The following is a 72,089-nucleotide window of genomic DNA, read 5'->3' as shown; positions in this document are numbered from 1 at the left end:
CCCCAACAGAGGTTATAAATAACCCTTTGTGTTAGTCTTCTAATTTATCTCTGGAATCAGCTTGTTCTGAGATTTAATAATGCTGATTATTTTGTTTGAAGATTATGCTGGATTGGTTTTTTTTTTTGCATTAATCCTTAGTTACTTGCCTTTACTTTTTTCTACATTTTCTCCTAAAATCTGAGCTGATTGATGAGCATCTGTGACTGCACATCAACCTCTTTAGATAATCCCCCTTCTTGTTCTTTATCAGAATCTTTTGTTTGTTCAATCATAATTTTATTTTTAAATATCCCACACTTATTGAACAACAGAATCAGAGAAATATGGACCCCAAAGTTGAAAGAGGTTCTATAGGTCATCTCAAGAGACTTTCTCATCGTTAGCTATCATGAACTCTAAAATATAGTGGTCACTTCTTTCCAATGATTTAATCACTTGTGCTTTAGTGACCACTTCCTGATTATTAAATGTAATGAAATCCCTGCTCCCTATATTGCTTTCTCTACCCTTTGAATTATAAAACCATCTATAAAGGAAGTGAAAAATTTACCAATTATTCTAGTTAGAGCTCCAACTCTATGCAGCCAACATGTCCTGTCACTACTCTATTGTATCTCAGACCCATGTTTGTATTCTGTTTTTCAAATCCATTATCCATGTAACAACAGGGGTTGGTTGCCTAGCTATTCCATCACCCTTTTCCTACTCATATCAATTAAGCTGCCTACTATTCTTCCTTTCACTTTCAAGGTGCACCAGATACTAATTTTAAGCAGATTGTATCTGTTGTGGAGAAGTGATAGGGAAGGTTCACAACGTGTGGTTTGCCAGAGACACATAGTCTAAGAATGACCCTACATAGAACAACAGTCAGAAAAAGCCCTTAAGAAATAAATCAGGAAATCAGTACATATTTGTTGATATATATATATATATATATACACACACACATATATATATGTGTATATATATTTATACATATTTAGAGAGAGAACTCCCAACAAATATATATTGATTTCCTGATACAAACTTATATATGATCTATATATGATATATAAATCTATATAATATAATAATATATCAACATATAATATATAATAAACATGAATAGCATATTTATATATCTCATATATACATTCATACACATGTGTGCGTATATGCATGCTGTGGCCATAATTCTTACCACCTGGTAGCCAATGTTTTGCTGATCAACCTCTCCAGACTGAATTAGTTCTGTCCTCAGGTCATCTGACCTAAAATTAAAGTCTTTCTAGCTTGTCAGGTCCTTTCAAGAGCCTATGCTCTGCTGACACAGCCTTCCAGAACCAAATCATCAATGTCCTATCATGAAGTACTGGAGTGGAATTTCAGTGACTTGGCATTATGCCAAAACCTGGCAAAGCATTGGTGGTAAGGATAAGGAGTGGACCTGTGATTTCACAGGTACAGGGAACTCCTGAATGAGGAAACTCCTTCTCTCAATGCAAATCATTGCCTTCTCTGCAACTTATCTTGATAAAGAATTGCCTAAAGCATGAAAAGGTAAATTGACTTGCCCAAAGTCACATAACCAGTATATTTTAGAGGCAAGACATGAACCCAAGTCTTCCTGGCTCTAAGGCTTTCTCTTTATCCAACACATAATAATACTTCTCATTGGTGGTAGCCATTCCTTAAAAAATGGAAATTCTTCCTTATTCACAACTGTTTTAGACAGAAATTTGAGATTCAGAAAGCCTGTAAAGATGTAGCTTCAAAATTTACTACCCAACAAAAACAATTTTCAAACAATTTCATCTTACCATGAGATAATAAATGTGGTCTTCATTTCACTGGGAAGGCCTGAAAAAAGAGGGGGAAAAAAGGGAGATGGTATTTCCTTACTAAGAAAGCCTCAGTAACAATAATGATAATAAATAAAACTAGTTTATTAAGGTCCTTGTTTTTTATGAGCATCTCTGCTACATAACATTCCCAGAACTTTCATAAACTGTGAATTATGTTGGTAAATTTCTAATTTTTGCTTTCCTTCATGAATGTTTAACTAGGAGCAGCAGACCAGCAACTAAATTGCTGGGAAGGATTCTATGAGAAGGTAAATGTAAATATATTGGTATCCCACTGAATATATTGTATGGTGTGAGTCATAGAATACTAAAATCTTTGCTTAAAGTTGAAGGTCTACTAACATGAAAATGTCAGTAGAATGACAGAAGTAATGGGTCTTAAAAATGCTGAAACTCTTAACATGCGAATGGAATGACAAAATTTTACTTTGGGTGTAAAACAATGTCATTAGGAAATAAAAATCAAATTATGTCAGGAACAGGAGAGGCAAAATGACCAACTGGGATTCACCTCAATTCGGATGAGTCTTTGGTAAGGCTCTTAGCTGACTTTCACTCAATTATGTTCCAGTGTGTTTGAAAAGAATGTATGCCCTATACAAATGAGGCGTGTTTGTTTTTTAAATTTCAGTAATAACTAAATTACATTCTTTTTCTCTACTAATTTTTTTTTTTGCTGCTATTCTTGAGCAACTGTTTCTTGGTCATGGGATAGCTTGCACCCATATGCACCTTCCCATTGCCGTTTGGATGACCCTCAACTTTAAGCAAAGATTTTAGTATTCTACGACTCACACCATACAATATCACCAAAGGGATACTGATATTAAAAAATGAACCTTTCTTTCAGGGAGAAGCTTAGAGTTATTAAAATCACTACACAGTTTTCCAAAGGCAATCTATCCCATTCTCTTCCTCATGTTAAATTCTGGGTTCAGCTAACTTTTCATGTACAGTGTCTATCTGACACTTACCAGCTGTACTGTAAAATGAGGATCATAATAACACCTAACTCCTAGAGTGGTTGTAAAGCTCAAATAAGATAATATTTGTATAATGCTTAACACAGTGCCTGGAACATAATAGTTGCTTAAAAAATGCTTACTCCCTTCCCCTATCCAAGATATTTGTACTGCATATAATATTTGTATTGCATATAGTAATCAGGAAATAGGTGTTCTTTAACTAGTGAATCACTAGTCCCAAGTTTCATGAGTGATTACAGATATTGTATTGAGAGTGAGGGAAAACCGATGGATTGCCTCTGCTCCATTGGTATGTACTCCATGTCAAATATTTAGACTGCAGGGGTTCTTAACTTGAGATCCATGAACTTATTTTTAAAATATTTTGATAACTATATTTCAATATAATTGAGTTCTTTTGAAATCCCATTTATTTTATTTATGCATTAATAGATATTCACCAGACTGCCAAATGGGTCCACGACATAAAAAAATTTGAGAAATCCAGATCTAGAGGAATAATACAAGGGCACCAGGGAGGACCCTCTCTGTCAGATTTATGGAAGGCATTGGCAAATGACATGAGATAGCAAGGTGTGGATAGATTACAATCAGTAAGAGATAGCTACATGAATGGGACTGGAGATCCATCAAACCACCAATTAATCAACAAGCATTTGTGAAGCATCTTCTATGTGTTAGACACTAAGTGCCATGGGTATGAAAGTAGAACAGTCCCTCCCTCTGGAGCCACATATTTGCTGTCTTTCTCATTCATATGTAAGTTCCTTATTTGCCTTTCTTTGGATCCCCAGAACATAGTCTATTGCATAGCAAATTAATAAATACTTATTGATTGGTTGATTGATGTACACATAAAGATATAGATAAGACAGAAACAAAGTAACCCTGGAAGGAAAGGCTCTAACAGCTAGGAAGTGGAGAAAGGAGGTACCATGAAGGGCTGGCTTCCTGAAGATCTCAGAAGTTGAAGTGTGTTAAAGGATTTCAACAAGTAGAGATAAGGAGGGAGTGAATTCCAGGCATTAGGAGCAGTCAGTACAAAGGCATAGAGAAAAGGTGATCAGATCATAGATAGATGATCTAAATTTAGAGCTTTGGGGGATCCTACACACTATCAGATCCAACCTCTTCATTTTATAGATCAAGAAAATGAGGCTTGGAGAAGTTTGCTGACTTCTCCAAAGCCTCACAGGTGTTCATCTAGGTGAAGAACAGGAAGGAGTCTAGTGTGACTGAACAATGCAGAGTGTAGGGGAAAGAATATATAAGAAAATCAGAAAGATAGGAAGGTATCAGATTGGAAAAGGCTTTAAATGTCAAACAGAGTTTATATTTTATCAAATGAGATGATATAAGTAAAGCACATGGAAAATCTATGTAAAGCACTGTATTAATGCTAGATTTTAGCCTAGAGTAATAGAGATACATTAGGGTTTACTGAGTAGATGAGGTGACATGGTTAGGCCTGTGCTTTAGGAAAATCATTTTTTGTGACTATATGGAGAAACAATTGAATTAGAGAAAGATTTGAGAAATGTAGGCTACTGTAATGGCCCAGGTAAGAGGTGATGAGCACCTGAACTAGTAGATTGGGTAAGTTATAGGGTCAGAGAGAGAACATAGTAATTGACATGTAATTTTACGCTAGTGTTAGTGGAGGTCTTTCCAAAATGGAATCTGTGTCTCCTCTCTCCTCACCCTCAACTCATGAAGTCAAGGTCTTGAGAAGAGGGAGATGATCTATTGGGGTAGGATCATGTCTGTACCCACACTGAACATGCATGAGCAAAACCCATCATGACATTCCTTATCTCTCCCCATCCAAAGAAGAATCACAATTCTCTGATATATAGCAACTCTGAATCTTTCTCCCACTCCAGAAGGTCAGGGACCCAAAAATCAGAGAGTGTTAAACTAATACCTGTATAAAAATAACAAATGCTTGGACATCCAACAGTCAGTAACAATAACTGCAGTGAAGCAGTTTCCCATACCTGAGTCAGGAATTTCACAAGACTAAAACTCTCCTTTTTTTGATCCTCAATTCAAAGTCTAGAGACTAGATAATTCTAGAAATTTGAACTTAGCCAACAGCACTCATGTACTTAAAATGGTTATCATTGGACTCATCTGAATCATAACAATATAACAATGTACTAATGTAAATAGTTATCAAACTGTGATGCTTTACAATTGAAAATACTTTTTCTCACAACATTATCAGGTATGTAGCAGAAGTATTATTATTATTATTAGGAAGTTTGTGTGGTTTAGTGAAAAGAGGACTGTACTTGAAAAGTCTGGTTTCAAACCCTGCCCTAATACTTACTAGCTATGTCACCTTGGATAAGGCACTACATCTCTCTAACATAAGTCTCTTCCACTGGAAAATGGCAATTACATATACTACCTAATTTGTGGGGATTTTGAAACAAACTGTCATGTATTAATATTATCTCCATTTGACACAGGATGAAACTGAGTCAGGACTGACCTAAAGTCACACAGCCAATAAGAAGTGAATCCAGGACTTGAACCCAGGTCTTCTGACCCCATGTTCACTATTTTTTTCTCTCAAATCTACTGTATCTGCAAGGAATCCAGAATAAAATGTGTTTAACATCAAGGGTTTCCAATCAGTGAAGACAGTATTATGACCATATTTACATAACCCTTGCATGCTCTACTTCCTGTAAAAGTTCATTTGGTGAATTCATGAATCTGCAGTCTTTGTGTTCTCCAACACATTCACTCCAAAGAAAATGTAATGCTATAGCCCAAATGTAGTTCCAAATTAGAAATGCAAGGTGGGATAGTTATCACAATGAGGAAGCTGTTGACTGAGTGCATCCAGAGGTCAAAAAAGCCTACAGCAACATTAGGAAGTCTTCATACATTAAGAATGCCACAGTGTTGGCAAGCTAGGAGGGCTAGCTTATAGTGGATTTCACAACTTGGATTCACATCCTGTAAAAAGACCATCTGAGGTACGGGATTGGTGCCAGAAAAAGGATGTTACCATCATACTAGAAGTAGAAACCACATGTAAATAAGGAAATGTCCTGAGATGCCTTTACATCTGGCCAGAAAATCCAAGTGAACTGTAGTTACTTGTTCACAATATTAAGGGAAACACTAGCAGCTGCAATTCAAAAATAAGGTTTTTCTAGGGAAAGAGAATTTGCCATATTGAGTCAATAATACCCATTCTCCCAGGTGAATTTTGTTTACAATGTTATGCAATTATCTTAATTATTGAAAACATTTACTGAATGCCAAATTGCTACACACTGGGGATAGAAGAAGGCATAATCCCTGCCCTCAGAGGGTTTCATATCTAGTTGTGGATATATGCATAAAGACAAAGAAGAATACAAGGTAGTGTATGAGTGGCCCCAAAATAGCAGAGCCAATCAGTTGCGTTGGAGTTCAGGAGAATAAGTAATCCCTAAGGGCTGGAGCTGTCCTATTCAAGGAGGGAGTTACAGTGGAACTGCACTTTGAAGAAAGGTTAGAATTTAGATAGGGAGAAGCAGGGCAGTTATGGAAGACGTGGGCAAAGGCAAGGAGACAAGCAGGTCCATTGCCTATACAGAAACAGTGAATAGAGTAGTTTAGTTGGAGTATGGGGTTTACTTGGGGATAATAATGAGAAAGTGGGACAGGGCAAGAGATCAAATCATGAAGAACCTTGAATTCCAGGTTATGGCTACAAAATTCCAAAACATCTGGTTGTAAAGCAGAACATTAGTCAGTCATTTGGAAATTTGGTCTACACATTGCCAAACAACTAGATGTTTCCAAATACCCAGATGTTTGGCGTTACAAAATGTCACAACAGGACTAGAGTTAGAACAGTGCTGTTCAGAAGGAGCCATAACTAGGAGTTAATATATAGACATCAAGAAAGAATTGGCAGGTACCACAGAATGAAGCAAACAAGGGTTCTGTGCCATGAAAGTGATCTAAGGAAGGAAGGAGTGCTACTGTTGGATTAGGGTGACAAAGGTTAAGATTGGAGGGGTTATCCAGGAAAGAATGTATAAAGAGGCAAATGGGTGGCACTTCATTTGGAGTGTTAAATCTGGTATCAGGATAACCTGAGTTCAGATCTTAACTTAGAAACTTACTAGCTATGTGCCCTTAAGCAACGATTTTTTTTTCCTTTTTTTCCTAAACAAGTCATTTAACCTGTCTGCCTCAGTTTCCTCATCTGTATCCCAGGATCATCCTATCCCAGGAATTCTGTGGAGATCAAATGGCATAATACCTGTAAAGCATTTGGTAAACCTTAAAACTCTATGTAAATACTATTGCTGTTGCATCATTTTCAGGCATGCCCAACTCTTCAGGATCCCATTTGGGGTTTCCTTGGCAAAGATACTGGAGTGCTTTGCCACTTCCTTCTCCAGCTCACATTACAGATGAACAACTGAGGCAACAGAGTTAAGTGACTTGCCCAGGGTTACACAGCTAGTGTCTGAGGCTGGATTTGAACTCAGGAAGATGTCTTCTTGATTTCAAGCCCAATGCTCTCTCCACTGCCTCACCTAGCTACCCTACATAAATGCTATTAGTTGTTGCTATTGTTGTAATTGCAGAGGAAGACATGTAAGAGTCAGCATGGTATGGTGGATAGAGAACCATGCTAGAAGGCAGGAAAACCTAGGTTCAATTTCTGCTTCTCACACATACTGGTTGTGTGACCCTCAATCAGCTGTTTAGCTTCTCCGTGCTCTAGGCAGATCTTCAAGACTGTAAGTTATAGAGTAGCAACTACCAATAGTGGAAGACGGAATTTCTTATACCAGTGAAATCACAGGGCCAGTCCCTAGCCCTAGAGCTAGGAAGGCAAGTACAATCAATAATGTAGGAATCAGGCAACAACTGAAGATCAATGTGTTAGACTCCCAGAAAAAAAGTCTGGGGAAACAAAAATTTAGACAAAATAATAATAGACAGACAAAAGAGCTAGATAATGAGCAAAGGGTAACATGATGAATGGTCTTGTAGAAGGCATGCTTGACTTGGAATCAGACTCTGACACTTACAAGCTATGGTAAGTCATTGGAATTCTCTAAGCTTCAGGTTTCTCATCTATGAAAAGTGAATAATGCTTCTTCCTGTCATTGTGGGGAAAGCACACATAATCTTAAAGTGTTATATAAATATGAATTATTAATACTGCAGATCAAAAAGGTTCTTAATACTGAGCCAAGGAGTGGGAGGACAGGTTTTCTCATATACCCCCTGTCAAGAGTCAGAACTGGTCTCAAAACATAAATAAACCTGAGTCTAAGAGTAAAGGCAAATAGGTTCAATTTGGGAACATATAAGGTTGGGATCAAGATGATTCTAATCAAGTAAACTGATTGAACTTTGTGCTTTTCATCCTGATGTTCCTTATATTAAGAACAAATGTCAGAAACATCCTGATTAGATGACATTTTCAACGAGACTCAACTCCAACAAAGACCTAGTTCTTTGGTGCTCAGGTGAATTCTGTAACTCTCATGGCTTCCCAAAGAGAGTTTATACATTTTTCTTGCAGATTAAGTTGTCCCAAATTTGTAATTTAACCCAAACTTCCATATTGCCAAAATGGCTAAAGTGTCCCACATTTGTAATTTAACCCAAACTTTCATATTGCCAAAATGGCTAAAGTGTTTTCCCTTTATTTTAAACTTAAACACACACACACATACACATACACACACAAAAATAGATGGACATTATGATTGCTGAAAAATTGTCAGCCATAATATATTTTAATTAGATCTATATTAGGTTCTTGGATGCAGTACATATGTTCAGTAAATAATAAAAATCCCCCAGAGAAGTGAGAAGCTAATAGGTTGTGTCCACTTTAGATTTAAAAGTCCAATAAAAGATAGATACAGGAAGATCATAGTTTGGTGGTCAGAAAGGCTAGAGGAATGCTCATATTGCTAAAAGTATGTGTGATAACCAAATAACAAGTATTTATTAAGCACTTTACATAGGCCAGCAACTTTACTGGCCCCTGGAGAAACAAAGGCAAAAGAAACACTCCTCTCATCCAGGAGCTTGCATTCTGTCAGGTGAGCTAATGAGCCAAATCTTGCCTCAGGCACATGCTTGCTAAATAACCCTAGGGGAGGCATTTAAACTCACTCAGCCACAGTTTCTTCATTTATAAAATGAGGGTATTGAATTCCATAGCTTCCAATGACTCTTCCAGTTCTACATCCTATGATCCAATAACATAAAAGTATTTATAAAATAAATATATTCAAAAGCAATGCAAGGTAATTTTTGTGGGGCAGTAGCATCTGGGGAACTAAGAAAAATATTGGGGGGGATGGAGCCAAGATGGCAGAGTAAAAGCATTGACTTGCTTGAACTCTCCCCCAAAACCCTCCAAATACCTGTAAAAAATGGCTCTAAACAAATTCTAAAGCAGCAGAACCCACAAAAAGACAGAGTGAAACAAATTTCCAGCCCAAGGCAACCTGGATGGTTAATTGTAAGGGTCTATCATGCCAAGCTGGGAGAGGAACACAGTTCAGCATGGGCACACTGTCAAAACAGGCCTCAGTGAAGCTAGAGCAAGCCTCAGGGGACTGAATCATGGGCAGCTGTGGCAGTTTCCAGACTTCTCAGCCCACAAATGCCAAAGAGAACTTAGAAGGTAAGTAGGAAAAGTCTGTGACCACAGTGAGAGAGAAGCTAGGTCCCAGCCCCAGTCCTGGCATGGCCCTAGGGCGGCAGCTACTTCCTAAGCTCTTAGACTGAGAGGGCGAATCGAGTGGCTGATCAGAAGGGGATTACAGGCATCTCTTTGCTCATGCTGAGGCAAGATTTTCTTGCTTTGCCCTGCTTGAATCTGGGTTACACTTCTGGGTGGCAATCCTGGGGCGAGGAAGAGCACTGGTTTGGTGGAGCTTGTAGTGGCAGTGAAGAGGGAATTCTCCTCCCAGTTCCAAGGCAGAAAAGAATGCTTGTGGTCACTCATAGACCAGAGCCCAGGCCAGGAAAGGAGTAAACATCTCACCTCTGATCATACCTCGCTGAAAGAACTGAAAATTTACAGACCCCTAGAAGTATCTCTAAAAACAGTTGCACAAAGCTTGGGACAGTATGTTCTCCACACTGGAAGCAGACCTTTACCTTAACGAGTTTATAACTCAAGTAATTGGCTGAGATCATGAGCAAACTGCACAAAAAATGTCAGACCATGAAATCTTTCTTTGGTGACAAAGATCAAAACATACAACCAGAAGAAGACAACAAAGTCAAAACTCCTATGTCCAAAGCCTCCAAGAAAAATATGAATTGGTCCCAGGCCATAGAACAGCTCAAAAAGGATTTTGAGAACCAAGTAAGAGAAGTATAGGAAAAACTGGGAAGAGAAATGAGAGTGATGCAAGAAAATCATGAAAAACAAGTCAACAGCTTGCTATAGGAGACCCAAAAAAAATACCAAAGAAAATAATACCTTAAAAAATAGCTTAACCAAAATGGCAGTAGAGGTCCAAAAAGTCAATGAGGAGAAGAATGCCTTAAAAAGCAGAATTGGCCAAATGGAAAAAGAAGTCCAAAAGCTCACTGAAGAAAATATTTCCTTAAAAATTAGAATAGAGCAATTTGAAGCTAGTGAATTTATGAGAAATCAAGACACTGTAAAACAAATCCAAAAGAATGGAAAAATAAAAAACAATGTGAAATATCTCATAGGAAAAACAACTGACCTGGAAAATAGATTCAGGAGAGAGAATTTTAAAATTTTTGGACTATCTGAAAGGCAGGATCAAAAAAAGAGCCTAGACATCATCTTTCAAGAAATTATCATGGAAAACTGCCCTGATATTCTAGAACCAGAAGGTAAAATAGAAATTGAAAGAATCCACCAATCACCTCCTTAAAGAGATCCCCAAAGGAAAACTCCTAGGAATATTGTAGCCAAATTCCAGAGTTCCCAGGTCAAGAAGAAAATATTGCAAGCAACCAGGAAAAAAAAAATCAAGTATTGTGGAAACACAATCAGGATAACACAAGATTTAGCAGCTTCTACATTAAGAGACCAGAGGGCTCGGAATATGATATTCCAGAGGATAAAGGAGATAGGATTACAGCCAAGAATCACCTACCCAGCAAAACTGAGTGTAATCCTTCAGGGGAAAAATGGATATTCAGTGAAATAGAGGACTTTGAAGCATTCTTGATGAAAAGACCAGAGCTGAATAGAAAATTTGACTTTCAAATACAAGACTCAAAAGAAGCATGAAGAAGTAAACAGGAAAGAGAAATCATAAGGGACTTATTAAGGTTGAACTGTCTACATTCCTACATGGAAAGATGATATTTGTAACTCATGAGACCTTGGTCAGTATTAGGGTAGTTGGAGGAAAAGAAATTTATGTATGTAAATAGAGATAGATAAATAGAGGGCACAGGGTGAGTTTAAGATGAAGGGGTGATATCTGAAGAATAAAATTTAGGGTGAGAGAGGATTATACTGGGAGAAAGAGAAAGGGAGAGGTAGAATGTGGTAAATTTTCTCACATTAAAACAGACAAGAAAAGGCTTTTTTACAGTGGAGGGGAAACAGGGAAGGTGAGAGGGAATGATTGAATCTTATTCTCATAGGATTTGGCTTAAGGAGAAAATAACATACACAGGAAAATGGGGGGAGGGGACGAGAGAGCAGGGGGATGATAGAGGGAAGGGCAGATTGGGGGAGGTGTCATCAGAAGAAAACACTTCTAAGGAGGGACAGGGTCAAAAGAGAGAATAGAATAAATGGGGGACAGGATAGGGTTAAGGGAAAAATACTTAGTTTTTCACAACATGACTACTATGGAAGTATTTTGCATGACTACACATGTATAACCTGTATCTAGTTGTTTGCCTTCTCAATGAGGGTGGGTGGGGTGGAAGGAAGGGAGAAAATAAAACAAATAGGGGCATAGTGAAGAAATCGGGAGAAGACTGAAGGAATAAGCATGACTGGCCTGGGCACTTCTTCAAATGGAAGTTCTGGTAGGAATTCTGATCTTCAATCAGAAGAGGGGACCAGAGGGTGGGGGGATCTTGCAGTGTAAGAAGGCTGAAAGACAAGAGGCCTTTTCCAGGATAAGAAGGATTTGGGGCCATAGTAAGGACTCAGGAGCAGAGCTGACAGAGTAGAATAGTAAGGCAGATTAGTGGTTCAGTGGATATAGTACCAGGCCTAAAGTCAGGAAGACTCATGTTCCTGAGTTCAAATTTGACCTCAGACACTTATTAGCTGTGTGACCCTGGGAAAATCACCTAATCCTGTTTGCCTCAGTACCTCATCTGTAAAAATGAGCTGGAGAGGGAAATGGCAAACCATTCCAGTATCTTTGCCAAGAAAACCCCAAATGGGGTCACAAAGAGTCAAACACGACTGAGAAGTAACTGAACAACAATCACAACAAAGACTTTCCATTTCTAAAATCCTATTATTAAATTAGAAAATAAACGCTTCAGGTAAGAAGTGCAGTCTATGCTCGGCATCTGCCAACAATTTTTCTTTGTAATTCTTCTCGGTGGGCCACGCAAAACAGTCTGATTGCATATTTCAATATTTCATAGACCAACCCACACAATCATACTATTGAAGGAAAAAGAAACAGAAATGAGATGAGAAGTAAGACATTGTTTTTTATTGTGCCATGAACTTTCAGCCTCCCTTGGATTGTCTCCCAGTTCCCACTAAATCAATCAGCTGGCATGCAGTGCAGGGTTCAGATGGATCAGTACAGCATCACATACAGCTGTGTATATCTGGCATGGGGCTGCTGGGGCTGCTATTACTGGCCTCTGTACTGCTGCTACGGTTGGGGGCATCACTGCAGCTGAAAGAATACACTTTATCTCTTCTGCAAATTGAGATGTTCCAAAAACATATTCTATTTCAAAAGTTGTACTTGACCTTGACATCTGAGCTAGGAAGAAAAAGGAGGTGAATGGAGTGACCTGTAGGGCTCTATTTGTGTGATCTTCCCCACCCAGAGATGTAAGGAATATCTTAGGACTGGCTCTGACCTGCTTATCCAAAGGGAAAAGACAAAAAAAAAATTTCATCCTCTATAGTGTAGAATGAGTTCTTTGTAATTTCTCTGAGGAAACACAGTGGTGTTTCTAAAGTATCTGTGTGCTTTTGCTAAAATGTATATTTTTTTAAAAAACTTTCCTTTTAGAATAGAAAATATAATTTTCTTTATTTCTGCAAAGTTGTGGCATTACAGTTATGCAGAAAATATGAATATCAACTCTAATTTTCTAATTTTCTAACTCAATTTTCCTTTTAACTCTGCTTGCTTTCATCTAACACTGACTCTGAATCAGTTTCCTGAAGATATCCTAGCACAAGTAGTTTGAATATGATAGTAAGATATAGGTAAATGTCATGCTCTGTTTCCTTCATCCTTATCCTCAGTGTAAGTTCTTCAAAAGTATCTGTTACCATATTTTCTTCTAATCTCTTACAGACAGAAATATTCTTTCTACAGACAGACAAGACCCCCCAAAAGGGACCAAAACATCAGATGCAATGACAGATATCTGGCAAGGGACAAAGTGAATCTAATCAGAGACAGGCTTTATATATCTTTCTGAAGACATACAAGTCTAATCAAGAGGATTTGAAATAAAAATGAAGAAGGGGGAAAAATAGCACAACTTGATTTGACACGTAATTTCTAAATCAGATAACATTGGCTGTAATCTTATCTCCTTTATCCTCTGGAATATCATATTCCGAGCCCTCTGGTCTCTTAATGTAGAAGCTGCTAAATCTTGTGTTATCCTGATTGTGTTTCCACAATACTTGATTTTTTTTTCCTGGTTGCTTGCAATATTTTCTTCTTGACCTGGGAACTCTGGAATTTGGCTACAATATTCCTAGGAGTTTTCCTTTGGGTATCTCTTTAAGGAGGTGACTGGTGGATTCTTTCAATTTCTATTTTACCTTCTGGTTCTAGAATATCAGGGCAGTTTTCCATGATAATTTCTTGAAAGATGATGTCTAGGCTCTTTTTTTGATCCTGCCTTTCAGATAGTCCAAAAATTTTAAAAGACACTGAAAGACACTGAAAGGCTCAGTCGTATAGAAGAAAAAAAATCAAAAAAGAGTTAGCTGAGTTAGTAAACTCAGCTGTTTACAAAGAGATACATGGGGTATGGGTATTAGACAAAGTAAATTGGAAAACTTAATGTAAGTAACCAGACTTGACCTCATAGCTATCACTGAGACTTAGTTGGATCAAATCCATTCCTGAAATACAGCAAAGGGAACATGATATTTTATTCCAAAGGAGTCTTCTTCTCAAATTTGGCACTCTAGCTCTCTCACTGGTACTCTGGAATTATTATTGGCCATGTCTAGTCCCAACCTAGACCCATCACGCTACTGCTCCCCAGTCACCTTGATGCTGCCATACTCTTGCCTCAATACAGGTAATTCAGCTGCTGCCTTGGGGCAATGGGCTTCTGATTGGTGAGTGTTCTTAATATCTAACCCTGACTGAGACCCAAAATGCTATTGTACTTCAGTCATCTTCAATCCATTATCCTAAGCTCTACCCAGCACAGTGCCTGACACATTGTATTTAATAAATGATTTTTCATATATTAATTTATTCTCTTCTATCCGTATTGCTCTCCTATCAGAATCTTGGCTCTCAGAGGGAAGGGGCTGCCATAATGTTTTGTATTTGTATCCCTAGGACCTAGCACAGTACCTGATAAGTTGCGTTGAACAAATATTTTTCATATATTCATTAATCTTGTGACATTATATCAAGTAATTTTAGAGAAGAGATATTAATCGATATCATAAAAGAGTTGAATGGTGGGAGTGAATTTCCAGAATTGAGAAGTCAACAATTTCATACTTGGGTTGGTCCAGATATCCACTGAGGTCAGTCAATCAATAAATATTTACTAAGTGCCTACTATGTGCCAGGAAGTATGCTAAGTGCTGGGGATATAAATAGGAGAAAGAAAGATAGTCTCAAAGAACTTACAATCTTAATGGGGCAAAACACACAAAAAGAAACCAAAAAGGAGGTGGGAGTGAGAAGGTACCCAGAACAGGGCCATGATGGGAAAATCCAAAAAAGTGTGGCCATGTGGGAAATGAAGATGTGGTTGACCTTGGCTCTCTGCTTAGTTACAGGTTTTAGGGGAGCTCTTTACTGACCCTTCTAATCTGAGTAGCTCCAGGGCAGAGGGTACAAATAAATAGTAAGTACTAGGGATCATGTGATAGATCTTGCAGGAAGAAGGGGCTCATGAGGTGTTATGGAGAAGTCCAAAGGAGTAGAGCCAAGTGGGAAACAAAGGATCCTTCCAATCCTCAAATTCCCTGATTTTGAGATTCTCTCATGATTAGAGATAGTTGTGCCAATTACTTTTCTTCCAGCTCATACACTATAAATATTTATACTTTTGTTTTTATTATTTGTTACACTATTACTAAATTGTACAGCTAATAGCTTAGATGTTTATTTAGTCCTAAGATATTAGGAAGATTGTGAGATAGACATATAGATAGATGAAATAAAAGGATGGATGTAGATATAGATATAGAAACATGATATTGATATATTCTTATATCTCTATGTTTCTATCTATGTGTCTGTCTGTTTATCTAACTAGCTATCTTATAGGTTTAAGCAAACAACAACTATTCCAATACTATTCATTCCTGATTGGCCCAAACAGCCTCACTCCTAGAGGCCTGACCCAGTTCTTATGGCGGCTGACCTTGCCTGTGCTTCTGCTAGGTGGTGCCATAGAAAGATGCTTGGCTTGAAGTCAGGAAGACTTAAGTTCAAATCCAGTCCCATATATTTACTAGCTATGTCTCCTCGGGTGAGTCACTTAACCACCAGTTGCCTCTGTTGCCTCATCTGTAAAATGGGGAATAAGCAACTATATCCCAGAGTTGTTGTGAGGATCAAGTGGGATATTTGTGAAGCACTTATTAGCACAGTGCCTAGCACATAGTAGAAGCAATATAGATGTTAACAATTATAAATAACTACAATTATTCTGCTCTGCCAGCTTCACTGAATTTGTCCTAGCCCTCCTTTCTCCAGCTCCAAGCATCATCTACACATCTCACCAGATTTCTCTTCAAATCAAATCTCTTCAAATCTATCTTTCTGGAATTTGCTGATTTTGTAAGAAGTGATGAAGAGAATGGTTTCAGAGAAATCTAGGAAGACTAATATGAACTAATGCAGAGTGCACTGAGCAGAACCAGAAGAACAATTTATATAATAACAACACTATTGTAAAGACAATCAACATTGGAGGACTTGGGAATTCAATGAACCAACCTTTTTTCTTTTTTTCAATGAACCGACTTTTAAAGGATACTGACATTCTTCATAGTATGCACTACCTCCTTTCAAATTCACTCTAAGGACGTGTCTGTAACTCATAAAGGGATCACTTTATATAGTCTCAATTTTAGTTGGTTTAAAACATTATTATTGGCCTCATTTTCTTTATTAGCTACTGAGCTTTGACTAATTGCCTTACCTAGGATTCTGAATTGGGGCAGCTATTTTAGATGTTGCAAAGAATGCTGGGCCTGGAGTCAGGCACATTTATCATCCCGAGTTTAAATCTAGCCTCAGACAGATACCAGCTATGTGACCCTGGGCAAGTTACTTAACCCTGTCTGCCTCAATTTCCTCATCTGTAAAATGACCTAGAGAAGGAAATGGCAAACCTCTCAGGTATCTTTTCCAAGAAAACCCCAAAAGGGGTCACAAAGAGTCAGACAACTGAAAAAATGACTAAACAACATGATTCTGAATTAGTCAATTCCAAAACTTCTGAGGTCTTTGAAATAAAGACATAGTCTGATTGAGTTCTTTGAGAGCAAGGATTCCTTTTGTTTTTCTTTATAACCCCAGTTGCTTAGTTCAGTGCCTGGAACATAGTAGGTACTTAATAAATTCTAGTTGTTGTTGTTATTGATGATGATTAATTGATTGATTGATTTAACAGAGCTGGAGACATATAAAGTGATAATTAGCAGAAGACCAGGAGGCTCAATTTGGTCAATATTTCAAGAATTTCCAAATTCTTCAAATTTCAGAATTCCTCAAAAATTCCTGAAACAGTGATAGAACACAATGTCATATGAAAAAAAATTAAAAGATGTCATGGACCAAGGAGTTATATCAGTACCAAAAACTCCTAGGTATGCTTAAATCAAATAAAAGTGCCTTATACAAATGTTGTACAAGCATCAATTTCCTACACCATGAAAACATCATATGCCCATGTTAGGACTCTTCATAAGACAGAAACTTTGTACTCATAAGGAATAATCAGAAGAGGTTGGGACTAGGTATGCCTCAGAATTACTGACAGTCTAGCAGGTATCTGGGTAGGTAAAATGTATTTTTAGTGGAAAGTTTCAAATGAACTGCTTTTGAATTTGTGAGGGCTCTTAAAGAAGAAAAACCTGAAATCATGTATTGAATACTTGCAAAAGCTCTTGTCACTAAGGATCTCACCTGAATGTTGAGATACCATTTGCTATGTTCAGCAATACCAGCACAGCGAGCTTCCAAAAAAGATGATGCTTTAAGTTTTAATGTACAGTGACTGGAGAAATCCAACAACTTTTTCTAGGACTGAGAAGGATCCCTGTTCAGATGAGCAAAGAGGTCTTATCCCAGAGGCAGTACATTTCCTGCCTAGAATCTTAGCTGTAAAGTCCCTTAAGGTAAAGAGACAAACTCTAGATTGCTATAGTAAACCTAAACCATCAAAAATCCTGAAGGCAAAAGTAGAAAGATAAATATGTCAAAAGAACTAGAGCCACCCAGCCTAAAATTGGACTAAACTGTGATAAAGGAAATGAGGTTGTTTGTGCAATTAGGTATAGTACCTTACTGAATTATGTACAGAGTTGCTTTGTACTTTTTGTTGTAAATACGCAGTATTATGTTGCACTGCTACTACATTTCATTATTGTTGTTATTGATTTTACTATTATCATTATCATTTTTGCTAGTGCTAATGTCATGCTGTTTTTTTTTCTCTTTTCTCTTGAAGCAGCCCATCAAGTGGTACATTTTACTGTGATATGTATAATGTGTATGACATTAATGTGGTTTTTATGTACCACAAATGACTATCTTCTACTGCCCTATTTGCTACTTCTTGAACAGAAGACTTCCTATCCAATCTCTGTACCTTTGCACTGACTATCCTCTGGACCTAGAATGCTCTTCTTCCTCACTCTGCTTCTTATTTCCTCTGCCTTCCTTCAAGACTTAGCTCATATCTTGTCTTATTCTGTAGCTTTCCTGTCCTTTCCATACCCCCAAAGCTTAGCTTCTACTGTCTTCCCTTCAGCTATCACTTTCTTTTTGCTCTTTAGGTATCATATATGTGCTTCATCATTTATAACACTTTCGCATTAGAATATAAGTTCCATGGGAATAGAGACTGTTTTTAACATACTTTTGTTCCCTTAGCATTTAACACAGTGCCTGGCATATAGTAAGCAATTAATAAATGTTTATTTGTTGACTTGGTGGTTGAAAACTTTTGGCTACAGTGAGAAATCTAACACCAGCTTCAATATTATTGAAACCTGAGAAACTATGGAAAGATACTCTTGCATCTTTAAGAAGCAATGGAAAATTAGAGACAAGGAATTTAAATTCTTGTTCTGTAGAGTTCTTTGTGATGGCTCAAGAAAGACCTACTGAGACACAGTAAAAACAAAAAGAATTTCTATAATGAGTGGACTGTTTTAAATATTATCTTCTGAAGAAACAGAAAGTGAATTTGTGCAAAGAAAATTTAATTCCTGTCCTAAGAGACCGAAATGGTAGGACCGTCTTTCCAGAAATGAGAAGTCAGCAGTTGTAGTGATGATTAGTAGTAACTCTGGCTCTGATCTTCTATGAAAGTCATGCATTGTAAACATTTAGTTATGCCTTTGTTTTATATTTTGTAACATTGTTAATGAATTATATGATCAGTAATTCCAGTGTTTGTTTAAGCCTAGGATATTATGAAATCTACTATAGCCTGTTTTTGTACCAAGGATCCATTTGGTAGTCTGGTGAAACCTCTGGATCCCTTCTCAGAATATTGTTTCTAAATGCATGAAATAACATGCAAATGATCATAAAATAAAAATGATTACAATAAAATAATTCAATTATGTTGAAATACAGCCTCTAGATAGGGAAATCATGTTTTTTACCAATTAGCAAATTTTTATGGATAAAGGCCTAATTTCACATATTATGTATGCATATACATATATGAAAATATATATATGTATATATATATATATAAACATATATATGAAACTGATTCAAAGGAAGAAAACAAATTGTTTATAGTCATATAAAGAAATGCTCCAAATCATTAATAACTGGAGAGGTGAAAATTACAGAAACTCTGAGCTTCTACCTCACATACAACAGATTACAAAAGTTGGCCAAAAAAAGAAAATAAAAATTGGAGGGGCTGTGGAAAAACAGATATATTAATGCACAGTTGATAGAGTTGTGAACTGCTTCAGCCATCATGGAAAGTGATTTGGAACTATCTTGTGAAAGTTATAAACTGTGAAGTTATACCCTTTGATCCAGTCATCGCACTAATATATTCTGTAACAACAACACTGCAAAAGTAGAGAATTTTGGAATACTTAAGAATTCTAGTCAACATAGTGACCAAACATGATTCCAGAGTATAGATGATGAAGAATGCTACACACCTCCTAAAAAAGAGTTGATGAACTAAACATACAGAATGAAACACACATTTTTTGACATGACCAATATGGGAATTTGTTTTGCTTGACTCTGGATACTTACTAAAAATGTTTTCCTTTTCTTTCTTTTTTTTTGAGGGGGTGGGCATAGAAAAATGCCAGATAATTGAATAAAAGTAAAATTTCATGGAGAAAAACAAGGTTACTACACTGATGATTTAGGGAAATGCCATATATGCAATTTACTTAGATTTCAGCAAAACATTCGGCAAAGTTTTTCTTGTTGTACTTGTGGGCAAGATGGAAAAATGGGGGCTATGAAATAGTGCAGTTAGGTGGCTTAGGAATTAATTAAATGAATAAAATATAAGAATTTATGGATTGATATAAGTAGGAGAGAGGTCTCTAATTGTGTGCCCAAAGGACCTGCCCCTAAGCACATGCTGTTTAACACGCTTATCAGGAACTTGGGAAAAGGCATAGATGATTTGTTTATAAAATATGAGGATAAGTTTAGAATGATAGTTAACACTGTGAATGCTAGTGAGTATCCAAGAAAAAAATCTCAATAAAATAGAATGATAGGACAAACAAATGTAAAAGTCCTACTCTTGAGTTCAAAAAATCAACTAAAGGAAAAACAGCTAATAGCAATAGCTAGTATTTATATAGAATTTTAAGATTGCAAAGTACTTTACAAATATTATCTGATCATATCCTCATAACTATCCTGGCAGGTATTATTATTATTCACCATTTTATAAGTGATGAAACTATGGCTGACAGGTTAAGTGGATTGCCCAGGATCACATAGCTCAAAAACTTATGGATTTGATTTGTTCTCATGTCTTCCTGACTCCGAGTATAGCTTTGTATCTACTGTACCATCTAGATACTTCTAAAGAAAGACAAGGAAATTGGAACTTGACCCAAAGAACAGACCTCTAAGCTTAATATGAGAATTTGTTTGGAATGTCTGGTGAGAAGGAACCCAGTATTCCTCAAGGTACTCTTTTTCATTTTTTTAATTGCTGTATTTATTGAGAAAGTCTCCATTACCACAAACAACACACATACATATATAAACACATACAATACATACATACATACATACATACATACATACATACAGAGAGAGAGAGAGAGTGCCTACATCTGCCTCTTTGCAAATTTCACTCATTGCTCCTAGTTCTGAGACCTAGCATACCAAGTTCAACTTATCCTTTTTTCCCTATGACAGGTCTTCAAATACCTAAAGACAAAGTATGGATAACAACTTGAGAAATTTATAATAGAGGAGATTCTATAGGTGTAAGTTGGACCATATGGTTTTGAAGTCCTTTGAAATTCTGGAATTCTATAATTTGATATGGAGAAATAAGTTATTTATTTTAAAGTAATCATCTATTCCATATCCTATGGCTCACCTGCATATAACCCTCTAACTTCCTTCCCATTTCTTTCCTTTCTTTTACTGTCAAACTTGTGAAAAGAGCATTTTATACTTAATTGCCTTCTTTTATCTAAAATTTTGAACTAAAGATGCTGAGATAATGAAGAAGGAAATGTGAAATTTACACTATTTTTGACATCTGATCAATGATGATAGCAGAAAGAAAAGAAGCAAAGTGTCGGAGGAAATTGAATTTCTATGTAGTATTCCATAGGCAAATGTTAGAAATAACTACTATTAAAGAAAGGATTTTGAAGTAATATACTGACTGGAGATTAAATGTACCTGAGCAAAGTAAATGTGCCATCCTGAAAAAATTAACAAATTCACAAGAAAGTGACCAGAACGTTTACTATTGATAATCTTTCTCTAAAGCAAGGCTTCATAAACTTTTTCCACTTGTGATCCCTTTTCACCCAAGAAATTTTTATGCAATGCTGGATATATAGGTATTTAAAATAGATATACAAATCAAACTTTTACTGATAATAAATCATAAAGAAATTTATTTTAAAACAATTCTTTGGCATACATATAATTTTACCATTTATTAAAGACAAAAGCAAATTTGCATACTAATGAGATGGATTTGCTTGTTTATTTTTACATATGGAATTAAATCTGGTGGAATATTTGATACAGCAAGATGTAGATCATCTTCAATGTTTTTCAGAATTGATAGATATTTTGATCTTATAATCATCAATGCTGAGAACGATCAACATTGATGATTATAAAATCAAAGTTTCAGAAATTGTTGCAAATTGTCCTAATCCCAAGCCAATTTCATTTAATGATTTTGTATGTACAGTAAAAACACAGCAATTCATAATATACAATAGTCTTGAATTTGGGCCAAGGTATTTCTGGCAGCATTCATTGCCATTGTGTGGCATGATGGCATGCTCAGTGTAAAGTGCAAAAGTCCAAACCAAGACTGCAGTGAAGATGCATGATGCAACACAGGGAAGTGTTATTAGAAACACCTCGGATTCGTTACAAGTTTGATTTTGAATTAAATTTTGGTTGTTGCTCATTCAGAAACCTTTTATTGTTGCCAAATTTTTCACAACCCGCACATTCAGTTACACGACCCCATATTGGGTCATGACCCACAGTTTTAGAAGCACTGCAAGCATCTAATGACTAAGCCCCAATTGCAACAAAACATAATGATAAACAAGACATTTCCTGCAACAGATTGTAGAAATTTTTCAAAGTTGCCGGGACACATTCTCTTTCGGGGGTAAGAAAGGAGGCCTTTCTGGAGCGTTGGATGTGAAGCAATGGCCAAAACTATTGGATTGTTTTAAAATGACAACTCCCTGCATAAGCATATCCACTTTTTTTTTCATTGAAAACACAATTCAAATCAGTAATAAAAAATGAAACTGATATAGGGAAGACTTTTCCTTGTGAATTCAATTCAGTGATTCTTTTAACACAGTGAGTGCAAAAAGGGTTAAATTTTAGGCTGCTTAGGCAGAAGCTTTAGTTCATTTTGCCTTTAGTTCATTTCACAATCTTTCTGTGAAAGTTCTAAGTATCATAATGTATTATATTTCTCAAATTCACTCATTTTGCTAAGTACTTCATAATAATCTTTCTCCTCCAAAAACTTGTGACTTTAAAAAATTGTAATGAAATAAGAACTGTTATAGATAATTCTTAGAAATTTTCAATAATTTCACTTAAATTGAATAGTTTGAAATTTGGTATTGTTCTTATTTTTAATTGTAGATAATGAAATAATGCACCTTCATAACAAATAACTACATAATCATTTCTAAAAAGAAAAAGGTTTACTAGAGCCACTGAAACCAGCAAAAGCAGTAGAGAAAGTTTAAGTAGCAAAAATAAAAATAAATAAAGCAAAAAGCCTAAATTCAGAAAGTGCTCCCCACTATAAATTGCCATTGGGATTTGCAAGTGCAGCAATCAATGGAGTCAAAAGATTGCCATGTTTGTTTGCATGGAAGCATTGGCTTCAAACAGCATGAAACCTAAAAATTCTCAAAAACACACATGCAGAATACATTAGCAAGACATGACATTAGCAAGACAAGAGAATTTGTCCCAATAAAATTAAATTCCTTTATTAAGAAAAACTTTTTTTTTCAAAAACCATGTCTGTGACACTAAAAGGATTGCTTGTATTGTTTAAGGTTGCTTACAGATTCCTTAAATGTAAAGATTCTTTTTGAAAAGAAGAAATATTGGTGCTTCTTGTAGCTATTGACATGGCTGAAATGATATTTGGTGAATCTTACAGAAATAGGTTTCAAATGGTTTCACTTGCAGACACTACAGAGGTAAGTAAACTCTTGAAAACATTTGTGATCATTTAATTGAAAAACTAAAATCTTCCTATTTTTAATTGCATGTGGATGCACCATCAGATGTAGCTAAAATTTTAACTTGATCACAAATAAATGAAGTATTGTCAAAACAGACTTTAAGGAAGATTTGTTACTTTACAAATCTATTCATGGAAAGTCTATTGATTGCCACATGAGAAAATTTCAATAAAATTGACCTATCTTTTAATGAAAATAACATAATTTAGGAGAACTTTTTTGAATTCTGTACTGGCAGAAGTCAGCAGAGGTCAGGGTGAAATATGAACCCTGCAAAAACTTAATTTCAAATATATCCCTTTGTGAAATTTAGCAACATTTAATACTTCACCTACAATCAACGATTACCTATATATATATACATATATGTACACATACACGCACACATATATACAAGTTATCAAAGAATAATCATCTTTATTGAAGAAATGGCCCATTGAAAGAAAGGAAATTATAGGATAACATGGGACACAGATTATCAGATACTTCTATTTTTTTGAAACACACTGTCTTTTGTTTTTAAGTCAATGAAGGGTATTTGAGCTGAAAAAGAATTGCCATATTTTTAATGATAATAAAAACATGTGAATTCATTTTATAACAAAACTTTTCTCCCCAAATTTGCATATTTGGAAGGTAAGTTGCACAGTGGTTAAAGAGCTGGGCCTGGAATCAGGAAGGCATGAGTTTAAATCTGGACTCAGAAACTTACTAGTTCTGTAACCCTAGGCAATTCACTTAACCTGCCTGCCTCAGTTTACTCAGTTGAAAAATGAGGATAATGATAGTACTTACCTCCCAAGGTGGTTACAATAATAAAATGAGTTAATGCTTTGAAAACTTCAAAATGATATATAAATACTAATTATTATTGTTATATTTTTTGAAAATCCAGTACACAGTACACTAAGTAATTCAATGCAAAGCCTTCAGATTCATATTCTGCTTCAGAAGGATGAAGGAACTGTATTAATGAAAAGTTAGAGATATAGTTAATAACTTTATAAAATAATACTTTAATGTTTTCTAATTTTAAAAATATATGCCTAGCAAATGAAATGGAAAGTACAGACTTCCATCATAAACTGGAATGGTCAACAGTAGTAAGCTGTTATTGTAAATACCTGGAGATTTCCAAATATGAGTGGATAAGGAATTCATTTGACTTAGACCACTATTATGCATTTAAACCTGAAATCTTACAATATTTAACCATGGATTTTAGTAAAGAGTTATCTGGCTTATCAAACAAAATTACACAAAGTTTACTACAATTTGTAATATCTTTCATGTGAAAGGGTTAAAGCTGTTAAAAAGGCAAAATACTGTTTTTGAAATGTGGTTGAAAAGAATTATCAAACAATATCAACAGTGATATTGCATTTTGAGAAATTATGTCAGAAAGTATAGCCGTTTATCACATTAGTATTATAAGTATAGTTATATGTTATAAATATGAGCATAAAAATATTACCAGTAAATGCTGCATTATTTACTATACATTTCAAATTAGTATATTTCTATGAAGTTATAATAAATTTATAATACTCTTTGAGTAAAATATAAGCTAAAAATTATTTGAGTAGATTGTTTTATGAAAAATGTGGGAGTCACTACTTTGGAAATGACTTAGTCACAAAAATAATGTGAATCACTGCTTGACTGCTGTAAATAACCTAGCCCAGAAATGAGAGGTAAACTGGAGCCCCCAGATGGAGCAAATCAGGAGGGGAGACCATGAAACTGCAAAATTTCTTTCAAGAACAGTTATTTGTCTTAAACAATGATAAGAAGTTTAACATTGGGAGAAATGAATTATCTTGGTCAGAATGCCCATGACTACCAGAGGCTTTGTGTTTCTGGCTATGTCTGTGATGAAGCCCTAAATCAGTATTGCCCAGGGATGGACAAAAGTTGGAAGGCATTACAGCAAGTTTGATAACTGGAGAGCATCAAGAGGGAGGGATATGGAAAGTTTTTATTGAATTTCATCCTCTTAGCTTTGGCCCTTTGTCATAATCTATTGAGATCTTTCATCTACTGATCAGAGCTGACAGTTACTATGACGGATTAAATCTAATAAGATGAAATTTAATATTAATAAATGAAAATTCCAACAAGGGTTAAAAAATTCAGTTTCAGAAATGCAGTCTGGAATAGACTCCAGCAGATAATAATTCAATGTAAAGATTTGGTGCCTCTAGAATATTACAAACTTTATATGAGAAAGTAAAGCGCTACAGAAGCCAAGAAAGTCAAAGTGAGCCTAGGCTGATTCAAAAGAATGACAGTGTGTACAATGAGAGAAATCGTTGTTTTCCCCTACTCTTCCTAATTAGAATGCCTTTTGAGTATTATACTCAGTTTTAGGCCACATAATCAATCAAGAATGTATCAAGCACTTACCATACACAAGGTACTATGCTATGCATTTAATATGTAACAAAAGTAAAACAGTAACTGACCTCAAGGTTACATTCTTTCTGAGAAGACAGTGTGGTGTATGTGATAGAAGACATCTAAAACAGTAAAGGGGCTAAAAATTATTCTGATACCCAGAGAAGACAATACATAAAAATACATATTACGAGCTGTTATGTGGAAAAGGGATTAAATTATTTTTGCAAAGGCATGAAAGGGCAAAATCAGAAACCGTTAGTAAAAGTTGAAAACTTCAGGATAATTATGAGGGGAAAATATTCTAATGATTAAAGTTGTTCCAAAATATAATGAGCTGCCTTAGGGGAGAGAGTGGATTTCTCATCATGGTAAGCCTTTAAGTAGAGGCGAGATGGCCATCTATCAGATATATCATAGAAGTGTGGCTCAGATACTCAGTTAAACTAGTTGATCTCAGTGGTTCTTTGTTGATGTAAAATCATATGATTTTATTTTAATAATTTGTGTACATATACTAAACTGTTGACCTTCATAGTCAAACTGGACACTACTGATTAGTAGCACTGTGAAATCAATCAGTAGGCACATAACTGACTTTTGATATGTTGGGACCTCTCATTGCTAGAGGCTCATCCTTGAAAATAAGGGAGGGGGCACTTTCTTTCATCCATAAGGTTATTAGAAGGATGAAATGAGATCTTACATATATATATATATATATATGTACACACACATACACACATATACATATACAAATATGAGTATATATACATATGTGTACATATATATGTATATGTGTATATATGTATATGTATGTGTATATATACTTATACACACATATACATAATACTCACTAGTTTGGCCATTTTGACTCCACAGTTTGTGAAATACTATATGTATTGTATTATGTATACACACACATATGTGCATATATCTACATATGTATATAGATATATAATCTCAATGGATCTTCATAATAACCTTACAAAAGAAAGAAGTGCCCCCTCCCCCAAGTTATAGATGAGGACAATGAAATTCTAATAAACTAAATTATTTTCATAGGGTTACATAGCTAAGAAGTGTCTCAAAAAATATTTGAACTTATGTCTTTCTGCCTCCAAGTCTAACATCCAGTTTTGCTCCAGATAGCTTCAGTGTTACTGCTCTGTCAGCTGATATCTTTTCCCAAGGGTCAATGTGTTTGCCACACAGTTTGGTACTATGCTCCAGAACATCCTTAAAAATGTTTCCTCTGCCCTCTCAGTGTGTATTTGTTCCACTTAAGCTTGCCAAACAGCCAATAACTGTTACCTAGCTGACTTGTCTTTTCTAATTATTATCATTACCATCAAATAATATTTATTATGTTCTCTGAAGCCTGGCACTTTGCTAGATACTACACAGAATAAATTTAGCCTAAGTCAGTGTGGGCCGTAGAGAAAACAAACACTAGTTAAAATGGAGTGAAGTCCTCCCCACAGAGACATCAGTCCTTAGCCTGCCCTTTTCCCCACAGTGTCCTAGGCTGTCTCAGCTTTTCTTCCTAGCAAGACTTTATTGTCCCTTGACTTATTCCCCTAGGTCCCTGTGTTCTGTTGTAGAAGAGTATAGTCACCTGGATTTGTATGGAGAAATAAATGTACCATTTTAACAGTCATTCTAGAGAGGATACTGTAACTCAAAATTATGATTGTAATGGAGAGAACTTCAAGCGCTAAGGTTGGGAAATAATGGAAAGCTTTGGAGGGAGTTAAGTGCTTTATGCTATCTACCTCTCCAATTGCAACTTACTTCTTTGATATGTGTGTGTGGATGTGTGGATGTGTGTATGTATGTATGTGTGTGTGTATGTGTATACATATAAAGAGAGAGAGACAGAGACAGAGACAGAGATAGACAGAGACAGAGACAGAAAGACAGATGTACACAGAGAGAGAGAGAGAGAGAGAGAGAGAGAGAGAGAGAGAGTACAGGCCTGGTTAGTTTCTACCCAGAATATGGGATGCTATGGTAACACAACATTAATATGAATGGGTAAAAAATGTAGTACTAGAGACATTTTTATACTTCAAAGATGTGTAATTTTATTTTTGTGGGCATTCCCTTTACTATCACAGTTCATATTACCTGCACACCTTAGTATGTGGTCTTTAAAATGATAATCTAAAAAAATCATCAGCGTTGGCCAACAGAATAAAACTCTCTAAACATTGCATGACTCTTCCTGGGACAATACACAGTGGGTCACCAGATCTATATTTGAAGTCTTTCAAGAAAGGTTGATGAGCTGGCACATTTTACGAGAACCAAGAATCATCCCCACCTCACAGGAGCTCATGGTCTAATGGGAGAGACAACATGCAGACAATTATGTACAAATATGGTATGTGCAGAATAAAGATAGTTTGAATAATATATATTTTATTATTACACTGACAGATAGATTGACAGATAGATAGATAGATAGATAGATAGATAGATAGATAGATAGATAGATAGACAGATAGATAATATATCACAGTAAATACAAAGTTACTTCCAGAATAGGGGAGCACTAACTGGGAACACCAGCAGGTGATGGGTTCCTGGTGGGAACAAACCACTTCCTCCTCCAACGGGCCAGAGCACCAGCAGACTTGCTCCAATTCACAGCAACGGAACAAACATGGTAACTGAGGGCTACATCTGATTAACTACCTTCATTAATGAACTTTTCCTGTGCTATCTAAAATCATTCTCCAATGGTTACCATGCTCTTGAGTCTCCTTACACTTGTCATACTGAACACCCTTGATCCAAAGAACAACCTCCCCTTCCCATTCTCAGATGTTCATTCTCCCATTCCCATGTACCCCAACTCAACGTCTACATGTTCCACTCCAAATCAGCCCACTCTATCCACTGTCCCTGATGGAAGGATTGCTCCGTAATTATCAAATTTATTTTCATCTTAAACCTCTTCCTTTCTCACTCGTTCCATATTCTAGCATTCACTGAGACCTCCTTCCCTCCTGATGGCATGTGTTCCCTGCCTACTCATTCCAATACTAGTTGAACTTTCACTCATTCCCCCCTTCTCCCCCTTCTCCCCATTCATTGGTCAAATTGGGACAGTTAGAATACTTCTTGCTTCCCAATGTCACTTCTAGACTTTCCCTCTATCACCATCTCTCTTCTTTTTGAAGAGAGCAACTTCTCTTCCTTTGAAATTAATTCAATGCAAATGTCTTACCCAATGCAGATTCCCAGGACAATTTCCCTATTATCTGCATGAGTTTAAGTGACTGGATCATGATCTTCCTCTCCACCTACCTTCTAACCTCAGTCTAAGAAACTTCAAAATACATGCTAGTGTTTCCTCAAGTATTTTAACTTCCAAGTTTTCTCATCTACCCAACTTCCATCATCTATTCCTCTACTCCAGGTCAGCCACACACAAAGACAGCCATGTTTTCAAGTTTGCTGTCACCTTCAAGTATTCTACATCCATGTTCAAGGATTTGGAACTTACTGTATATGATTGTAATTTATTTTCCCCTCTATTCTTCATTCAGTCTAAACCTACTTTCCATCCTCTCCATGACCTTTACTTCTTTCCATTTCTCAGTATTATCTCAGGCCTTCACCCCTGGTCTGGCTAAACTTTCCTTCCTTTCCAGTCTTGATCCTTTGGTGATCTATGTCAACTTTACACTATTCTCCATTCTTCAATCTCTTGCCCTCTTGTCTGGTGGCAATCATGCTTTTAAAACCCCAATCATAGTTGATTCCAGATTTCTGCCTCCTGCCCTTACACTTAGGTTTTGCTGAATGGTCCAGAGGACACCAAAAAACCATTCTGATTGGGCTCATTATAAATTTACTTTAGCTAATTTCAACTGGGCCATCACAATATAAAGGCATTCTTTTTTTTAAGTGTTTATTGTATTTTTTTTAATTTTTTTCCACTTAATAGTATTTTATTTTTTCCAAATACATGTAAAGATAGTTTTCAACATTCATTTTTATAAGATTTTTAATTCTAAATTTTTTCTCCCTCTCCCCTCCCCCCTCCCCAAGAAAGCAAGCAATCTGGTATAGGTTATATATGTACAATCATATTAAACGTATAACCATGTTATGTTGTGCCATGTTGTCATGTTGTGAAATAAAAATCAGAACAAAAGGGAAAAACAAAAAGAAAGAAAAAACAAGAGAAAATAGTATGTTTCAATCTGTATTCAGACTCCATAGTTCTTTTTTCTAGACATGGATAGCATTTTCCATCATGAGTCTTCTGGAACTGTCTTAGATCATTATATTGCTGAGAAGAGCTAAGTCTATTGCACAATGTTGCTGTTATTGTGTATAATGTTCTCCTGGTTCTATTCACTTCACTTAGCATCAGTTCATGTAAGTCTTTCCAAGTTTTTCTGAAATCTACCTGCTTATCATATAGCACAATAGTATTCCATTACATTCATATACCACTACTAGTTCAGCAGTTTCCCAGTTGATGGACATCCCCTCAATTTCCAATTCTTTGCCAATACAAAAAAAAGAGCTGCTATGAATATTTTTATACATATAAGTCCTTTCCCCCTTTTTATGATCTCTTTGGGATACAGATCTAGTAGTGGTGTTGCTGGAACAAAGGGTATAAACAGTTTTATTGCCCATTGGGCATATTGCCAAATTGCTCTCCAAAATGATTGGATCAGTTCACAACTCTACCAACAACGCATTAGTGTTCCAATTCTCTCCCATCTTCCCCACCATTTATGATTTTCCTTTTTTGTCATATCAACCAATTAGATAAGTGTGAGGTAGTACCTCAAAGTTATTGTAATTTGCATTTCTCTAATCAATAGTAATTTAGAGCATTTTTATATGACTAGTAATAGCTTTAATTTCTTCATCAGGATATTTTCTGTTCATATCCTTTGACCATTTATCAATTGACTGTATTCTTATAAATTTCACTCAGTTTTCTGTATATTTTAGAAATTAGACCTTTCTCAGAAACACTGGCAATAAAAATTGTTTCCCAGCTTTCTGCTTTCCTTCTAATCTTGGTTGCATTGGCTTTGTGCAAAAACTTTTTGATTTATTGTAATCAAAATGAACAATTTTAATGCTGATGATCTATGTGGGTTTATTTTATATACTGCAACTTCGCTAAAGTCATACCATCATATCATCTGCTAAGAGTGATAGCTATTTCCTCATTGCTTATTCTAATTCCTTTGATTTCTTTTTCTTCTCTTATTGCTAAAGCTAATATTTCTGGTACAATATTGAATAATAGTGATGATAATGGACATCCTTTTTTCACCCCTGATCTTATTGGGAAAGCTTCTACCTTATCACCATTACATATAATGCTTGCTGATGTATTAGATAGATGCTATTTATCATTTTAAGGAAAACTCCATTTATTCCTGTGCTCTCTGGAGTTTTCAATAGGAATGGGTGCTGTATTTGGTCAAAAGCTTTTTCTGTGTCTGTTAAAATAATCATATTATTTCTGTTAATTTTGTTACTGATATAGTCAATTATGGTGATAGTTTTCCTAATATTTAACCAGCTCTGTATTCCTAGTATAAATCCCACCTGGTCATAGTGTATTATTTCATGTTTAGAATTTTTGTATCTATATTCATTAGGGAAATTGGTTTATAATTTTCTTTTTCTGTTTTAGCTCTTCCCAGTTTAGGTATCAGCACCATATTTGTATCAAAAAAGAAGTTAGGAGGACTCCTTCTTTGCCTATTTTTCCAAATAGTTTATATAGTATTGGAATTAATTGTTCTTCAAATGCTTGGTAGAATTCACTTGTAAATCCATCTGGCCCTGGAGATTTTTCATTGATGACTTGTTCAATTTTTTTTCTGAAATGGGGTTATTGAAGTATTTTATTTCCTCTTCTGTTAATCTGGGCAATTTATATATTTTAAAATATTCATCCATTTCACTTTGATTGTCAGATTTATTAGCATACAGTTGGGCAAAATTGCTCCTAATTATTGTTTTAATTCCCTCTTCAGTGGTGGTGAATTAACTCTTTATTTTTGATACTGGTAATATGGTTTTCTTCTTTCTTTTTTTAATCAAATTAACCAAAGGTTTATCTATTTTATTGGTTTGTTCATAAAGTCAGCTCTTAGCTTTATTTATTAGTTATATAGTTTTCTTAATTTCTATTTTATTAATCTCTTCTTTGATTTTTAGAATTTCTAATTTGGTATTTAATTGGAGATTTTTAATTTGTTCTTTTTCTAGCTTTTTCAGTTGTGCACCCAATTCATTGATTTCTTCTTTCTCTATTTTATTCATGTAAGCATTAAGAGGTATAAAATTTCCTCTAAGAATAGAAAGGCATTCTTACTAACTATTCTACTCAACACAGCATCTGTTCCATATTTTTTTCTCTCCTTAAACCTCTCATACATCTTTCTCCCTCAATACTCTCTGCTAAAGACCTTGCTTCGGGGGCAGCTAGATGGTACAGTGGATAAAGCACTGACCCTCAGGGGATCTGAGTTCAAATCTGGCCTCAGACACTTGATACTTACTAGCTGTGTGACCCTGGGCAAGTCACTTAACCTCATTGACTAGTCAAAAAAAAAAAACAGAAAGAAAGATAGAAAGAAAGACCTTGCTTTATACCTCTCATAATACCCCACCTGAGAAGTGGAGGCCATTAATCGAGAACTTCCTCTTTTTCCCTTCTCCATATCTCAAATCCTTCAGTCATCAAACTCCATTATGTCCTCTTTCACTCTAATTTTTGATCATGAGATAATCCTTCCACTTGAAAACACCACTTCTTCAATTTGTTCCTTTGATCCAATCCCCTCCCAACTTCTCTAGAAGATTATCCCTCCTATCATGCTCATTCTTTCTCTGATCTTCAATCTGAATGAACTATTACTGCCCACCAACCCACTTAAGTCTCCCCTATCCTTTCAAAAACCTCACTAACTCCTACCATGCCTTCTAGCTAGAAGCTTATTTCTTTCCTTCCCTTCTCAGATGCACTCCTTGAAAAAGTCCATCACTGTCTCTTCTATCTCCTTATTATCTTATAAATGCCTTGAAAATTGTCTGTCAACTTCACATTCACCTGAAACTGCTTTCTCAAATGATATAGACAGTTAACCACTCTCTCCTGAATAATTACTTTTCTCTCATTTTTCATGATTATGGTCTGTCTTCATTCTCCTCCTACTTGTCTGACCACTCCTAGGTCTCTTTTTTGCTGGATCATTACCCATATCATGCCATTAACTGTGTATGTCTCCAAAGGGTATGTCCTGGAACTGTTACTCCTTTCACTGGAATAATTTGATGAACTCATGAGCTCCCATGAGTTCAATCATCATTTCTATTCAGATATTTCTCAGATCTACTTATTCAGCCCTCGTTTCTCTTGTGAGCTCCAGTCTCACATCACTAAATGCCTGTTAAACATTTTGAACTGTATGTCCCATGGGCATCTCTGACTTAACAGGTTTGAAACAAAATTCATTATATTTCCAGCAAAACCCTCCCCTTTTTTGAACTTCTCTATTAGTATCTAAGGAACCACCATTCTTTTAGCCACTCAGGTGCTCAACTTTACATCCATCTTCAATTACTCTTTCTCATTCATCCCACAATCCAATCTAAGTCTTATAATTTCTACCTTCATGACATCTCTCATATATGTTCCCTTCTCTACTCTCATACAGCCACCAACCGGGTGCCAATCTTTATTACCTTATGCCTAGACTTTTGTAATACCCTTCTGGTTGGTCCACCTGACTCCAATCTCTTTCCAGTCCAATTTATCCTCCACATAGTTTCCAAAGTGACTTTTCTAAGTATATGTCTGAACAATTCACACCCCTCCTCAAAAAACTCTATTGATTCTCTTTTATTTCTTTGTTTGGTATTTTAAGCTATTCTTAACATTCTCAATCTCCTTAAATTCAATTTCCCTCCATATACTTTATGGTCTAGTGGCTAGCCATACTGCCTGATTTCCCATTTCTTGTGCATAACTGTTTACCAATCATTATCATGCTTTTGCAATGGCTGTTCTCCATTACTAGAATGTTCTCTCCCTCAACCTATGAATCTTAGAACTGCTCACTTCCTTTAAGACTCAGCTCAGAAGGTAGCTCTCCTCCAGGTAATCTTTCCTTCCCTCTTCATGTCCCCAGTATCCCATTTTCTCTAAGTTATGTTCCATGTACTCTGTATTTGTGTTATGTGCTCTGATCAATATATTTTCTCCCTCACTTAAATGTAAGCTCCTTGAGCACAGGAATTGTTTTATTTTTCTTTTGTTCTTTCTTTATATTCCATGCACTTAACTACATTTTGGCACATGAGTACTAAATAATTGATTATTGATTTATTGACTGGTGCTTGAGATAAGCACTGAAGGGAATTAGAGATTCCAGGAGGCAGAGATAATGAAGGATATCACTCCAAACATAGGAGGAAAGCCTGTACAAAGACAGTAGTGGGAGATTGAAATGTCATGTGTGGGGAAAAGCAAGTGATCCAGTTTGACTGAAATAGTGACAGCATGAGGAAGATGAAATCAGTTAAGAAAAATAGGATGGAGGAAGAGATTTAAGGGCTTTAAATATCAGGGCTTTAAATACTTCTGAGAAGTATTTTGAGTTAAGGGAGTGACATGGTCAGATTTGTGTTTTAGGAATATCGATTTTGCAGCCATGTGAAAGAGGGAAAGTAAGGCTATAGGCAGGGAGACATATTAGAAAGCTATTATAATAGCCCAAGCAAGAAGTAGTGAGGGAGAAACCGGGGGTAGAGCCAAGATGGAAGAGTGAAAACAGTGACTTGCTTGAACTCTCCCCCAAAGTCCTCCAAATACCTATAAAAATGACTCTAAACAAATTCTAAAGCAGAAGAACTCACAAAAAGACAGAATGAAACAAATTTCTAGCCCTAGACAACCTGGATGATTGATTAGAAAGGTCTATTGCACCAGACGGGGAGAGGAACTCAGTTCAGTGTGGGTGCACAGGCTAACCTGGAGCAGGCCTCAGAGGACTGAATCATGGGAAGCTGTGGTGGTTTCCAGACTTCTCAACCCACAAACACCAAAAACAACTTAGAAGGTCAGTAGGAAAAGTCTGTGACTTCAGTGACAGAGCTTGGTCCCAGTCCCAGCACAGCCCCAGGGTGGCAGCTGTTTCCAGAGCTCTTGGCCCACAGACTGAGGGGGAATCCAGTGGCTGATCAGAGGGGGATTTGAGGGATCCCTTTGCTAGTGCTGAGACAGGATTCTTTTGCTTTACTCATGCTTGGATATGAGTCAGAGTTCTGGGTGGCAGCCCTGGGACAAGGAGGAGCCCTGGCGTGGAGGAGCTTGTAGTGGTGATGGAAAGGGAATCCTCCTCACAGTTCCAAGGGAGAAAAGAGTGCATGTGGTCACTCATAGACCAGAGCACAGACCAGGAAAGGAGTAAACAACTCTCCCTTGATCGTACCACCTTGGAAGAATGGAAAATTTACAGATCCCTAGCAGTATCTCTGAAAATAGCTGCACAAAAGCCCCAAAGCTTGGGACAGTACATTCTCCTCACTAGAAGCAGACCCCTACCTTAATAAAGAGTTTAAAATTCAAGTAATTGACTGGGAACATGAGCAAACTGTGCAAAAATAGTCAGACTATATAATCTTTCTTTGGTGACAAAGAAGATCAAAACATATGAAAGAAAGAAGTGGTGAGGGCTTGTACTATGGTGGAGACTGTGTGAGTACAGATAATGGGATATATGTAAGACATAAGGCAGGCAAAATTGATGAGGCTTATAATCGATTGATATGAGAAATTAGTGGATATGTGGAGTCAAAGATGACACCAAGGTTATGAACATTGGTTGGTGAAAGGATAGTGATTCAGTGGAAATAAGAAAAGTCATAAAAGTGATGAGTTTGGGAGAAATGATAATCAGTAAAGTGTTGGACATGTTGAGATGCCTATAAAACTCAAAATATCTAATAGGTGGTTGGTGATATGAAACTGAAGCTCAGTTAAGGAGAGAGTAAGGCTAGATATACTTGAGAGTCATTTGCCTGGGATAATAATTAATCCAATTGGGGCTGATGCAGTATGCAACAGGATGTGGAGTGAATAAAGAGAAGGGGGCCCAAGACAGATCCCTGTTGTGTACTTACATGTGGGGGATGCAACATGGAAACTGAGAAGCAGTTAGACATATAAGAGAAGAACCAAGTGACACCAATGTTGCAAATCAATCAATCAATGAATCCACAAACACTTCTTAAATACCTGTTTTTTTGCCAAGCACTCTGCTAAGCACTAGAATAATAGCTAACATTTAAATAGTGCTTCAATGTTTGCAAAGCACTTCAAGTATATTATTTTATTTGACCTTCACATCAACCCTATGAAGGTATTGTTATTATTTCCATTTTACACATTTTTACACATGACCAAACTGGGATTGTGGGAAAGGAAGTTCTGTGACAGGGTCACATAGCTAGTGTCTTAGATATGATTTGAGCCATCTTCCTAACACCAGATTCAGCACTCTGGAGAACAGGGTAGTCTATTGTGTCAAAAAAAAAAGGATGAGATTGAGAACACAAATAGAGGAGTTGATCTTGGCGAGTGGAAGAGACCTATCTTTGTCACAAACTGGATCAAGAAAGAAATTATGTTCCTGAAGATATCTGAGGTATACAATTATAGGAGAAGAGGGAACACATGAAAGTGGGTCTATATTTTTCTCAGTAAATTATTCTGCTGCTGCTGCTGCTGCTGCTGCTGATGATGATGATGATGATTGAAATGATCTTACATACATTATCTCATTTGCAATATCATCTGCTAGTACAGGGGTTTGAAGAAAGGATAAAGTAAAAGGTTGACACACATGAGTAAGGGCCAAGTCGAAATAGATAACACAGATTTCTAATGGGACCAGTCAGCATGGTTGTATGACTTCATCCCATGTAATGTTATATAATCACAGTTATCTGTGCTTATATCCTAAGCCCTGTTAAATTCATATTCATTTCTCTTGTAATAAACCTAGTTTTCGTGTAAGTTTTGTGAAGTTGTGATTGCTTGTTGACAGACCCTACTAGACTAAACTCCATTAGTTCACCATGTATAAATTGTATCTTTTCCAGGGCCTAGAACAGGGATCTGCATATAGTAGGCACTTAATAAATGTTTTAAATTAATTTATTAATTATATAGAAATTGGCATGCTCATTTTAAAATGAACTTTTAACATTTTTCTTTTCTTTTCATTACAACATGCATCATAATAAAGATAAAACATTGGAACAATTGCTTGAACTTTCAACTTTGCTGATGTTTTAGCATTATATAGATGCAACCCCAATAAGACAGTTCTATGTTTCTGCTTCACTTTTGAGATGTTATTCTTGTTAACAAATCTGAATATTTTTTAATCCTTTAAATAATGTGGAAGTTCAGCCTGACAGCCTGCCCACAGGATTCAACTTTAAGAATCAAAAACAAACCAAGATTCTGTTCCCATCTATGAGTTTGTTCAAATGGAGTTGGCTGTTGTGGTTTCTTTGTAAAGTTGTTAAATATTTCCCTGAAATGTGTGAACAATTACTGTGATGTGATTGTTGGATCTAATTTCTGAGTGCAATTTAGAAGGATATTACTAGAGTAATAATAATAATAATAATAATAACATTTTTCTCTTTAATACTTAGAATCCTTTATCCCAAAGAATCCTTAAGCATTTTATAGACTCTGAACATGAGAAATACATCTGCCACTAATGGAATAAATTTACCTCCAGGGAAAACTTGATGGCCATATACAGCAACAAAACACAACACAGTACAGCAAGAACAGTGTGTCTAAGGAAACATAAAAAGCACAATTGAGAAAGAAAGATTATAATTTTCTTTAATTGGCTCAACCAACACACCATTCAGAATTGTCTCTATAGAATTCTGAGTCTCAAATGATACAGATCTTCAAAAATCTCAAAACTATTTTTTAAATTTTTTTTTGACAAACGGTTCATTTAGGAAATGTGTTTCTATTTTGAAAAATAAAGATTCTGTCTCTTAGAAAATCATAGTTGACCTTATTCATTAAGTTTTTCAGCATTCATTATATAAAGACCCACAGGATAAATCCCTCTCTGAATTAAATCTCAATGAGAAATTGTCTCTCCAGAAGACCCTCTATATTTTTATCAGACAAAACTATATCACCCAACATTTTTTCCATTTTTGTCTTACCTGCCAAGAAACTTGGAGCTAAATTTGGACACTAATTAGCTTACATTTTGCACCAGATAACATCTACTTTTCTCCTCTATTTAATTGATTTTGCTCTGTTTTTGTTGTTCTGTTTTACATTGACCTTAATGTAGTATTCCATTTTACTTATTTTTTAAAACTACCTCAAATGTTCTTGTGCAAGTTGGTAAGATACAAAAACTAAATAACATCTTAATTTTGAAAGCACTCACTGAAGTTCTATACTAGTGCTTTATTACAGTGTAGAGGTGACCTTGGGTTCTCCCAAGGATCACACAATCCTGTTTGTGATCACACAAACTGAAAAGGCTTAGAGTAGGAGCCAAGCAGTGAACAGTGGCTGTCATTAGAGGACCTTCACAGCTAAGTTCTGATGGTTCATCCCCAAAAGTAAGGCCACAAAGTAGAACTGTAACTAGAAATTTTATTCTGGGGCAAACAATACAAAACACACTAATACACTCATAATGCTGCCAAATAAATGGTAGGGGAAAATGGGAGGTAGTTAATATTTTAACTATTCATCAAACTAGATACTAAAATCAAGTATTTCTATGTTGAAAGTGCCATTAGTGACAGGGGGAAAAACAAAGCCCTTTTTGTTCTGCTTAGTTATGGCTCTAACATTAGATGATCCATCATTTTGTCCAGTGCAACAAATCTGCTAAGATAATAAAAGGTTGCCATATGCATCAATGGAGGGAATATCCATATAAATAAAATTATAGATCCATGAAGAAATTACTCTAAATTACTCTAAACTCTAAATAGGGTTTCTTTAATGACTACACATGCACAGGTTTTGGATCTCCTTTTTTACCTAGAAACAAGAATTCACAGGTCTATCAGATTTCCTGCATGTGCTACAACCATATCTAAATTATGAACTAGTTTGATGGTTTTGACTAACTTGACCAAATGTAGCCTCAGTCTTATATATTCTTATATAAGAAGGCATCTTAATTTGGGGTCCGTGGACATATAGATGGATAGATATAGATAGATAGATATAGATATATAAGTAGATACATATACATAGATACACACATATCTGCCTAAATGTATATATGTATATACACATATGTATGTCTGTATACATATATACATATATTTAATAATGATATTTCAACATAATTGGTTTGCTTGTAATCCTATGTATTTTATTCTATGCATTTAAAAACATTCTAAAAAGGAGAGCAAAGTCTTTATCAGACTGTTAAAGAAATCTATGACACAAAATGGTTAAGAACCCCTACTATACAAGTGCATGCAACTTCATGATTTTGGTTACCATGCCAATTAATTGCTTTTTACTTGGGGGTCCTCATGAAAGTTTCATCTTCCAAATACTAATTTGATTCAAACTGTAAATAGTCTTCTATTAAGGTTTGAGACTGGACATGTGCTTTCATTGGTACAGGAAATTCCAATATAAGAAAGGTCCTTCCATCCGTGTAAATCAGCATTTTTTCTGTAACTTACTGTCTTAGAGAGTGATGGGAGTTAAATTATTTCCCCAGGATCACATAGGCAGTATGCGCCAAAGGCAGGACTTGATCATAACCCTTCCTGGCTCCAAGACCAGCTCCCTATTCATATACCATGCTACTTTCCCACTATCCCTCTGCCTTGCTCTAGATGTCTATCTGTCTTTCTTTATCTCTCTCTGTCTCTCTGTGTCTGTCTGTTTCTCTCTCTCTCTCTCTCTCTCTCTCTCTCTCTCTCTCTCTCTCTCTCCCCCAAATGATCAGAGATATAAACTTAATAAAGAAAATGGTACTCCAGATGTCCAGTCAAGTGTTCCTGAATGTACATAAACTACCACAAGCATATGCCCTCTTATCTGTACTCATGACTCTTCATAGCAGCTCAACCCAGAAAGGGCCTCACACGCGTGTATCGGAACGCTCCTGAACAATCACAATAACAACATGTGAGGATGGATAATCTAAGTACAGGAGAAGAACCGGAGCCATTTGGTTATCGCTTGACACATGTGGGACTTGTGGGACTAAATTTCTTCTAGGTTCCCAGAGCTTTCCCCATCCAACCTAGGCACAATGCCAGAAGTTACAGTGCCAGAAGCTGCAGTGTCATATATGATAGTCAACGTCCCTGATGAAACTACAGAGAGAAGCCAGGAAACTTCACCACACCCAAGAATCATGACAATAAAATAATCCAAACACAACCCAGAGCACTTTAATTTATTGTTTTGTTTTTAGTCTTTTCCCTTGTTTCTCCTAATTTGAAGTATTTTTCTTTCAAGTAGTTGGTCATTCCAAATTTAGCCAATTGTCTTCCCTGCATATGTCGCTTCCTTATCTAACCACAGAAAAAGAGTATACAAGTATATTCTCTGATCTCCTACATAGCTAGCATTTTTATTTGATTGTCATCAAACCACATTTGCAGCATTGTCAATTTGTGGCAAAATAAAATGATGATAATCACAAAATATCTGACCTGAAATCTGAAGTGGTCCTACATGAAGAAGGGTTATCCTATACTACTAATAATGGCTGCTTCTATTTTAAGTTTTTATTTCTGGTTTGAATGAGTAGCTATTTTTCTTTGTGGTGATGAGGCACCTGGAATATGAATTGATATGAAGTTCATGGAGACAGGTAGCAAAAGGTCAGAAGAGAGGAGTCAAAACATTATAACTCTATCCCTAACACTCTTTTACAAAATGTTACCTAAACCAGTACACTTGATACTTCCATATAGCTGTGAGCTCATCCATGTTCATATAACATAATGCAGATCGCAAATCATCCCTATTTGCCCATCCTCTGCAATTTGTCCATGCCCTCCCATCAATCCCCCAAAAGGAGATCCCCCAAAATATTCTGGGGACTTTTATCTATTTTTTGACATTATATAGATACCAATGGAATATACAGGATATCTATCACATTCTCTCTATGACTTGCTTATCTTTTTTTCCCCAACCAGTTTATTGTTCCCTAATATATATCTGATTTATTATTTAATTGATTATCACCAAATGACTGAATATTATCCAACACTATGCCAATATATATTTAACAAGATCCTTCATCTTTTGAATGCATTCATTACAAATGGTCTTTTTTTAAAAAGGAGAGAATAATAAAACCAAAATGAGTAAAAACTGAAATTACTATATTCATTTCTGAACAGACATTATCTGTCTCTTCCCTTGGCTTTCCACGTGAATTTGTCCATACAGACTGGCCTTTTCTCAAGGCCCTGGAAACAAGCTGATGTAATGCTCACTTTCAACTCAAACTTGGCATTAGAGAGAAAGCAAACTGAAAGCCAATTCTTCCAGAAAGTAATAAAAACAGAAAATGTGCCAAATACCCCCAAATATACTGGGCAGCCAATGAGCAGTATCATTTAATGATGTGCTCTGCAAGCATCAAGCACATATTTGCATCTGCACTTCAACAATCTCTCTCTCTCTCTCTCTCTCTCTCTCTCTCTCTCTCTCTCTCTCTCCCAACAAAAAGACAAAGGTCCAGAAAGCCAGACAGTCTCCATATGCAGCATGTTGCATTGTAAACCACACACCCTAAAGCTTGTTTTTCCTATCACTTGTCAATTACTGAAGAGAGGGGAGGGACAGTTGGACAGTTGGAGTTTGATGAAGTGTTTATAAATTACGTTAGTGCTGGCATAGTTCATTCACCAGGCTGCCAACTCTTACTTTGGGTGCTTTACCCCATTTTTTCCTGTGGGGAGCAAAAATAATGTTTAATTTAATTGTGCAAGGTGGACAACTTTGAACTAACACATTAATGGATTTGTCATGGAGCCAAAAGCGTTATAGAAACCTGGAGAAATCAAATGCTTTCACCACCCTTTCTAAATGCCTAGAACTCCATGAGAAGCCTGAGAGCCCCAGATAATTGGCAATATCACCTTTTAATCTATTTTTAGAGAAAGTTTAACCATGATTTTAAAAGTTCAGAAAGGAAGGTAGACTTTCTTAGCACAAAGAATTGATGGCAAGAAGAGCAAATGCTTATAATTTATTATGTGTAGGTATGTACCATCAAGGTAAGACACCATTCTTGACTACTTATTTCCTATCATAAAGATTAAACCTATGTACAGGCAGAGTAGGCAGCTGCCAACCTGGTATGATTGAATGATCCTAAAATACTAAGCTCCCCCAAAATATTCCTTTCCAGTAAACTGCTTTGGTACCAGTATCCCTCCTACTTGGATTGAAATTTATAAAGGAGTAAGTAATGAATTAGATATCAAAAGTGGGGTGTTAGCAGAAAAATGTAGTGAAAATGTACATTACTGGAAAAAGGGAGAAGGGAGAAAAAATATTAGCATTTTTCTAGGTTAATTTTTATAAGAAAAGGTAGCTAAAATCTCACAACATTAAAGGGAGCCCATACATTCCATTGAAGTGTAAGTTCTTTGGGGATAGGGACTAAGTTTCTGTATTCTCATAAACCATCATAGTACCTAATTAAACACTTGCTGAATAAATGTGTGCAGAAATGAATAAATGAATGCATGTCTAAGCAGGTTTTGGAGTATGCCCATATCATCTAACATAGAGGCACCTTGCTTCTGGGAGAAGAAATCTTGCATTCCCCTACTGTGTAGGGGAATTTCCTCTTTTCATTGACTACATAGCTGGAATAGGCCATATTTTCAAAAAACTGCCTATTTAGGACATTTACTTTCTTTCTAGTAGATGTGTCCTGAAAGTGAAGGTCAGGTTTACCCACACCATAGGTGCCATGAACTGTTTAGGTATAGAGAAGGGTTACCTTCCCCTCCTCCCCCTTTTAAGTATACCCAAACTATATCAAACCAAATGGGAGTAGCATAGCTACTCCCATATTGGACTCATGTCCAAATCCTTTGCATACTGGTAGGGTGTGAAAAAGCTTGCACTCTGAAAGCCCAGTATAGCCCCCTTACCAGAAAGAGCACCAGAATAAGATATAAGTGATAGTATTCATTTTTTAAATTTTAACATTTTATTTTTCCCAAATTACATATAAATACAATTTTAACATTCTTTTTCCAAATTTTGAGTTCCATATTTCCACCCTCACTCCCCTCCCTCCCCATTGAAAGGCTAACAATTTGACATCGGTTATACGTGCGTCATTATGCAAAACACATTTCCTTGTAAGTCATGCTGTAAAAGAAAACACAGACAAAAAGAAAACAACAAGAAAAATAAAGAAAAAAGTATCTTCAATCTGCCTCTGCATATGGACAGCACCTTTCATCGTAAGTCCTTCAGAATTGTCTTGAATCATTGTATTGCGGAGAATAGCTAAGTTATTCATAGCAAATCATCATACAATATTGCTGTTACTGTACACAGTGTTCTCCTGGTTCATTTCACTTAGCATCAGCTCATTTAAGTCTTTCTAGGTTTTTCTGAGAGCATGTTGCTCCTCATTTCTTATAGCAGAATAGTATTCCATCACAATCATATATAACAACTTGTTCAGCCATTCCCCATTTGACAGACATCCCCTCAATTTCCAATTTTTTGCCACCTCTAAAAGAGTTGCTATAAATAGTTTTGTACCAACAGTGCATTAGTGTTTTCATTTTCCTGTATTCCTTGCAACATTTGTCATTTTCCTTTTGTGTCATATTAGCCAATCTTATAGGTGTATGGTGGTAGCTCAGAGCTGTTGTAATTTGCATTTCTCTAATGAATAGTGATTTAGTGTCATAGATTAAGTACTCAGAGGATCTTAAAAGTCATGTCATCTAATTCCCTCATTTTACAGAGGAGGAAGAAATTGAGGCCCAAAAAGGAAAGAAAAAGGTTACTATATGTCAGGCACTGTGCTGAGTGCTTTACAAATATTATATCATTTTATACTTACAACTTATACCCTAGAAGGTAGTTGCTATCATTATTCCCATTTTACAGTTAAGGAAACTGAGTCAGGTAGCAGGATCACACATCTAGTAAGTGCCTGAAATGGGATATGAACTCGGATCTTCCTGATTATAGGCCCAACATTCTATTCACTTTACCACCTTGTTGCCACTAGGTTACATTACTTGTGATAGCCCAACTAGAAACTGAATCCACACATTTCATATTCAGCACTATTTCCACTGTGCCATACTGCTTGCCTCCTCTTATTCAGCTAACATAGAGATGATCAACTTTTAACATTATAAGCCTATTTAATAATATTATTTCAATATTATAAGCCTAGCACAGTGCCTGACATGAAGTGGGCATTTATTGTTTATTGATTTAATGATTGATTCTAAAAAGATAAGCAACCCTACTGTTCAAAAGTCACTGTCATTGCCTTCTCGCCATTTCTTTGACTCTTGGTTCCTTTTGCCATCTGCCCCTCCTCCAATTAGAAATCAGAGGTTCCAGAAGGGAGTTGTAGTAAAGCTCAATTGAGAAGTTGGCATTCCTACCAATCCTTCCAACTACTTTATTGCCTTTGCCATGAGGAACCTCCAGTTATATTTTACGTGACAACTTGATCCATGACTCTCTTTTCTACTGCTATGGTAGAAAGCAGATGTTATCACAATGAACACTTTATTATACCATATTTTATAATTGACAGATTCTTCTTAAAACTAAACAAGAACAAGTCAATCATTTTTATGAATGATGAACACATTAGAATAAAAATGCATTAATTAAGTAGAAGAAGAGGAACAGATGTAAGGAGCCCAAACTCATAAAATTTTAACTGTTTAAGGATAAACCAAACTATGAGAAAGTAAGTGCTGAGGAGTCTCAGGAGCAGTAGAATCAATCCTGTGTGAAGAGAAGTTAACATGTCACTCTTCCAAGCAGAAAACCTCACCTTGCTTTTGACCATTGTTTAGACAATGATGGTCTTAATATAGTCTTCAAAATCATTGTCTTCTCAAATATCACAATAAAGTTAGACTAAAGTTAATTACCTTGCTCCCACCCTGCCCGTCTTATTGAAGTAAAGAACTGTGAATGTACTACAATGAGACAACCGAGTCTGCCCTAAGTAGCATTATCCTGAAAGCATTGTTCTTATAGCTGCTCCCACTTGACTTTTCTGTATTTCATGAACATATGTAAAATCTCTAGTATTAGTAAGGGATACTATAGCATAAACATCCAGATTGTTGCTTCTATTTATGCCTATAATCAAGAGAAAGTTCCAGTAGGGTGATGTTGGGAGAATACCAGCAGAAGAAATAATTAGGTTCTTAACATATTATTTCTCTCCATAGAAGGCAAGCTCCTTGAGGGCAAGGATTATTATTTTTTGTTTTGGTATCACTAGCAAGTACCATAATGCCTGGCACATAAAAGATGCTTAATAAATACTTTTTGATTGTTTGGTTGATTAACTCTAAAACCAAGAGAAAAAAAGAAAGAATTTAATATCGGATTTTTACAAGAATAAAAATCAAAAGGTGAAGTACAGAAAAGTGAACTTTGTGTGGAGATTAGGGTCTTAAAAGCAACTAGGTTTTCTGTTTTATGGATTTTCAGCTTCACTCCTAGAGTAAAAACAATTTTATTTCATTTATATTTCAGAACCAGCCTATTCATTTGCTGTAGTGGGTTATGATTTAAGTCACATTGATCAATTTAAATCGGCTATGATGATTTTTGTGACTTGGTCCACTCCAATCTTTTCAAGCCTTCTTACCACCATTCACACACTACCATTCAGTCATACAAGCCTACTTGCTATTCCTCGTATGTAACACTCCATCTCATGGGTCTGTTCCTTTGTATGGTTTGTCCATGTTCATGGAATGTTTTTCCTCCTCATCTCTACCTCTTAGACACTCAAGTATACTGCAAGACTCATTTTAAATGTGCCTTGTGTAGGTGGTATTTTCCAGTCTTCCCAATTTCTAGCACCTTCTCTTCTATGGCTACTTTGTATCTATTATGTATCTTAAATATAACTGTGTACATGGTGTGTCTCCATATTAGAATGTAAGCTTATTAAGGATAAGTCCTGTTTTTTTTTTTAATTTTCATTTGTATCCCAGTGCCTGGAACAGTTCCTGCTACATAGCAAGGGCTTACTAGATGCTTATTTGTTTGTTGGTTAATTGATTCTCGATTATCAAGTTCCATTTTAACAGGAACTATTGAAATTTGTTGAAAGGTTTTCTCAAATTTATATCCTGGCATGTTTCTTAAGCTGAATATGTTAGCATATTCCCAATTAAGACACTTCAAAACTCTCTAACATGAAAAATTAATGAATAGGTTAAAGAATGTAGAAATCCTATATATGAGTTACCTTAAAGAATTCACTTTTCTACTTGATCTATTAGCTAACTGAAACATATAACAACTAAGAAAACTCTGTCATGCACTATTTATACTCTCGTAACATGGTAAATGAGTTATATCAACAACTCAGATACTAGGTCTAAATGGCCATGTTAAGTGAAAGCCTTTCTTTTCCATAAACTTGTGGCAAGCAGTTAAAACATTTTGTTTTTGTTTTTGGTTTATAGTGATACAGTGTATGGCCAAAGAGTTTTAAAAATGTCCTCTCATAATAAATACATCATTATCATAACAATTTTAATGGCTGTTGCATATTTCAATGAATCCATAATCTCACCATGGTGGATGCTGTCTCTACCAAGGCAAATAAATAGCTCTTTCAGGTCTTCTCATCTATGTGAGCAGAAACAGAATATAACCATACATGAAACACCATGTGGAAAAAGGAAAAAAACAGGAGGGAAGAAATGAGGGAGGGAGAGAGAGAGGAAGGAAAGAAGGAAGGAAGGAAAAGGAAGGAAGGAAAAGAAAGGAAAGAAGGAAAAAATGAATTAAGGTAGTAAAGAAAGAAGAGAGAGGGAGGAAAGGAGGGAAGTAGGAAAGAAGGGAGAAAGTGAGGGAGGGAGGACTTTTTAAATACCTACTAGGTACCAGGTATTGTGCCAAGCATTTTAAAAATATCTCATTTGGTCATCACAACAACCCTGTGAGGAAGATGCTATTATTATCTCCATTTTATAGTTGAAGAAACTAAGTAAAATGAGGTTAAGTAAATTTCCCAAGGTCACACAGCTAGGATTTTATGAGGCTACATTTGAACTACATGTTTCTAACTCCAGGCCCAACTGTCTATCCACTAGCACCACCTCACTGACTCAACTCTATGAGCATTAGAGTTCAGGGTCAGAGAATTTGTCACATTCGTGAAAAGTCACATATTAAACCAGGCAGATAGGCTTTAGCTACTGCCTCAACGACCTATAGATTCAGCTAATGTGAAAGAAAGTAAAGACAGGGCTATGAATAAAAGAAAACAGATCAAAGGTATCTTTCAGAATCACTAACATTTGCTTGAGGAGTCTAAAGAAAAACACAATGCATCCCTTTGAACAAAGGGGATCCCAAATAATAAGGAACAACTGGTCTGTGAGCTAGACATGAAAGGTACAACAGAAACCCTGAATACCCCATTAAAGAATTATTTGTTTATTCTTTCTGTCCTTCCTCCATTAAGGTTCTACCCAACAGGTTAAAGATTCTTTCCTAGACTGGATCAGGTCCAACAATGTCAATTTGTCTTAGTCTTAGTTCATAACAATGGAAAGAAAGTGGCTAGGATAGAAATGGTGAATAGAGTGAAATAAGATTTAAAATAAGAAAGAAATTGCTTTGCAATTACTTAATGAGCAATAAGGTTAGAGATATTTTAATAAGAGTCAAAGAACATTAGTATGATATTTAGTGTGACTCCCTCATTTTACAGATTAGGAAACTAAGGCTCAAAGTAGAGATATGACTTGCCAAAATCCTACAACTAGTAAATAGTGAGTTTGGATTTTGAATTCAGATGAATCAATCAATAAGCATTAAGTATTTGCTATGTGGCACTCGAGCTGATTCTTAAAGGAAAATAGAGAAGCCAAGAGGTGGAGATGTAACAGAAGAGAATTCCAAGCATCTAGAACAACCAGGACAAAAGCATAGAGAAGGAAAAGAACTGGAAAGCTGTACATGAGAAACCAACAGGTTAGACTATAGGGTACATAGAGGAGAGTAATGTGTAAGAAGACCTGAAAAGGTAGGAAGGGATCAGATTGGGAAGATTCCATTTCCTCATAATTCTAGTGCCTTTCTTCTATTAATTATTTCCAATTTGTCCTGCATATAGTTTGATTGTACACTTTTGTTTGCGTGTTCCCTCTCCATGTGAGCTCTGTAAGAACAGGGAATGTCTTTTTCCTTTCTTCATAACCCCAGTGCTTATCACAGTGCCTGGCACATAATAGGCACTTTATAAGTGTTTGTTACTTCAATGAAGAGTTTAAATGCCAAACAGAAGACTATATAATTGACCCTAGAAGTAACAATGAGCCACAGGATTTTATTGAGTAGGGGTGAGATGGAGGTCCTAAAATCAGACTTGCTTTTCAGAAAATTAACTTTGGTAACTGGGTGATAGATCAGAGTAGGGAGAAATTTCAGACAAGCGATCGAGATAGTCCAGGTGGGAGATGCTGAAGGCCTGAACTAGGGTGGCAGCTTCCTGAGTGGAGAGAAGAGGACACAAGTGAGAGATATAGAAACTGCAAGGTTTCACAAATAATAATGTGAAGTGAGTGAGATTGAGGAACCAAAGCCTAACATGAAGCTTGCAAACCCGGGAGATTGGAGAGATAGAAAGTACAGTGTGATAACTTCCCTGGGCCATGCAGCAGTAGCTATCATTAGTTTCAATTGAGTGATGAGGTTCAAGAATAAACTGCAGGCAGTTTAGAAGAGAACAAGAGGAGAGAAAGTGGAGTCATTAACTGCATACATATATTTGAAGGAGTTTATCTGACAAGGACTTCAATGCTATTTCCTCCACATCAAATTGGTTGTTGTTCATGTAACTTGTACTCAAGCCTTGAACCTTCTCAATGTAGATTCATGTGTATTTTTCTCCTCTTTTTATGACAAGGTAAAACTCAAGGACCCAAGTTACAACTCCCACATGGGTTTGCTTTTAGATAGATGATTGGGACCAAGAGATGATTCAGTACAGATCATCTCAGTCACATAAGACAGGCCACACACATTCATATCAGTGACAGGGCCACCCTGCCAGATTGGAAAAGGGGGGAAATAATTTATTATTCCCCCACCTTATTGGTGTTCACTGCCAAAAAAGAAAGAAAGAAAGAAAGAAAAATTCCCAATTATAGACTTATAAAGCTATGAAGAAGCTTCAGCAGTCATTGGGTCCAAGTGTCCATGCCTCAGATAAATTGTACCCAAATTAAGGATAAGAGGGATGACTTTCTTATTGGAAGATAGAGAGAGAAATAGAGAGGGAGGGGGAAATAGAGAGAGAGAGAGAGAGAGAGAGAGAGAGAGAGAGAGAGAGAGAGTCTACCCTATCTTTTGGAAATGAATGGATTATTTTTATAGTCTCTCAAAATTATTGACACTCCCTGCTCTGGTCCAAAGTTCCAATTCCTAACAAAAATTAAGTGTCATCTCTTTAATATTATTTTCCCTTAGTGAGAGAATTGGATGGACAAGTTTGGGTATAAACTCTGATTTTATATGCTACAAACTTTTTGCATAATTTTATGTAATTATTGGCTGTTTGGACTTAATACTTATGACCTGAAATAACATTGTAAAGAGTCTAATTCAATCAAAATAATATAATAAATAAAAACATTATCTCTGGAAATATGTTTCTTCCCCTCATATACTTGTCAAAGAAGATATATAACTGTAGCTTGGAGTACAGAGGAGAAGATGGAGAAAGATACTCCTGGCCCTCTGGCCATAATATCTCATTTCCAATTATGAGAAATTCAGTCCTAGGGATTTACTAAATGGGTAATGAAAAAAATATGTTTGTCAACTTAAATTTCCTTAAAACTTAGAGAAGTTGATGCAAGAGGAAATCAATTCAATTCAACAAATATTCATCAAATACCAACTGCATGGAAGACCTTGGGTGTCCACAAAGATTGCAAATAATATTCTCTCTCTGTCTCTCTCTGTCTCTGTCTCTGTCTCTCTCTCTTTTTCTCTCTCTCACTATCTCTCTCAGATTAAATTCTTCTATGGACTTGGGATTATGAGAATATCATATTTACAAAGATGTTGTTCATCCTTCATTTTTGAAGAGGACCAATGACATCACAGGTGATGTCTTGACTTGCACATGATTTAATTTAAGTGAAGCAGAGTTGTGAAAAATCATCAGCCTCATTCTCTCTTCAAGAAACATTGAAATCCAGTGATAGGACAAAAGTCAAGAGAATTGGTGATAGCCCAGGATGCAGTAGATGATGACACTGGTGTCTCTGATGTCTGACCAAGCTCTAAACACTCAAAAAGTCTCAGCAAGCCCTCACACCGGAGGTGCTAGTCCTCCATGAATACCCCATAAGTACAATTCAAGGTAAGGTATTATGGAGAAAAAGGAGCAATCCAAACAAAGTGATCTGGGAAATTATGAGGAAGAAGAGAGCACTTTCACATAGGAGTGGAAGGGATAGGGGAGGCTTGATGCATGAGGTGGCAATTTGGGTCTATGTAGTTTCCCTCAAAGTTTTGGAGCTTTAGAAAACTCTTAACTACATTAAATGTGTTAGAGCCCCTCCTTGGAATGTGATAAAAAGCACAATAGATCAAGAGTCAGAAGATCTGGTTCCTAGTCCCAGCTCTCCTTACCCTGCAGTGTAGCCCTGCTACAAGTCATTTAGCTTCCCTTGGCCTGAGCTTTTGCATCTGTAAAAGAGATAATTATGTCAGTCTTGGTAACTTCAAAGGGTTATTATCACCATATATCACATAGGAAAATCTTTTAAAAACTAAACGCTAGATACAACATCTATTATTTCATGTAAATAATTGAGAATTTCAGATTGACATGGGGCCCAATCCTTGCACCTTAAATATATCCTTCCAGAATGAAAAATATTTAGAAAGCAAGTTTTCCTGTTGTATGAGGTCAGCATTTCCTAAACAGAGCTGTTTTCAGTATCATTAAATGTGAGTACCCCATTTTCCATTCTTGTAACAAGTAAAGAATAAAAAAAACTAACATGGCAGCTATGTGGTTGGCATGTTGCATGAGAAGGCATGGAATGACCAACCTATCAGAAAGTCTCAGTAAATCCACTCCAGCTTTTTTTCCAGTCAGCTGATATCCAGCTCCTTTTTCATGAGGCAACCATAGGAAATAAGCCAACTTGGAGCACAATATTGCTCCACACCCAAATGGGCTTGTTATCTGTGGTCATCATTTTCCACTTTAGTTTAACCAAAGGTTTTCCACATTCTGAGAATCAAAAAAGAAATTTGTTTCAGAAACTGTTTATTTCCCATCAAGTTCACGCATTCTTCCTTCAGGTTGTATCAGTCAACAAACCTGAGGGGAAAATGGCATGTCTGAAAAAAAGCAAACCTATTCTGATCTCTTTCAATGAATACCAGATTTAGGAGGAAATTCCAGACCTCTGTGATTCTGAACAGTTTTATGCATAGGTCCAGGAGGCAGTTACCTTCATGCTCTGATTTGAGAAGAACAAAAGATAACCACCTAGTCAAGCACAATTCCTGTCTAAACAGGGATCATAATCTACTAAGAAAAAAAGATACATATAAAGATTACCAAAATAATATAATTATGGATTATAATAGTATATAATTAATTGAAGTATAAAGCAAAGTGCTTTGTGATATTCTAAGACAGGGGTAAAGACCCTACTGCCCAAGGGCCAAATCTTGCCATCCACCTGTTTTAAGAATGTTTTCATTTTTAAATAAAGTTTTATTGTATTTTAAAAATATAAAAACAAATCTTAACTCATAGTCTTAAAAAACAGATGGCAGCTATATTGGGCTCAAGAACCATGGTTTTTGATGCCTGTTTCAGGAGAAGGATTTTGTTGATTAGGGGAGTAGGGGAAGAGATCAGTGAAGGTTTCAAGAGATGGGTAGAAATTTGACAGGTGGATGGCAAGGAAGGATTTTACAGGCATAGGGTAGGTGGTGGAGCTTGTTAATTTTAATTAGGGTAAGACATTATTTCATAGAAGGGGTAACCCATCAACTAGCTATCATAATAGCAGGCATTTGCTTTCTGTTAAACCCTTTACCATCATTGTCACCTAGTAAAGAGCTAACTAGGCCTTGAAAAAAATATACGTAAGATAGATAAGTTATGAGGAGAATGAGAAGCTGTTATCAGCACTATTGATTGGATTCAGCCTGATGCAACTGTCATAATGACAGGCCTGGAGCACCCTGGGTAGTATGAGGTCATTGTCAATGTAGGATGGACAGAAGAGGAGAGAAAAGTATAATTTAAAAAAAGAGAGATGATCTTCGACTAGGGCAAAGAAACTTCCCAATTTGTCAAGGCCCTGTTTTCAAATCTTTATGTCTGGTTAAGCTCTTTAGCTATACTCAGGAAAGATAGTATTGTGGACAATGAGTGGGACCCAGAGTTGTACAGAAGAGTAGGCTAGATTGCTTTTTGGAAATTTTCATAATTCTTTTATTGATGCCAATCTTCTCACAAAAGCAAAAATCTTTTAAATGTTGAAATTTTATCATTATCGTTATATCATAATGAGACATAGAATTCATCTCCAAAGAAGCACATGTTGCGTATGCCATGGGGTGGTACAGCAACATGTTGTAACAAACATATAACCAACAAGAAATACTAAAGAGAGAGTAAAAGATACAAAAGAACTACATGATAGGAAGAGGCTATGAGCTAGTCATTTAGAAGTAATAGGGAATGGCTTGATTGACAATCAGAGTGGTACCTTCACAATATCATGAAGAAGAAAGGAAGTTATCTGGCACTTTGGGTGGACACATTTGGTGAACCTATGGGAAAGCATGGACAAAATAATCCACAAGTTAGACAAGCACGAATGGGTTACAATCCAACCATTGGAAATAGCTCAAATCAATGAAATTCCAGGTCTATTTGAATATTTGAGTGTTGAGTATGGTCCTACTTGCAGCTTTGAGATTATTCCTAACTATCTGCTCATTACCAATTTTAGGTCATTCATATTGCAGGTCCAGAAAATTCTTTTAACAATTACTTAGCTCTGATAGAAAAAATAAAGAGATTTACTATCATTACAAGTTCAAAATGAAGTAATTACTTCTAAAATCCTCTTTCATAACTAGCTAAGAAAAATTTAGAGAACTAAAATGTATCAGAGTTGAACAAAAACTTAGAGGTTACCTAACCCAACCCATTTATTTATCAGGTGAGAATATTAAAGGTATCCTCACAATATCAGTAGGAAGGAAGGAAAGGAAAGTTTCTGGCACTTTGGGTGGACATATTTGGTGACCCTAAGGGAAAAGCATGGACAAAAAAATCCTTCAGGATAGCCAGGCATGGATGGGTTACAATCCAATCATTGGAAATAGTTCCCAAATCAATGAGATCCTGAATCCATTTGAATATTTGGGTATTGAATACTTTCCTAAATGATGACACTTGACTTTGTTATTATTCCTACCTATATGTTCATTACCAATTTTGGGCAATTCAGATTGTAGGCCCAGAAAATTCTTTTATTAACTATTTAGCTCTGACAGGAAAATAAGGCCCATGAAAGATCAGTCACTTGCCAAAGTTTAAACACATAGTAAACAGCAGACCTGGGTTTCTTTCCCAGGTTCTCTGACTTCCACTCTAGTGCTCTTTCCACTGTTACATTTCAGCATATCTATATATTTCCAGTGGTGTGCAATAAGTATCATATCCTTTTGAAATGTATCATCTAGATCTCTGAGAATATTAGCAACAAATCTGAAGCTCAGAGATCTTCTTGGATGGCTTATTGAGACAAGGTTATTTCCAGTATGGTACAGAATCATTGTACTCATTCCAAGTGAGTACAAATTCCAACTTTTCCTCATATCCACTAAGTCCCCAATATAGTGGTACAGTTGTTTTCAGGCATCCATGAAAGATACAGTGGGAAAAAAGGATATATTTGGTGTCTGTCAAATTCTCCTTCTGGGGGCAGCTAAGTGGCATAGTGGATAGAGTGCTGGCCCTGAAGTCAGGACAACCTGAGTTCAAATCTCAGCTCAGACACGTAACACTTACTAGCTGTGTGATTCTGGGCAAATCACTTAACCCCAATTGCCTCACCAAAAAACAAAAAATTCTCCTTCTGCCATTTACTACCTGTATGACTTTAGGCAAACCTTAGTCTGTCTAGTTCCTACCTTCTTCATCTATAAAATGAATGTATTTGGCTAGATAAACTTTAACACCCCTCTTCCAGTTCTAAATCTATGCTTCTCTGTTGCTATGCTGATTTCACTGGTACAAAGACCTCCATCAATAAAACTCACAACCCTTCCAAGCCTTCTCATTCACTATGACTCTTAGCTATGTTTTCCCATAATCCATCAAAGTACTATCCAGTGAGTTGGAAGCCTATTTCTTTCTTTCTTTTAGAGACAGTACAGTAGAATAGAGTATAAACTACCAGATGGACCATCTATTTTCTTTCACTCTTATTACATGACCTACCCATGTCTTTTTTTTGGTCATGGATGTTCTCAACACTTCTTATACTCCTGAATATGAGTAATCATTGATATCTTACCACCACTTAGGCCTCCTATGTTCATTATAGATAATATATCTATGTAGATATGGTTCAGTTTTTTCCCAGAGAAAGTATGACATAATAACTAGAGACCTAGCCTTATAACAAGGAAGCCCTGACTTCAAGTCTTGTCTCTGACACACATTGGCTATGTGAATTCATGCAAGTCACTTACCCCATCTCGAGGCTCTAGGCAACTTTCTCAGGCTCTAAGTTGAAGAGAAGGTATCAATTTATACTGGTAAAGAAGCTTATCACTGGGAGGGAGCTCTCTACACCAATAAAATCACAGCTCCACTCCCTAAAAGTTGTTTGCTTTTTCTAGTAATGACCAATTAATAAGTATTTATTAAGAACATACCATGTTGCTAGGCCTTGTGCTAGGCTGAGGACACAAAGTCAAAAATGGAACAGTCCTTGCCCCCAAGGACCTTACATTCTTGGGTGGAAGACATGCACAGTGTTGGGTCAACTCATTGGTCGTTGGATAAATGTCATAGTGTAGGATGATCATAGTGTAGTTATATTTATTGAAAGACTTGAAAACTACTGTATTTAGATTTACTTTCCTTCCATTTTTACCTCAGCACTTCAAATCCTGTGAAAGCAGTGGAAGACTTAATAAAAAGTCTCCAGGTGGACAGATTCTGGCAATGGATGAGCCTACCCAAAATTCTCAGCTAGTCCTCACACAATGGATACACAGCTCATTGTAGAATTTCTGGCTGAAAATCATTATAACTTGGTAGGTTCTGATGAAGGTTGCCCTCTACTAGAATAAATTTTGAGAACCTAAGTCTATTTCTGCAACACCAGGAGGCATTACAATTTTATATAGACAAAATCAAGTTAAAATAAATACCAAGACCTGCCTAGAAGAGGAAAGGAACAAACCAAATATGGCCCTAGACTTTTCCTGGGTCATACAGTAGGTGCCAGCGCTAGGAATAAAATCTAAGTCTATTGTATCAAGTGAAATAATTTGCATGTAAAGCACTTTTCAAACCTTAATGAGCTACATAAAAGTTAGATGTTATTATTAATTATTACTGATTATAAGACCATTCAAATGGTATTATCACAGTATAAACTAATGAAGAAAATAGTAGGAGATAATACATAATATTAGACACTGACCTCTTTCTAAAATAACATTTTCAACCTATCACTCTTTCATCAAAATGTCCATAATCCTCAGATTGGCATTCAAGGACATCCAATGTTTGACACCAAACTACCTTTCTAGCCAGTCTCCTATTATGTGATTAATGTATCTTTCATTACACTGATCCATTCATTGTACTTCTCAAATACATCTTTCACTTTCATCTCTTTTCACATAACTTCACAGTTCATCCTCTTCCTCTTCCGGCCATGCATCCTATCCATCCTATCTCTTTTGTCAAGTTTTCTCTTACCACCCGATTGGATATATGCATATCCTTCTTCTGAACTCCACTTAGCAATTAGAGTCTTAACCATTCACTTATCATTCGTTATATACTATATTATATTATTTGTTATTCTTTCATGTGTATGACTTTTTTCCGAGTATAAGCCTTTTAAAGCAATAGCTACTGTGTTGTAGAGGTCTTTGTATCTTTTAATGCTTTCCTTGGCCAGAACAAATCATATCCTCAATAAATATTTGTAAATTGAGTTAAAAATCAATTTTCTTATTTTTTTTCTTAGTAGATTTTTCTTCCCATTTATGCTTCCCCTAAGCCAAGGTAAAAAGCCACATTTGTTCAGAAGGTGCCTATTAGAAAGTGATGGGGAACCAGAGGTCACTGGATGTCAGGCCACTTTGAGATTACAATATCCAATGAAATGGATAATCCACACATTCGAAGTTGCAAGTTGACTATGTTTTAGAGAAGTCATTGGTCAGCTCAGTTTCTTCCAGCTCTTCATGAAAGGAGGCAGTTTGGGTTCATTGACAAATTGCCCAGAGCACTCATTTTTGGGCCTTGTGAGGAAGGTTTTCATCTGTTGGACGGGAATACCCCAACATTTCTAGGAACTGTTTTTGGAACTAAAGTCTTTCTTATGATACATCTAAAATTAGTCATCCTTTTTAGATGAAGGGAAAATTTTGCAATGGCTTTTCCCATTCAGATGATGACTCCACTGGCAAAGAAGATTAATGAGCATGCAAGTGGGTACAATTCTGAGCCAGCAAATGAGGCCAGATCATAAGGCCTTTTAGCCAGATTTATCATCTGTACTTCAGCTGGCTCTATCCTCCCAATGAGAATGACTCCCAGGTTAACAGTGCCAAGGCCTCTTTGTTGAAGGTCTTTCCTACACCTCCCTCTTGCTCAGGTTGTTGGGGGTTGGAGGGAAGGTTCACTTTTCAAATATAACTAAAAACTATTTTTTCTGGGAAAAATATCAAAGAACAAGTTCTTCTCCACAACTTCTCTTCACTGTGTGTCCTGAAGACTTCCTTTCAAGAAGGCCCATATGCTAGCCCCTTTATTCTTCATAAGCCAATAAGAAACCATCTATCCCTTTCATAAAGATCAAAACCTTCTATTATATTAGACTATAAGCTCTGAGAGGGCAGGAAGAGTACCTTAAATAAACTTTGTTTATTTAGGTTCCCAAGGAACCTAGCCTAGCATGGTGTTCTGCACATATTAGGCACTGAATAACAATTTTAAAATAAAATTGAATTCTATTGCCATTGCCACAGCCATTGTATTATATTGGATAATATTGTATCACATACTATCATATAGTATCATATCCTATCCTATCCCATCCTATGGTATTGTAGTACACTGTATTTTGATGGTGAACTTTGAAGAAGTAATACAACTTTCCTTCACCTCACTTTGTGAGAACCTCTTCAATGTCCTTTGTTTCCTTTGGTTAGTGTGGTGATTTTTTTTTAATCAGTGGGATGTAGAAACCTCCTCCACAGATGCAAATCAACAACTTCTCTGTAGTTTATAGTCTTAGAGGGTTTGCTGATGGTAAACTGAGTTTTAGTGATTTCTGTTGGCTACATTGCTTGTATGGACAAAGGCTGGACATAATCTCAGGCCTGTTCCTCCCTAAAGCCAGCCCTCATCATGCTGCTTCTATTTGCCTTTATCATATTATAATATTTTCTAACATATGTACTATTTATGTTATATCCCTACTAGACTTGAAGATCCTCTGGATAGGGACTATTTCTTATTTAATCTTTCTGTCTCTTAGTATCTAGCACATTGTTTTGTAACCAGTATGTGCCTAATAAATATTTGTTGAAATTATTGTAAATTCATCTCTCTCAGGCTCAGTTTCCACTTCAGTAAAATAGGGATAGCAATAGTACCTACTTCCTAGTGTTGTAAGAACCAAATGAGATAATATATGTAAAGTTCTTGCAAATTTTAAAATTTATAGATATAGATATAGATAAGCTGGCTCTATAGAAAGGTTTTTGAGTTCCCTCACCAAAACCAATGGAAATCTCTCATCCATAAAACATTATAAATTAAATTATTTGAACAAAGCTGTAATGTGCCCTCCCTTTCTCCATGTATTATAATGAGTTAGGTTCTGGTAAAATGCCAAATGCAACAGACTAAAGTGACTTCAATCATCTGTGGTGATATTAATGGTTTTTCTTGTATTAGATGACTGAAAAGGCCTGACATCTTAGAAACATTTTCTGAGCCTCAGTTGTCTCACTTTTTGTACAAGAGGATTGAACCATATGATAAAGTAAGTAAAGGAGCTCAACCTAATTCAATATATCCCCTTTCTTTCCCATCAGAATTTTTTTTTTATTACAAATTTATTTCATTTTCAATTCATGGAACAAAACAAGCATTTCCATAACACAGTACAATAAAAAAAGATTATTACTCATTATACTGCAAATCTACTATTACATATTCCTCCCTGCAAATCTCCTATATACAACTTGTTATTCCTCACAAATATACAACAAAATCATCATGTAAATTTTCTTTTTTCTTCCCTCCCACAACCCTAGAAATGGTTGCCATTAGACACAAATAGGTATGTTAGGTGTATGTGTGTAAAATTATTTTACACATACTTCTATGTATCAGTTCTTTCTCTGCATGCAAATAGCATCTCTTCCTTCAGCAATGACTGAAAATTGGCTCACTCCTGGAGATATTCTCTGCTTCACTAGGCCTCTTTCTAATGCCAACTACTTCTTATTCCATACCTCCAATGACCTACTAATTGCTATATCTGGTGGGGTTTTTTCAGACCTTTTCCTCCATGACTTTTCTACAGTATAATGCTATTGACCATTTGCTCCTTCCTTGGCTCCCATAACACTGCTATTTCCAGGTTCCCTTTCATTTTGAACCATTACCTCTCTGTCTCTTTTACTGGTTAAATGTTTTTCTGCCTCTGTGAGGCTTCATTCTAAGCCCTCTTATTTTCTCTCTATATGGTCTTTCCCTTGGTGATTGCATCTGATTCCACGGTTTCAATTATCATGTCTATTCATACAATTCCCAATACAGCCCCAAATATCTCCACTGATTGTGACATCACCCAGATCTCAGCTAAGTGGTGCAGTGGATAGAGTGTTGGACCTGAAGTCAAGAAGACCTGAATTCAAATGTAACCTCAGACACTTACTAGCTATGTGACATTGGGGAAGATATTTAACCTCTCTTTCCTTCAATTTCCTCAACCATAAAGTGGGGTTAGTAACAGTGCCTACCTCTCCTGATTTGAATGAAATAATATTTTTAAAGCACTTTGCAAAGTGCCTGGCACATAGTGGGCACTACATAAATGCTTATTCTCTTCTCTTGCTAACAACACCTCAAACTTAGTATAATTTAAACGTCTCTTTTTCTCTTAATGTTACCATCCTCCTCCAAGTGAACCAGATAAGAATCCTTAGAGTCAGTCATCTTTAATTCTTCCCTCCCCTCAGTACTCTATCATAGCTATCCACACAACCAATTCTTTGCCAAGTCTTGTCCATTCTACCTCCATAACATATGTTGAATCCAATTTCTTCATTCTGCTCACTCTGTTATTACTCTACTTCAGGGACCACTTGCCTAGACTGTTGTAATAGATGGTTAACTCATTTCCTTGCCTTCACTTTTTCAGTCCAATACATTCTTCACATGGTTACCAAAAATAATCTTCTGAATATTGGGATCTGACCATATTATGACCTCGAAGAAAAAAAAAAACACAAAACAAAACAAAAACCAAAAACCTCCAATAGCTCCCTGTTACTAAAAGATAAATATGAATTTTCTTAGTTTAAAATAAGACCTTCCATATATAATCTGTATTTACCTTATCCTTTTATTTCACATTGTTCCTCTTCAAAACACTCTAAATCCCAACTAAATTTTTCCAAATTTGATATGTCATCTCCCACTTGCACTCATGTGTATGGGTTTCCCATATGAATGAATACACTCTGTCTTCTTTTCTTTCTTTCTCTACATTTTTTCCCAAGATTCAGCTCAAGTATCTCTTCCATGAAACCTTTCCAAATGCCCCACAGCCAAAAGTATGTTCTCCATCCTCACATTATTCTAGATCATTTTTGTGTAGATATCTTCTTTGTTGCCATCTTGTACTAGATCATTTTTACTCTAGTAGAATGTAAGCTCCTTGAGGGTAGAGACTGTTATTTTTTTAAATCCTGTATATCCCTAGTACAAACATTAAAAAGTGCTGAATTTAAATAAAATTTGTTGAATATCTAATCTCTTTTTCAGAGCTGAAATCCAATACCTCAAACAAGATCCTATGAAGACAATTTGGGAAAAAGAATATACAGTCTCAGAGCCATTCCCTACTCATCTGGGTCCCCTTCCTACATTTCAAATTACCCTTTTTCCTTGCTTTCCAGCTTTCAATTTTTACTAAAACCAGTTTTGCTTAATTGTCTGCCAAGCATCTGGTAAAGTAGATTATCATAGCAATTGTCTTGAATACTCACTGGCATATGGAAACAAATTATTTTACATATTTACAAATAGAATAGTGAGGTTTCAATAATTTTTGACAAATATATGGATTTTACCATCTGCCCATTTTAAGGCATCCTTTATTAGATTAAATATATATGTGTGTGTATATATTTCTTTCCTGCTTTAGCTGTCAGAAAATGTCAGTCAGTCAATTAAATACTTATTAAATGCTTACTGTGTAATATGATATAAGAGAATAAGATACAGAGAGAGGAGGCAGTGACCACCCTGATTTAATCAACAAGAAAGTCTTCCTTTATTATTGTCAGGTGTTTCACAAAAGCTACAGAAAAGAAAAAAAGTAAATAAATAATGAAGCCACTTATGGTCTTTTGTTAATTTAAAAAGTCAGAGTTGAGCCAATAAGACATTCTGGGTCCATAGGCCCACCCACATTGTTCTCTGATTTCATATTTCCTTGAAAAAAAGACTTGGAGGTTGTAGTTGAATCTCATGCCAAACAATTATTCTTCCTTCACAAATATAATAGGAAGACAGATTTTAAAGGGTCAAGTGACCTTAGAGGACTTCCACTCCAACCCTGCCTCTTCACAGATGAAGACACTAGAGGCTAGAGAGGTTATGATACAAGTAAATAAGGATTTGAATCAAGATTTTCTGACTCCAGAGTCAGCAAAATTCCCACTGAACCACACTGTCGATCTACAAAATAAAGAATTCAAAAGCTTTGCTAACCCTTTAACAAATATGAGGGAAGGGAAGGACCGTTCTTTAGTTTGTTATGATGGATGATGGATTTCCAACACCTCCCTCATTTCATTCATACATTGTCTTCTAACATTTCCTTTCCTCTGAGCACAGGTTAGAGTATCACTTTCACAAAACTTTTGGCATTAAAAGGGTGTGAATAGTCCACAATGGGTATTTATTTCTTTTCCCTTCGCACTGAAGAAGCTTTGTTTGATGCTGGCTTCTGCTTGCACATTATGTGCTCTGTTTTCTCTGCAAATGTATTTTTATGATTTGGGCTGTTTGGACTCTGTTACACTAGGATCTGCTTCTCTGTGATGGAAAGGAGTTAGTCTGCTGTGGAGAGCAACTTGTTTTGTTAGCTGGTAACTTTGAACTGAAAGGACATTGCTGTTATCAAAACAGTAACTAGCTTTTCTTGGAACGAGGCACGACATGGCCTTTTCCCCCTTTGTGCCTCAGGCTGTATCCCTTGACTACATGCCACAGCCTGTGCATGTTATAGAAGCCTTCCTGCCTTTCATACCAAAGTCAGGCAGCTTTAGAAAGAGCTGGGCCTTAGGTAGCATTGTCAAATAGAACAAACTGAACATCAAGTGAACTGGGCATTTGAAAAAATCACTGGGGACTAATACAAAGAAATATATCACTCAATTACAGACCAATTATTTAAACTCCTTTGCTCTCTTTAGTGCAGTAAAAATAACTAGCAAATGAATTCTTTATGCAAATATTAAGAAAGAAATTCAGTTCCTTAAATTCTACCTTGGCACATATGACAATTAATTTATTTTATCTAAGCCAATTGGGAGCATTCAATTAAATTTTTAAAATAATACTTCCTATATGGGCAAGGCATCATTCAAGGCACTGGACATTTAAAATGCAAAATAACACAGTTGTTGCCCTCAAAATGCTTGCCATCTAATGGGGGAAGTGGAGGAATAAAAATGAACACAAATAAGTATGTTACAAAAGAAGATGGGTTTAATTTGAGCAAAGGAGGGCTCTAAACAACCTGCACCAGCACCACTTTAAAGCTTTATTTGAGATAAATTCTATCCCTCTCCCCCCTCCATCTCAGCATTCCAATCTGACCCCATAAAATGAAATGGAGAGCAGCACACTCTCCTAGACTCATTGAAGAGGATAAACAACTGTGTGTAGGGAGAAGATGCAGAAGTACTGAGCCAGTCCTTGTGGACAGAAGAGGTGGGTCTTCAAAACCAGCTGCAGCTAGCTCCTGTGGAATCTCAAAATAACAAGAAACAATATAGACTCCTCCATACCCACTTAAACAGAGCTCTGAAATACCCCAGGCCTAATGGCTTGGAGAAAACTTGGAGACTGTGGTTGAGGAAGGAACCAGACAGGAAGGCATAAATGTCTGATATAATATTACCTTGGAAGGAGAACAGAAAAAGGCTAAGGATGTCAAGCTCCTAGGTGTGGCCAAATTAGTGGCCAGCGTACATGTTAAATAGCCAGAGATGGAAAACATAAAAGCAAACAGAGAAACCTTGCAGATAAGTTGAACTGCCCAGTAGTAAAACCATCAAGGAGTCAGAAAGAAAAAAAGTAATAAATTAATGAGTGAATGGAAAACTATTTGTTTGGTGCTTACTTGAGGCACCTAGGTGGTACAGTGGAAAGAGCACTGGGCCTGGAGTCAGCAACATCTGAGTTCAAATCTGACCAGGAATACTTCCTAGCAGTATGACCCTGGGTAAATCTTAAGCTCTGTTTTCCTTAGTTCCCTCACCTGTAAAATGGAAATAATAATAGCACCTATTTCCCTATGTTGTGCAGATCAAATGAAATAATATTTGTTGGGACAGCTAGGTGGCACAGTGGATAGAGCACAGGCCCTGAAGTCAGGAGGACCTGAGTTCAAATCCAGCCTCAGACACATAACACTCACTAGCTGTGTGACCCTGGGCAAGTCACTTAACCCCAATTGCCTAAATAATAATAATACTAATATTTGTAAAGTGCTTAACACAGTGGCTAGCACATAGTAGATGCTACATAAATGCTAGTTATTGTTATTAGTTATCACAAGCCCCTCAAGTTAGTACTGATAGGTCTTTAATTGCCAGGAACTCCTTTTACCAAATAGTAACATTTTGCTTTGCAGAAGTAAACTTGCTGAGGGCAGCTAGGTGGCACAGTAGATAGGGCATTGGCCCTAGAGTCAGGAGGACCTGAGTTCAAATCCAGCCTCAGACACTTGACATTTACTAGGTGTGTGACCCTGGGCAAGTCACTTAACCCCATTGTCTAGCAAAAAAAAAAAAAAAAAGAGTGAACTTGCCGGAAAAGTATTCAGAACTGAGCTAGGTCCTTCCTAGCAAAGTGAATAATACTTCCCCTTCTATAACTTTACAGGCATCCACTTGTACTATGAAAGTTTACCATAGTTAGAGACAAAATAGGTGGTGATCCAAATGAACCATTTTAAAAAAAGATTTAAAAGCCCAGCATGACTCAGGCAGCCAATGGAACAGGTTATTTTTTTGACAACAGGCTAGGGATGGATTAATGAGTCATAAAAGTAGGTTATATATCACCAACAATAGCCTGAAATCCCCAGAAAACACTGAGAGTCTTAAGTGTTCTGGAGGCTTGCTGGTTCAGGATATCATCAAGCTTGTGAGGTCTGGCCAGGTCACCATTTGGTAAATGATGTGACCTAACAGTGTGGACTTTTTGGAAGTAAAGTACATGTTCTCCGCAGAATAATTGGTTTAAATAGACTCTAGGATTCCGTTCAATCATATCTGTATTAAGCTCTTATTTTGTGCCAAGCACTGTGCTAGGTACTGGATCACCAATCTATTACCCTATAGTCTTCAAGGTCCCTTCCAACACAAGATACATATATGATTTGACTTTCTCAGCATGTGAAGGACTTTGTTCTGGATGTAAGACATTTCCAATGCATTTATAGCAGCGTGATGGTACCATGGGCAAAGGGTATCTGTATAACACCGTTGTAGCCTCAATTGTAGCTGGACAGATGGTTCCAAAAATGCATAACAACCCTACATACACTGTGTGCAAACTAGTTCAGTTTTATGGACACTACAGAGAAGATATAGAGTATGTCTGCAATTTAAAGACCTTATGGGAATTAACTATTAAAATTTTCAGTCTCCCCTTCTTTTAATGCAGGCACAAGCAAAATGGTCTTCCATTTAAAAAAATGGAGAAAGCTCTTCTTTGGGCCCCATAAGAATCTCAGAAGTTTATATTTTGGAAGAGTCCTAAGATGCCACTTGGCCCTACTCATAAATGAAAGGAATCCCCTTTATATCATATCCAAATGTACTTGTCTTGCCTCTATTCAAAGATGCACAAAGAAAGGGAACCCACCATTTCTTGAAGCATCTCATTCTACTTTTGGACAATTCTAATTACTCAGAAGTTTTAACATATTTGTTTTTCCCAACAACAATCTTAAATTTGTCTCCTTAAACTTTCTTTTTTTGGGGGGGGAGGACAATTGGGGTTAAGTGACTTGCCCAGGGTCACACAGCTAGTAAGTGTCAAGTGTTTGGTCTGAGGCCGGATTTGAACTCAGGTCCTCCTGACTTCAGGGCCAGTGCTCTATCCACTGTGCCACCTAGCTGCCCTCTCCTTAAACTTTCAAATATCTCTCCTGGTTATGCCTTCAGGCCCAAACAGAGAACTATTTGAATATATCTATTTGATATTTGGCTTTAACTATCTGAATATATCTATCATAAGACTTCTCGTCTTCAGTCTAAATGTTCCCAGTTTCTTCAATTACTCTTTGTATGGGATGAACTTGAGGCCTTTCACCATCGTAGTTGTCTTCTTGAACACTTCCCCATTTATTAAGGCTTCTACTTTGGAATTTTCCCATAGAACCAAGCTTGTGCACAATTTAAGGAAGGATATCTTCCTTGCAGCCAGTAGCTTCTCAGACACTAGCAATAAAGACTCTCCTTCACTTTAATTGCATATGAATAAAGCTATCTTAAGGGAATGTATCTGAGGCTGCTGGAAAATGAGATGATTTGTTACCTTATTACCACTTGCATAAGCAGCCAGCATCACACTCCCCACATCATCTTTCAGAGCCATAGACAGAGCTTTGTTCCAGGAGCAAATATGACCTTATAGGGAAGAGAGGTTAGGGGTTAAAAGTCTTCCTTAAAATGCTTGTGAGTCTTCCTAGAGAATAATTAAACAAACACTTATTAAGCACTAACTCTATGCCAGAAATTATGCTAGGCACCAGAGATGCAAATACAAAAAAAGAAAAGAAATAGTCTTGGGCCTCAAAAAGTTTACATTCTATTAGCAGGATGCAACACATACTCAAATAAGAAAAATCAAAGTATATACATAGTTATTCAAAGTGTAAGAGTATTACCACCTGGGACAAATAGGAAGACAGAAGCTGAGCTGTGCTTTGGAGGATTCTAGGGATTTGAAGAGGTAGAGATGGGGAGGGAGAGCATCCCCAAAATGGAAGATTACCTGTACAAAGGTAAGTAAGGTGATGGTTCTTCAGTTACCTAAGGATCTCCATCAACTCTCAGAAATCTGACTAGAGACCAAAGATACTTTGTTGAGGTCTTTAAGATCACCTCATGGAGATCTTAAAAGAAAGTGCTGTCATATGATGTCATTCTCCCCGCTTGACCACCACTCACCATCACCAGTGAATTTGTGCATGGGTGCTTTAGTATCTCTGAAGGATAAAAGACCAAAATATTCTCTTGCTATTTAAATCTATAGTTCCAGTGAGTGTAGTTGTTTCAAAACTGAAGCAGACTTCATTAAGAAATACTGTTTTGGGGAATAAATATAGTCACACATATAATATTGTTCCATTTCAGGGCAAGAAAATTTTTGCCCATATGTACCAAGAACTATCTTACAACCTAAGACTGACTGGGTGTTTTATGTGCCATATCTGGTCTTGTCCAGACCACCTCCCAATCCATGAAGGTACATGTTCCCACTCATTACCACCTGGAAGTCATGACTATTTTCTGGGAACATTTTGGGTCATGGTGGAGGGTGGAAGGGGAGGGAGGGATGACATTCATTTGAGACACATACATCTAAAGACTTCTTTCAGACCTGAAGTCTCCTATTTTTCCTCTGCAGACACCTGTGTGAGTTCTAAGTAAGAACCCTCACCTGAACTGTATAAACATATTAGAAATGTCAGTTTAAGGAGCAAAGGGAATATCTCTCCACAAATGGTTGTCCTTTGATGTGTAACTAGAAAAATAAACTCTGCAGGAGCTGTTGTAAAAAATAAAAAAAATAAATAAAGAAGGATATACAGATAGCTGGCTTAGACTGCCACAGTAAATAAATAGAACAAAACAGTCTAGAAATACTAAGTTCCACTTTGTGCACCATGCACGTGGTTTGTGCAATGGGAATCATGCAGGAGTTTCCAAAGCAATCATACTGATTATTGTATACAAAACCAACCCAAGGTAAAATTATGACATAGGCCAAGTTTGTCTACAGTGTCCTAAATCCAATAGTCTGATACAATACACATTTAATAATGCCTCAGCCTTCCCCATGGAAATCTCTCCTCTTCACTCAGTCCCTGTATGACCTAAAGTAAGTAATTTTACCTCTCTTGTCCTCAGTTTTCCCATCTATAAAATAAGTGAGTTAGGCTAGGTGATGACCCTAGATGACCCTTTCCAACCCTAGATCCTATGAAATCCTCCCCTCAGGTGACCAGTGACCTTGTTCTCTCCTTCCTCTCTATCTTCTACAAGCTCCATCCAAACATTGTCAGGGAAGAATGCATCTGCATTAAGGTATGAATAATTAATAAGGTTTATTAGTGCTTTTCCTCCAAGATTTTCAGGGATTAATGAGCAAGTGGCAAAGAGTTTGGGTGGTGGGGCAGGAAGATGTCTTTGACCCCTGACAGTCACACCCCAGGCAGCTATCCTTGATTTAATAATTAGTATCTACCTATCCAACAACCAAAACGTATCTGTGCTTTTTGCATTCTACAAATGACCTCTGAGCCGTTCAGGCTTACAAAGCACGTTAAGATGGTTTTAATCACAAAAAAATAGATTTGAGCTTCAGAAGAGAGGGGAAGACAGACCAAGTAAGCATGCCCCTGTGAAAAACTCGTCACTAGGCCTTTTTTCCCATTGTGGTTACTGCTTATGACAGAAAAAATCTCTGAATTCCTTTAGTCCATATTATAAGGGATGATTTTTGCCATTCCAGAGATATATGATTGGTACAGCACCATGTTTCCTCCTCCAGCTATGATTTTTCCTCTTCTAGTTAGACATTCTAATCACATACTCTCCCCACTTTGTATCAGTCTGTAAATCATGTCTATCTATAGTGATATCTATGCAGTGCCAAAGCTAACAACAAATTCCATCAATAAATCAGTTAATTCAGTGAAAAGCAATGCTAAATTCATTGTTCAAGTTTTCATATTTCAACTAGTTGAATTCAATAAGCATGTATTAGGTGCCTACTCTGTACAAAGCATTACACTACAAGGTACTTGGGGTAAAAAAAAAAACAAAATCAGCCTCTGCCTTAAAGATAATATGTTGTGGGGGTTAGGGAAGGGAGGAGTTACAACATGTATGCAAATGAATATGGTACAATTACAATGTGATAAAAACAAAGAGATCCAGACAAAATGGCTTCAAGAAAGCTAACTGTATTGATATAACCTATACTGTGTATTTATGACCATAGTTAGCACACAGAGGGCTAAAAGTTCTGAACAGGATACATCCTCAGATATAAAACACAAGGTCATTCTTTTAAGTCAGTAATCATCAACATAAATCTTGGTCACCTGCAGAAGTAACCCACCTGGACAGATTCAACTAAAAAATGTAACAGATTATTTGTTGTGCACCTACTATGTGCTAGTTGTGTTGGATGATGGGATTACAAAGAGTCAAAGTAGAAACAGTGTCCAAGGAATGCTGAGGAAAAACAACAAAAAGCTCAATGTTGTTCTTGTTTGGTTGTTCAGTCATGCCTCACCATTTATGACCCCATGGACCACAGCACACTGGTACAATCCATGGGGTTTTCTTGGCAAAGATACTGGAATGGTTTTCCATTTTCCTTCAACAGTGCAGAGTTCAATAGGTAAATTCAAAATATATATAAAGTAATTTCAGGGGAAAGCTCTAAGAAAAGGGGAAATCCAGACAGGCTTCATGTAGGAACTGGAACTTGAGTTGAATTGCAAATCGAATTGGACAGGAACTTTAAGAGATATCTCTCAAGCATATCTCTCAAGTTAGAGAATCACTGATTTAATCAGGAAGGGACATTAGTGGCCTAAGTCCAAACTCCCTATTTCATAGATAAAGAAACTAAGGGCTGCAGAGCCAAAGTGACTTGCCTAAACTCATAGAGGTACTAAGTAGAAGAGCTGGGATTTGAATGCAAGTCCCCTGACTCCAAATCCATTTTTCTCTACTCTACCACATAGTCCTTTAACTGTAATAGGGGATATCAAATGTACTTCAGAAATTGGAAACCTAAGGGACAAAATGTCTATAGTTCTACAGTATATCATCCTTAATTCCTTCAGATTCAGGCCATGGTTACATGATTGAATTAACGCGCTATCTCTTCCTTCTTCCTCATTCTTAATGCTTTTCTCCTGTGGAAGTGCAGAGTCCCCTGAAATCCAGCCTCAGAGAAAAATTCGTGTGTACCTGATGAGACTAAGACGCTTTCCATCTCTCACCAATGAACTAGATTATGCAAAATGAGATCAATTAGACTAAAATATAATTACTTTGCCAGCTATTAGCTAATTAATTATTTTTATATATCCTAGGTAATGTTTTCAGTAAACAAGGGATGGTAGTGGTCTACATGGAGACTGGAAATGACCAAGCACTAGTCAGTGCACCTACTATTATTGCCAGTGGAACCTCATGGAACTAAGAGACATCCCAACTCACAAACTTGCATCTGGGTATTCATTTACCTAAGATCAAGGAAGAACAAACACATGAAACTGAGGTGTCATATGCTCATGGACAAATGGAATCCAGATGGGGGAATGCAGCTTGCTGCTGCTTCCAGGCCCAACAGTTCATAGTAGTTCTTGCCTCACTCAGGATCAGAAATGAAAAGAGACTGAGAAATCTTCAGGTCATCCCTTTGATATGGAAACAGTTATGCTCAGTACCCAATGCAGGTCTCAGTACTCAAATGCTCATTCCTCAATCGTCAGCTCTTTTAGTTCTTCAGCCAATTAGAAAATTCTCTGTCATCACACAGAGCCAGCTCCTAGGTCATGCATGGCTGGAAGCATCTGAAGTTTCATACATTGGATTGGAAGCAGATGGGGAAATACCTATGTATATTCTGTTTAACTTACCAGAAGGGCATATCTGATCAAGCTCTAAAGAATTGGCCATTCCCTCCGTTACATGTACAAACCTTTCAGCCATATATAAATTTCAATTGTTATTTGTAAAGGGTTGCAATCCAACAGCCAAGCAAAGTTTGGAAGCAGCAGAAGGGATCCCAAGAGGTCAAGCTGTGCCAATGGAGTCTCTCTCTGAAGCTTTTAATTGCCATCTCAGAGATTTTTCAGTAGATGGGGGAGTTTGCCTTAGCTTTTAAATGATCCCAAATAGAAGCTATATGGATCCATGAATCAGTGGCATTGGCTATTAGCAGGAAGTGAGGAAGAGTAATAGGCAAAAAAGCATTTTGTCCCTCTCATCTTCAGCAAATTCTCTTAGCTTTAAACTCTGAAAAGCAAGTGACCCATTAATTCAACCTTCATCCTCCCACCTTGAATATCACATCCCCTATAGTATACATGAACCAACCAGTCTGGCACTTGGATTTTGTTTTTTTTTTTCTTGTTCCCAGTCTCTCTTCCTAGTGTCTCCATAAGGCTTCCCCTTTCTCAATACATGGGAATTTCCATTATTGCATGTTCTTGCCAGCCCTTCCTCTTGTGGTTTGTGACAGCCACGGGTTTTGTGAGTGCAATGACTGCACACCAGAAATCCTAATTCAAACTCAGAGGACAGTGCTATGTCCTCAGAGTAGTCAGAGAATTAAATTGGACTCAAAATGGATGACAGTTCCCAAGATTTATCCGGTCAGGTTTCTTTCCACAGCCAATAATCAGGGGTTTACTTTGGGTCCACACACCTGATGCAGAGCCAACTACTATTTGATTCAGAGGCTCCTTATATAGGGTTTCCCAAAAGTCTTAGTGTAGTTTTAAGCTACTAAAGCACTAGGACCTTTGGGACACTGTATAAAATCATTGACTGTTGGAAACCAAAATTGGTCTCAAATGACAGGCAGGCCTGGGCTCACAAATGAAGATTAGTGATAGTAACAACTCATATTTGTGTACAACTGTAAGATTTACAAAGTGCTTTCTTCACAACAGCCCTGTTGATGATGAAGGTAGCATAATTTATCCTCATTTTTACAAATTAGAAAACTGAGGCTCAGAAAGGTTAAATGAAATGTCCAAGGTCACACAGCTAGCAAGAATAAGAGCTAGGATTCAAATTCAAGACTCTTCTAAAGAGGCAGCAGTCAGGTGGTGCTGCCCCATGCTAGCACTATGAAAGAACCACAGTATTTCTAAATAAGAAGAGACTTCAGTGACAATCTAATTCAATACCCAACTGAAAAAATAATTTCCTCTATAGTATACTCAACAAGTAGTCATCCAGCCTTTGTTCGAAGCTCCTTTGAGTATAAGGAATTTACACAGAGAAAACAACTGTAAGTAAAAACCAAAATGATATGTGACTCAAACTGAGCACTAGAAATTTGTATAAATTTCCACAAAACAGGCAAAGGGAAAATGCCAGATTGCAACCACACATGGTTGTGAGAATTTTCAAAGGAAAATTCCAAGAAGCCAAAATTCTACTGTTGCCTTTGTAGTTACTTGAAAATAAAGAAACCAGCTGGGATCCCTTTATTTGCGCATCTGAAAGTTCAAAGCAGTATTGTAACCCATTGTTGCCTTTTAAATGAACAAATAAATAAATACCCTTTTTTTAATAGTCACAAAGCAAAGGACTCTCAAAGGAGACAATATGGTGTATCATATGGATTCTAGGTGGTAGCATAACTAAAACATCCTCAGGAGATGATAACATATTTTAAGTTGCTATACAATAATAGAATATCAAAATGAAAAGGAACATTAGAGGCCATGTAGTCCAAACCATAGAGGATCAAAAATCCTCTCTATAATATCCCTAACACATGGTCACCCAGCCTCATTTTGAAGGCTTGCAATGAAAAGAAAGCCACCAACTCCTGAAGTAGGCCATTTCATTTTTATGCAACCGTAATGGCTAGGGGTTTTTTTTTTCCTATCATTAATTCAAAACATGACTCTGAACCTTCTATGCATTACTACTAGTTGTGTCCTCTGGAACAAGCTTGCCTCTTCCATGTGACAACCCTTCAAAACCTTGGAAACAGCTATCTCACCCTCTCTAAGCCTTCTCTTCTCCAAGATAAATACTGCTCACTTATTCGACCAAACCTCTTATGAAATTATCTTCAGGTCCTTTTTAATCATATTCACCATGCTCAGGATGTTGTACTCCTATAATGGTGTGCCAGCTCAGGATTAAACATGATCCTCCAAATGTGGTCT

Source organism: Vombatus ursinus, unplaced genomic scaffold (assembly GCF_900497805.2).
Source record: "Vombatus ursinus unplaced genomic scaffold, bare-nosed wombat genome assembly UNPS02014812.1, whole genome shotgun sequence".
In the NCBI taxonomy this organism is placed as follows: Eukaryota; Metazoa; Chordata; class Mammalia; order Diprotodontia; family Vombatidae; genus Vombatus; species Vombatus ursinus.
Note: the sequence above shows the minus strand (reverse complement) of the source record.